The sequence below is a fragment of the Panthera tigris genome, chromosome C2 (genome assembly GCF_018350195.1).
Source record: "Panthera tigris isolate Pti1 chromosome C2, P.tigris_Pti1_mat1.1, whole genome shotgun sequence".
Taxonomy (NCBI): domain Eukaryota; kingdom Metazoa; phylum Chordata; class Mammalia; order Carnivora; family Felidae; genus Panthera; species Panthera tigris.
The window spans coordinates 95075131-95147219 of NC_056668.1; the positions used below are offsets into that span (position 1 = coordinate 95075131).

The following is a 72089-nucleotide window of genomic DNA, read 5'->3' on the forward strand; positions in this document are numbered from 1 at the left end:
CACTCAACCGACTGAGCCACTCAGGCACCCCAAGAAAAAAATTTGTTATTTCGAAACAAGAGGGGAGTTGTGGGTAGAACATACAAATCTGAGAATAGTTACAAACATTCAGAGAAAACGATGGTCACTCCAATAACCACATCGTTCTCTTTCCCTCTGGACATGCCCCTCATCAGTCCATTTCCAGTGGTCAGGGTCATCCACCATGCAAATTGGATGGTGGCACCTCCCTGCTTTGAGTCAATTCCCTCTAAACGGATGTCAGTGTCTCTGTTCGTCCTTACCGTCCTATGTAAGTCAGTCACCTTTCAATTCCAAGTGACAGAAACCTCATTCAAAGTAGCTTAAGCAAAAATGAGGAATTTCTTTGTTCATGTAACCAAAGAGTCTGAGGTTGGCTTTAGGCAGCGCTAGACTAGGAGCTCAAAGATGGCATTCATGCTTTATCTTTCCTAGTCCTGGTTTTCTCATGTTAGTTTTGTTTCTAGACAGGTTCTGTCCATGTGGAGGCAATATGCCATCGGTAACTCCAGGCCCCCATGGTCCTTCAAACTCGGATCCTGAGGAAGGGAGAGGATTGCGGTTGGCTTGGGTTGGGTCATGTGCTCTTTCTTAGGGCAACTCCAGAAGAGAATGAGGAGTACAACAGAGGGAAATGGGTGTTTCCCAAAGGAAAGGATTCTAGGCAAACCATGACACCTTTATCTCTTCCCTCTCCAGACTCATCTGTCTCTCCCTCTCTCCTCTCTCTTGGTTCTTCAAGGACCTTTACTGATGGTTCCTTCCAGAGGAAGGACATACACATACCCACGTGGCTGTGGTCAGGCATTGCTCCCAGCTCTTCTACCTCAGTGGAATGAACTCCAGGCACAACCCTGACTGCCCGTGGTCAGCAGGCGGCGGGAGGCTCTAGCACGGTTACTTCTCCACGGATGCAGAATTGAGCAGCTTCTCCATCAGTTCAGCGTGAGACAGTAGCGTGCAGCACTCAGGCCCAGTGAGTCCAGGGCGCCCCCTCAGTGTCCGAGACCCGCAGCAACCCCAGCTAGGCCTCCTACTTGTTGCCCGCCATCTTGCCACAAGTGACGTAGCACATAGGTATAATCATGGCGGCAGCACGGCAGCAGACTGGTCCCACGGACTGCCTGACCAACAGTCACCACACTACGATTCTCTAGACTCATCTCTATTCTAGCTGCACCCGAAGTATTTTTGGTTCCAGGAATATGCCAGACATACTTCCTTGTCTTTTATTTTATGCGTCTCATTGCATTGGCTGCAAATAGCCTTCCTCAATTTTTTACCTACTGCCAACTCATCCTTCAAGCTTTTCCTGATCTTCACTATCTGGGCTGGGTACTCTACTATGTGATCCCATAAGCATGTAATTGATACTCTTGACGTCACACTACAGTCTGCTGCAAGTTCTTGTTTGCATAAATACTGTCCTTCCCTCACTAAACTAGCTCCTTGTGTTCAGTGATTGCTTAATGAATGGTCCACAAGTGTTTATTGAATGATTGAAAGATAACCTCAGTATGGATAAGATCATACCCTGCTTCCTCCATTTATAAAGTTCTTACAAAAAATCTTGAACTTTTGTTTAGGAGTTAAGGTATAATCTATTATTTTTTTTTTGGAAGATTTTTTTAAAGTAATCTCTACACCCATTGTGGAGGTCGAACCCACAGCCCAAGAGCAAGAGTTGTTTACTACCCCGGACTTCAAGCTGTATTACAAAGCTGTAATTATCAAGACAGTATGGTACTGGCATAAGAACAGACACACAGATCAATGGAACAGAACAGAGAACCCAGAGATGGACCCACAAACGTATGGCCAGCTAATCTTTGACAAAGCAGGAAAGAATATCCAGTGGAATAAAGACAGACTCTTCAGCAAGTGGTGCTGGGAAAACTGGACAACGACATGCAGAAGAATGAACCTGATCACTTTCTTACACCATACACAAAAATAAACTCAAAATGGATGAAAGACCTAAATGTAAGACAGGAAGCCCTCAAAATCCTTGAGGAGAAAGCAGGCAACAACCTCTTTGATCTTGGTTGCAGCAGCTTCTTACTCAACACGTCTCCAGGGGTAAGGGAAACAAAAGCAAAAATGAACTACTGGGACCTCATCAAAATAAAAAGTTTCTGCACAGCAAAGGAAACAATCAGCAAAACTAAAAGGCAACTGACAGAATGGGAGAAGGTATTTGCAAACAAAATATCAGATTAGTATCCAAAATCTATAAAGAATTTAGGGTTAGGGTTAGGATTAGGGTTAGTATCCAAAATCTATAAAGAACTTATCAAACCCAATACCCAAAAAAACAAATAATCCAGTGAAGAAATGGGCAAAAGACAATAACAGACATTTCTCCAAAGAAGACATCCAGATGGCCAACCAACACATGAAAAAATGCTCTACATCACTCATCATCAGGGAAATACAAATCAAAACCACACTGAAATAACACCTCACACCTGTCAGAATGGCTAGCATTAACAACTCAGGCAATAACAGATGTTGGTGAGGATGCGGAGAAAAAGGATCTCTTTTGCATTGTTGGTGGGAATGCAAACTGGTGCAGCCACTCTAGAAAACAGTATGGAAGTTCCTCAAAAAATTAAAAACAGAACTATCCTATGACCCAGCAATTGTAGTACTAGGTATTTATCCAAGGGATACAGGTATGCTGTTTCGAAGGGACACAGGCACCCCAGTGTTTATAGCAGCACTATCAACCATAGCTGAAGTATGGAAAGAGCCCAAATGTCCATCGATGGATGAATGGAAAAAGAAGATGTGGTGTATATATATATATATATACAATGGAGTATTACTAGGCAATCAAAAAGAATGAAATCTTGCCATTCGCAACTATGTGAATGGAACTAGAGGGTATTATGCTAAGCGAAATTAGAGAAAGACAAATATCATATGACTTCACTCAGACGAGGACTTTAAGATACAAAACAGATGAACATAGGGAAGGGAAGCAAAAATAATAAAAAACAGGGAGGGGGACAAAAACATAAGAGACTCTTAAATATGGAGAAGAAACAGGGTTACTGGAGGGGTTGTGGGAGGGGGGATGAGCTAAATGGGTAAGGGGCATAAAGGAATCTACTCCTGAAATCATTGCTGCACTATGTGCTAACTAACTTGGATGTAAATTAGAAAAATAAGTTAAATAAAAAATTTAAAAAAAAGACAACAGAAAGAAAAAAAAGAGTTGTACACTACCAGCTGAGCCTGCCAGATGCCCCAAGATATAATGTATTATAAATAAAACCTCACACAACACATGTAATTTGCTATATATGTGTTAATGAAGTAGACATGTGAATAATATGAAAATAAAATATCAAATCATGCTAAATTAAGTATCATTGGCCTTTGAATACCATGTTATAGTCCTATTTGAAATATTGCCACCAATATCTGGTTAGCTAGGTCAGGGTTTCTTAACCCAGAGTCTGCAGACCTCTAAGAGATTTGAGGGTAGAATTCAGATGATACGTGAACTTGGATGCGAATAAAAATTATTTCCTCTAAACTTTAAGCGGAATTTAGTATTTCTTTTTATTATAAATGCAACAATCCAGAGCTGTATCAGGCAGTAGCTGTGAGTTTGTCAACAATAGAAATCAGGTATTTTCATACCACAACTGTTGTAGAGATATCATACTGTTTATGCTACTTTGATATCACAGCAGTTGTTAAACTTCCTGCTAGATGTGGTTATTAAATGAACACATAAATTACTGTATTATACATTTACATTATTTTGATAACTTGTACTTCAATATAATTTTTTTACTTAAAAAAATTATTTTTAATTTTTTTTTTTTTTTTTTTTTTTTTTTTTTAGAGAGAGTACATGTGAGCAGGGGAAAGGGTAGAGAGAGGGAGAATCCCAAGCAAGCTCCATGCTCAGCTTGGAGCCTGACAACACGACTCTGGGATCATGACCCAAGCTGAAATCAAGAGTCAGAAGCTCAACCAACTGAGCCACCCAGGTGTGCCTAATTGGTTTTCTTTGTAATCCCATGCATTTCATTTTCTGCACTTAAAAACATTATTCTGAAAAAGAATCCATGGCACAAAAACGTTGAATTGATGGTGGCATTCATTTGAAATGCGACCAAAGTGTGGTGATCTAATTCCAGAGAAACTTAGCCCTCCTGCCTTTTGCACCACCAGGGAAAGGATAGAGATTATAGGCCTTTTGGACAATCCTAAAAACTATAAATCTAAGAAAGGATGTCCTTTCTCAGCCTGAAAATTTATTTGAATGGAAAAGCCATGTGAGTTATTTAAGTTTCAGAGGATCTCTGGGGTAGGTTGGAAAAGTGGAGTAAATGCATTTGGATCTACTCATAAACTCCCAGCTAAACGCTGCAGACTTTGGCTTAAGACTTGTCCAAGAAGACAAATTCATTTCTTTGTGTAGTATCTGCATAGATATCTACTAGAATAGGATTTTAGTTACTAAAACTGTTAGGACATGTTCTGCAAGGTTGTGAGATCCTTTCTAATAACTGGCGACAAGGACCTCTCAGAGGTAGTAAACTCATTGGAATATTTGTCCTCTAGGAATTTCTCTTTGGTTGATTTGTCTTGGTTCCAAGGACGGGAAGCAGATGGTCCTTAAATTAAGATACTTTGAGGAGATACTGCACAAAGGTTTGGGAGCAGGGAACCACAACAGGAAGCACAGTAACTTGAGCAACTCCGGATTAGTGGCAGCAGAGCTGATATTACCTCTTGGGCAGAAGGAAAAGCACAGGGAGTGGCAAATCCAAGGAAATTAGTGAAGGGAAGCTTGGAAAAGATGGTGACAGAGCCAAAAGAATAGGTATTCTGACCATCAGTCTATCTCTGACCAGGGCACTCCTCAGCCAAACCCACCCAGAGGCCAGGAGGCAAAGGAGCTCATTGCTGTGGTCCATTCATCAGCTTCATGGGGAAGAGGGTGGAGTAGAGATGGAGGGGATAGAGATATCCAGCACATAGGACAAATCCCTACCATAGCACATATCACAGTATTTGATGGTCTAAGGGGGGAGGGCTGTAATATTTAACTAATCTGTAATTTTTTTTTAAGTTTGAGACACACACAAAGAGAGGAGAGAGAGCGAGCGAGACAGAGCAAGCAGGGGTAGAGAGAGGGAGAATCCCAAACAGGCTCCATGCTGAAAGCACAGAGCCTGAATTGGGGCTTGATCTCATGAACTGTGAGACCATCGAAATCAAGAGTTGGATGCTTAACCACTGAGCCAGCCAGGTGCCCCTATTTTTGTAATTTTTAATTCATGGCTGTGCCTAATAAAATTCTGGCACACAGTAAGTACTCAATGTTACTGAATGATTAAACAGAGAATTGCCATGCCACTGAAACAGAGTAAAAGCAAACTATCGACTACCAATAATTAGGAACTAAGTATTTACTTTCAGACAGTGGACATTTAAAATGTTATGGAGGGGTGCCTGGCTGACTCAGTCAGTAGAGCAGAGTTGATCTCAGGGTTGTGAGTTGGAGCCCCATGCTGGGTGTAGAGATTACTTAAAAATATTTTCTAAAATGTTATGGAAATATGGGAGCATGATGATCTATTCTGTAGCTCAGGCAAATGGATGTCATAGCTTTATAACATAGTAAGTACAATTGAGCATCCTCATTCATGGATTCCGTGTTTGCCTACTCTTTAAAACTTCCCTGGTGCTCTCGTGGTCACCCCTAGAGTGAAAATTTTGACTTGCTCAATGCATATGTTCCTACTTGGGGTTGAGCAAGGTGTTTCACCTCCCATACTGTAGATGAATATCCTTTGCTCCAGTTAGTGCCATTTTTTTTGCATTTTTGTGCTTTCATTGGTGATTTCCCTGTTTAAAATGCCCCCCAGATGTAGTGCTGAAGTGCTAATTTTTCCTAATAGGTGCAAGAAGGCTGTGATATGCCTCATGCAGAAAATAACATGTTAGGTGAGCTTCGGTGAAGCATGAAGTTACAGGGCTGTTGACCATGACTTCAATGTTAGTAAATCAACAAAACACAGACACCTGAAACAAGCTTCTGTATTGACTAGTTGATAAAAATGTGACCAGAGGCTTGCAGAACAATAGGCCTGTATTTTCCCTAGGAGCAATGGTTCAGTATTCTGTATTAGTCCTGTATTAGTGGTGACTATAGAATCTAACTGCCATGAAGAACAACAATCAACTGTACTTGCAGTTTTCCAGTTCCTAATAAAGATTCAAAAAAGAAAATTCAAGTTACAAAAGACATTTTTCTATAGTTGGCAGCTAATTGGTACTTATAATGTAAAGCCAAAGAGGGGAGAAACATTAAAACCCATCACCACCGCATAATTTCGATGTGATACATTAAAATTTATTAGTTTCCGAATAGTATTTGACTAATTCCAAATTATTTCAATTAGAGTTGTCTAGGCCATATAGTCGGAAAATTGAAGAAATTAGTGGGAGGAAAAGGGGAAAACAATCTAATACATTGACTTGAAGAATTACATATGCTTTATTCTTATTATCTGGACTCAGCTGGTTAATTCAGTCCTTAGGCCAATTTATACCTACTCCACAATAAATCATACATTATCCAAAAGCTTCATGCTTCTACTTACAGTAGCATAGCAAACTTGGAAGTTCCTTGTAAAAAAGAAATCACCATTCCATTGACTAATGTAGACAATTCCTCCATGCTCTGGCATAAGAATATTTAATGTTAGCCAACAAGACAGCCAGTGATGCTTTTGAGGCATAGAATAGTGGCAGCCTTTTGATTTTTAGTTGCTTTAGGTATACAACCTCGAATAGTAGGAGACACTGACCTGAAATTTCTAACCCACTTTCTATCGTTAAGGATGTTATTTCCCCCAGGGACCACCAGGTATTTATAAAAATTTGTACTAACATTCTGTAAGAATCCACAAACATCAAGAAGAAGCTGACTTTCTTGTCATGCTCCAAATGTCTTTAAGACTAGACATACTACATATAATATAAAGAGCTTTAGGATAAATATTGAGTGCCTGGGTCTTAACACAGTAGTAAAAGTTAGGTCATTTTTTATTTCTGAAAAACACTTTTGGTACCATTATCATACCCCAAAATAGGGATTAGTGTTACTGGTGATTAAGAAGCTCGAAGCTGTAATTATGCATATCCTTCCTGTGAAAATAAGCAGTAGCGCATTCTGAAAATGTGAGGGGAAAACACCCAGGCACTTAAATCAATGAACATTTGCCGGGAGGAAACTTATTAAAATGACTGTAGCCTTGACAGAGTTGCATTAACATCAACAGCTGTATTTCTGTCCACTTACAAGGAATACTATAAAGAAGCAGTCAAGCCATGTTTAATAAAATGTGTCAGTACGCAGAAAATGCCTTTTTTCACAATTAGAAAAATTTAACCTCTTTAGTCAAACACTAGATGGGAAACAGCCTAAAGAAAAAAAACCTACCACAACACCTATTTGAACTACAAAGCAAAATGCTCTGTGACTGAAGGAAAATAATTTAATATTCATCATCATTTTAGAAGTGTCTAAATCCAAGGAATGATATTATGCTCATAGGTAAACACCAGATTTTTCTGGAAGATTTGTAACTAAGGTAATGCAAGGCATAAAATCAAACTGCAAAACTAGTTCAAAGCACTTAAGAGTCCAATGGTTCTCTTATGTTTTCTTTTATGTTCTTTATTTTAAATGGATTATTTTAGAACAGTAAATTATCTTTCATAGAGGTGCATCCTGGTCTGGTAATACAGTACCTCCTTTCTGAATGTATCGATTTAAGATAAATCAAAACGAACATTAAGGCATACAAACAGCTACTTTAAGTCTGCTCTTATTTATTAAGGATCTTTTTAACTCATATTCAAATACATGGAATGTTGGCACAAAACTGAAGCTGCTGTAGAAAGAGCACAGATGTTCTGTGGGTTATTGAAACTTCCATTTCTCTAAAAACATACCCTTACATGGTCTTAATTTTACAAATTTAAGTGTTGAGAAAAATGTCTAAATAATAAGTAACAATTAAAATAAAATGTTTATTTGTAAATTATGTACAGAATACATTTTACTTTACGACAAGGAAATGGGAAGAGCCATCACCTTCCAACCAGTGCTGTTTGCTTCCTCTGTTGGAGATGACTATCTTTCTCTGAGTCAGATGTACAAATCAGTTTGGATTTCCTAAGTTGGAAAAGGAGAATTTGTAGCTAAACTAAAAGTGTTACTGCACCATTACTAGTTGGCTTGTTTCCACAAAATGCTTTTGAACCCTGCTAACTCAGAATCCCAGAAATTCCCTGGTATACTTTTATAATCAACCAAAGCTTAACTATCAAGAACAAGGAGTTTAAGCATTTCATTTTAAAGAAACTGTGAAATGGCTACATAACTACGCATAATCTGAAATGTTGGTGTTTCTCTTTTATCCCTTTTGGTTATTTTGATTAATCTAACAGTAAAAAGCCATACAACTATCAAAAATGCCATTAATCTAAATATCATTGTGGAAAATGCATCTTTGATAACTATCAAAACAAGTAAGACCTACTTATTGTAAAATTATCAAACAGATACAACTTATAAATGGCTTTAGACTGTACCAATAATAGTATTCTATGAAATGAAGGACTGAATATAATTGCTTGGATGTCAAATACATTTCAGCAAATGGATTTAAAGAATGCTACAAATGTCATGTGTACATTAGGACGATCAGCCAACATAGAAAATCCAACCTCTTGCACTTTAGTCCCAAATTAGTCAGATTATGATTTTTCATGGGAAGATTTAGTTGTTTCTCCATCATTGTCTTCTTCTTCCTCTTCTTCACAATCCCCATCTGTTTGCTGCTCCAGTTCCTCTTTTGTGATCATTTCAAAATCATTCCCATTTCCACTACTGTGCTGGGATCGGTCATCTTCCCTCCTGTCACTGTCTGTGTCCGAATGCCGTTCTCCACCCGAGCCTTCTGTTCCAGGATTCCCTGGTCCTACTTTTCCCTCTTCATCTTCCTTTTTCTCACTGTCTGACTTTTCCTCACTGTCGGACTTCTGCTGCTTTTTGGCTTCAGATTTCTCATCTTTCTTTAAGTCTGCTTTTGGTCCTTTATATTCATGTGTGTACAGAGGCCTGAAGGAGTCAATGAAGCCCACGTCAGCAGTCAGATTTGGCAAGAACCAAAAGTGGTGCCTTCCTCCAGTTATGAGCCAGATGATGAGAAACAGAATGCAACGAGCTATAGGAGAAAAATGGCTCTAATTGAATAATTCAAGCATTGACTCAGATAGCAAGGAATATTAATAAAACACTGAAGAAACATTCAGAGTTTATTATTTGCACATTACATGTACCTTATATACAAACAATGAAATCCTAACTAATTTAGCAGCAACCACAGTATTCCAGGCACAGAACATTCTGCTCCGATGCTGAGGGCACACCTGACTACATCGTATATCAATAAGCACAGCCATCAGTTAGATCTTTCAGTATGCATGAGACTTTGATGTAAGAAAAAGGGAACAGAGTAGTAAGGGATGAAGGATATCTTAAGAAGCCTTTAAAAGGGAAAAAGCAAGGCTGCACCCTGACTTTCCTAGTAGGCGCTTTTGCCTTTGTGAGGCAATTACTCTGTAGAAAAATATTAAAAATTATACTCTTCCTGACCATAGTAGTATACATATAAAATAATCCTGCATAGGTTGTTATATACATGTGCATATATTACTACTGCTGATTTTAAAAGAAACAAAAATACATTTCCAAAGGGCCCTAAATATATCATGGATCCAAGACATGTGCATACTCTGCCTAAATGGTGAGTCTTCTAAGTAAAATTACACACTTCTGAATAAAAGAACATTTTTCTAGCTACAATTTTGTTAATTAACTATGTCACTTCTGCTTATTTAAGGATGATTCCTCTCCTAATATTAGGAAACAAAGCAAAGATTGCTTAAACAAATGGCACTTGAGGTTACTCTCAAAACTCAAACTCAAAACTGTGGTTAGATAATGGAAGAATTTGAGAATTTTAAAGTTTAGGGCAATAAGTTATCACAAACACAAACCCTAGTATTTCATATAGTTTTCTCTTCATCTACCAGTTATACAGAGCTATGTGATTTTCCTGTTTTGTTTTGTTACATATCAGGTCTGCAAAAAGCTCAGCCATTTGTGCCTCCTCCATTATTCTGCGTTGAGTAAATAAAAGGAAATAGTTATAGCTGCCTTGACTTTTATGAAGCAGTAATTTCTATTTTCACAAAGAACATAAATATTCTGAAAGACTGTACACATTAATGTCTTTTGTGGTACAAACAGAAATGGCAAATATGTTTGCAATTATGATTTATTAATAAATTCCACTGATAAAAAGAAATGTCTTTTAAGGAGGCTGCACATTTTTTCTCCAAATAAAATTATGATACTATTATAGACTTTGTAGGGCTGTAAGACCAGTGGTCCATAATATGAAATTTTGGCTCAAATCCAATGAAAAGCAATATGGAAATGGCACAAATGAAACTTAAATTCTCCACATATATAAACTGGGCATAGCAGAATCCTAACAGGTTTTACAGTTCTTCCTCTATGGGGCATTAGATTACCGGGGGCAAAAGTGAAAGAATCATGGGAAAACCATTGTGATATGTACTGTCACACCATCCTTATACTAAACAGGACCCATTTAGAAAACCGCCAAAGGTCTTATACATATTCAGAGTAGCACCAAATAGAATTTTGACTAATATATAATACTTCATAGGATAATATAAAATAAATATCCAGTTTATAACTCAGCTACAGATCAAAACTATTTGAAAGTATATTTGGAACTCTAGTGCCTAAGAGAAGTAACAAAATGTTGGGTTTGTTTTCTGCTTTAATTTACAAGATTATTTAATCTATAATGCATACTTAAATCCATAGGATATTTAAAATGAAAGATGATAGAAAACACTACTGAAAAAATGATATTTTAAAGAGCAAAAAGAAAGAGCTTTTAAATTTTCAGGGATTTTAGAGCCAGAAAGTACTAATTTAAGTTTATAGCTTCTCATTCTTTTTTTTTCTAATTTTTTAAAAACATTTATTTATTATTGAGAGACAGAGCGTAAGCGGGGGCGGGGCGGCGGGGGGGGGGGGAGGGGGGTACGACACAGAATCTGAAGCAGGCTCCAGGCTCTGAGCTGTTAGCAAAGAGCCTGACGCAGGGCCTGAACCCACAAACCGCAAAGTCATGACCTGAGCTGAAGTCTGACGCTTAACCAACTGAGCCACCCAAGTGCCCTAATATAGCTTCTCATTCTTGATGCAGGTAGTATACTACCACTAGTTAGCTGCTTCACAATCTTAGATATAATTTCTTGGCCCACAAATGCACTGTTACATGCAGAACCATCAGGGTATTTTCTGAAGGTGACTAAGCTAGAAGAGGGAAAATATGAAAGGCGGGTGAAGAAAGCTTCACACAGTCAGAGATCACAGAGAAAAAAGAGAAACCCATAAACATGATAAACTGAATGAAAATACTACATAAGCTACAGGGTGCAGTTAGTGGCACTAACTCAGGACACCCTGATGTCCAGGGTGAAGGGTCACGCAGAGGCAAATTGCTAGGACTATAGGAGTAATGCTTTATTTTATTTTTTTTAACGTTTATTTATTTTTGAGACAGAGAGAGACAGAGCATGAACGGGGGAGGGGCAGAGAGAGAGGGAGACCCCTCTCAGACCGTGAGATCGTGACCCGGGCTGAAGTCGGACGCTTAACCAACTGAGCCACCCAGGCGCCCCAGGAGTAATGCTTTATAACACAGCAATCTATTATGTATCACAGAATCTCAGAATAACATTTGCTCAGTTCAGATAATCTTGGTCAAAGTATGTCCTCTAACAACAGATATTAGGTCAATAATGTGATTTTTTAAATTTTGTATAGGAAGTACTCTCTTATGCCTTGGTGGAAAGGTGGATTTGTCAGTTAGGGAAAATAATCAGAACTTAGTACCATACACCAATATAAAATCTAGGTGGATCAAGGAATAATATACTGTATGTAAGTTTAAATATCAATACACAGCTTTAGATAAGCTGAGAAAAACTTCCACTTCTTTCTCAAAGTAAAAAAGTTAAATTAAATCTGCCTACCCTTTATGGAAATATCTTCAAAGACTAGGATTTTAAGTAAAATAATGGTTTTTTTTCCATGGTAAGTAATATACTCATTGTAAAAAATACAGACAAGTATAAAGAACAACATTAAAATTATTCACAACTACTACCACTCTTCATATTTAAGGGCATTTCCTTTCAGTCAGATCTTCCCTGGCACTGAGTGATTCCATTTCTTTTCTTTTTTTTTTAAGTTTATCTATTTATTTTCAGAGAGGAGAGGAAGAATCCCAAGCAGGATCCGTGCTGTCAGTATGGAGCCTGACACAGGGCTTGATCTCCAGAACCGTGAGATCATGACCTGAGCCAAAATCAAGAGTTGGACACTTAACTGACCCATCCAGGAGCCCTGAGTATCTCCATTCCAAACAAACAAACAAACAAAACAAACAAACAAACAAAACTTCCTAATTAAACAGGCAAAAAACTATTCCGTTATCTTAATTTTACTGTTTGACTACTAGTGATAAGAATTTTTCAGCTATTTGTTAATCGTTTGTTTTTAATTTCCTCATTTGAAGTAGATTATTTTTATATTGTTTTGTCTTTAGCTATAAAGACCCCATTCATCCAGGCGTGTAAAAAAAACATTACTTATGTCTCCTTGTTTGATTTTTAAAAACCATTTATAACACGTTAATGCATCTAGAATTTATTTTGGTACACGGGTGCAAAATTTTTCCCCAAAATGGCATTTACTGAATTGAATATATATTTATTAAGCTTATACAATTTAAGTATTTAATACAAGTTTCATTTGCCTTAAGTCAAAATACAAAAATGTCTTACTAAAAGGATTATGTCTCATAAATCATCAACCATCGTAAAAATATTAGTCTCTGTGATAGCTAAACTTTAAGCCATATCTACATGCAGATGAAGACACATTAAATACTTTCTTCACAACAGACCAAATCTAATCAGGTACATATTCTACCTCAAGCTTGAGTCAGTTTTGGGATATGACCCAAAAAGTAGGTCCATATACTCCTTGATTTGCCTACATTAGTGTTGCAATTAAGCTTTACTTGAAGCTCCAGATTATAGCCCAAATTGCTTGGTATGTTCCTTACTGAGGTCAAATTTACTAATACTACTTACCAACAGCAAGAAGAAGAATGCTGGCTACAAAGCAGCCTGCCCCCACACTGAGGTAATAAACACCTACTCTCATTTCTGCTGGCCAAAGCGGGAAGAGGGTGGCTGCTATCACTGCAATTACTAGAACAAGAAATGACAAAGTTACATAGAGAACTTTTAGATTAAAACTTAAATGGCTTGGTTGCAATAACAGTCATCATATTCCTAGGGGGAAAAACTGAAATATAAACATATTAAGACATATAAAATTGCCATTTTTATAGATAGAAAATGGTAAATTTTATCAGCTATTTCATATAGCTCAACCTAACATTTTAACTATTACTCTTGGAGGCTAGGATTTTTCTAGTATAAATTACATATAGTTAGAAAAAAAGTGTTGTTTAAAAATGTGACATTGTCAGCTCCTTAAATGATCGACTGCTGCTGCTTTCAAGCAATGTCTTATTGTCTGAATGTATCTGTCTACTAACTAGAGGAGCTGAAAGAAACCACCTCCGAACAACACTAAACCAAAAAATGATTCCACTCTGAAGATTCTGAGTCTGGGGTGAAGCTCTGGCACCTACAGACTGAAAAGCTCAGCAGGTATTCTGATGGTTTTTCGGTAGTTAGGGAAACTGGATACAAGCATCTCCAGTTTTTTTTCTAAGTACAATGGGACCATATGGAATAATCAGAAGAAATCAGAAGTCTGGTTCTAGGTCTTTAGAAAGCAAGAAAGATCAGGATTCAAATTCTACCTCTATCATTTATAAGCTAAGTAATTCTAGGCAAGTTTTTTAACCCCTTCAAGGTTAAGTTACCTTATTGCTGATTATTGATCACTGTATTTCTTTACCTGTGGACCACCTTTACCATTTTTCTACCAGGTTGTTAATCTCATCTTTGCTTTAATGTCTTGTAAATATTTTTCTCAGCTTGTCATTAATCTTCTAACCTTATTTCAAGTACACCTCTTTTAAAATAACTATTTTATGTTAAATATTTTTCTCTATGGCTTTTGCATTTTTATTTTCCTTTCTAAATTTTAGAGATTGTACTTACCAAGAATTAATCCCATGACAAATGTTTTAAAGTGAACCGGGTCATATATCCACACAAATACCTAGAAGAATCAAGAAACCCCAGTGCTTAAGGTTACATTAGAAAGTTAAGCTTAATTCTGTATCGTCTATAACAGTCACTTCCAACTTCTTCACATATAAGAACTAAGTTTCTAAGAAAACAAATTCCAAAGACCCTTCTTTCAGGAATAGTGTTTCTTTGGGTATTTATTCAGTTAGAAAAAAAATTTTTTTAAACTATAAATTCCTTAAGGCACTTAAGTAAATTTCCATGTACTTGCATGCATTTAACAATTTGTTCATGTGTGCAAACCATTGCTTATTTTCACCCAAAGAGCAGCAACTGTGTAACTTTATGTTCCTAATGTAATGGTGCACACTGGTATAAGGAGAAGCAGTCTGGGCTAAGAGCACAGTTAAGATAGATTCAGCCAGGCCCTATTACAGATCCAGCAGCAATCAACTCTACCTTATTCCCTCTCACTGATGAAACACAAAGAATCATTAATGAAGATCCATGCTTAGTGAACATAAAGATTCCATGACTAACTGCAATAATTTCATTGCCTCCTCCCTTGTGGAGAGTCTGTAGCCCATAAGCTGAATCAGGAAACTCTTCCATTTCCTGATTCTATTTTGACCAGAACTCTATTGTCTTTGATTTCATTCTATTTCTAACACTGGGGGTTCCATTTCTCTTTTTTAAAAAAATTATTATTATTTTTTTTAATTTTAGAGAGAGAGAGAGAGCATACACGTGAGCAGGGGAGAGGGGCAGAGGAAGAAAGAGAATCACAAGCAGGCTCCACATAAAGCGAGGAGCTCGTTCTCATGACTGCAAGATCACATGACCCAAGCCACACAGAATCTGAAGCAGGCTCCAGGCTCTGAGCTGTCAGCACAGAGCCCAAGGTAGGGCTTGAACTTATGAACCACTAGATCATGACCTGAGCCAAAGTCGAATGCTTAGTCAACTGAGCCATCCAGGCGCCCACGATTCTTCTTTTTTAACTGCACATTTCCCCTAGAAATCAGACCCATAGACATCACACCTGCCAGTAAGCGTTCTAAAAATCCAGTTTTTAAAGACACTTCCCACTTTTAAAATTTGAAAGCATGTTGCCTTCTATAGAACAAAATATAGTATTTTCAGGAATGCAAGCACTCCTGCTTTTGCTCAGGCTGTGTCCTTCACCTAATAGATCTGTACACTCCTTCAGTGTACCTGGTAATCTGCCAATCATCCTTCAAAACTTAGTTCAAGTGTTCAAGGTCTCCAGACCCTCCTTATCCTGTCTTAAATTTACTATTCTTAACTGATGTTCTCTTATCCTAACAGTCACCAACCTATGATACAGTAATATGTTTAAAAGCTTGTATCTTTGCTAGACTACAAGCACTTCCAAGAAGAGAATTTATCTTATTTATCATGCTTTTCCAAGCACCTATAATGTCCTTGCATATAGCTAATGTTTGATGTTTAACTGAAGGTGTTTGAACTTTCACATTAGGGGAGAACTGTGGTCTTCTCTTCTAGCAGTTCTTAACCAAGGGTTCACATCAGAATTGTCCTGGGACACGTCAGACAAATTACACACATGTGCCACCCTTATATTCCATACTACAGATTCTCATGCAAGTATGTCTAGGATGAGCCAAGAGCACATATTTTCTGAAAAGCTTTCCCAGAATTTCAAACTCATAGCTCTAGGAACCACTACTTTATATATACTACTTTTGTATTAGATACAACAAAAACAAATATGCCTTGAAATTCACAAGAATTCAATGGCCAGTATATAACTAATGTTTTTGTATTGGTTAAATGATTAAGTTAAGTAGTCTTCATGGAAGGCTACCATCACACAAATCTTCCATTACAAAAGAAATAAATACAATTTCCTTGAATAAAGCATTAAGTAACATTGAAAATCTTAGGCCTCTAAAGTAGTGTATAGTCAGTGTATAGTCTGAATATAAAAGACAGAAAACTATTGGTGCCCTCCATTAACATTCTACTCTTTTTTCTTTGATAGTAAGGAAATCCTGCATTTTAGCTAGGCAAATGACCACCAGTACAAAAAGCACATTTCTAACACTACTGCAGGTAGGCATGACCATGTGACCAGGTTCTGGCCATGGCAATCCAGGCAGAAATGCAACTGCTAGCCTCCTCGAAGATGTCCTTAAAGAGGAGGCATGTTCCTCATTCTCCTTTCTTCCTTTGGATGCAGATATAAGGCTAGCTGTCATTTTGGACCATAAGGTAACCTTTACTAATTGCCCCACACAGCTGCACCATAGAGCTGCCACAGCTGTACTACTAAATTTCAGATTTAACTGATGAGAAACAAGCATCTATTCTGTTTTCAACCACTGTTATTTCAGGTTTCCTATTACTCACAGACAGCTGAACCTAATTCTGGCTAATATTCTATACATTTTTTGTAACTCTAATTCAGAGAAATTATTGTTTTTTTTAAAAAGTAGTGCCTATGTGGTTAGATTTACCAAAATTACTTCTTTTCTTAGTAAAGTCATCACAGATAACTCTAAAAAATCCTATGGAAAACTGGATTTCTATTTATAAGGTAGATATGCTCACCTCATTTCCATCCAGAAAAACTTGATCATCATGTGGCTCAAGTTTGAATTTTTTCTTAGTTTCCTTCTTTTTAGGAGTTCCTGGAGTTTCTTCCTATTAAAACACAAGTTAAGCAGAATGAAAAAAAAAAACACAAAAAGGAAAAACAATAAGACATTCATTCATAGTCAAAAAAAGTTTCACTATTTGAGACAGAAATAAAAATTCTCAACCATGGTATTCGTAAGAACCCTAATATATTTATCTTAAGTGGTTGCTGCACAGCATTTCAAAAATGCTCATATGCCAGTGATCATGTGCAAATAATAATTTTTTATTTTTACTTAAAGTCAGCTAAAATCACCTTTTTGGATTCTTCCTTTTCACCATCTTTTTTTTTTTCTTTTTCCTTTTTTGTCTTTTCATCCTTTAGATTTTCTTTCCTGCTCTTTTTATCTTCTTCTTTTCCACTTTCGGCTTTTCCTTTCTCTTTTTCTTTTTTTATGTCTTTATCATACTTCATTTTCATTACTTTTAGTGCCCGGTGAAAAAACTGCTTCTTTAAAAGCCTATGGGAAAAATGGCATGATATTACACTCCTTATCAATTATATAGATATAGACTGAAAAGAAAAAACACTAACCCCTCTGCCCCCCCCCCCCCCAAATGAGCAAATATACACCGGCAACTCATGAAAGAAATTACAACTAGTAAATCCATGGAAAAATAGTCAACCCACCTCTAATCAAAACATGTACTGCCAATTTTATTACATAAGTTTTTCATCTAATTTTTATTTTTCAACCATATAATTTAGATATAACAGATTACAAGTTTGGAATTATCCTTATGAAACTTTTCTCTGAATTAAGAGTAAATCAAGATGCTTCTTTATTTAATGTTAAATTTCAAATTCAAGAGCAGATAGAAGGGGAAAATAAATAAAACAGTTTAAGAAATGTTAGCAGATTAAAAATGTGCCCATGATTTGAATGATCTAAATTGTGTTTTCAGCAGTCTTCCTTGATGTTATTTTTTTCTGTCATGATTCAGCCTGCCACTATTATGAAATATCTTCAATTAAGTAATGAATAACTAAATATGCTAAGGTGATATTCCTGGACTCTGAAAACCACCACAGCAGTAACAAACTGAAAATTGTACAATATACTGGCAAAACACCAAGTATTCCTTGTTTCACTAATTTCTCTCAGTGCATTGTTCTTTATTCAGTAATTATTTTTTTTAAACATTCCTACCCGAGGGCTTTTGCTCTGTATGCCCTTCTTTGCCTGGAATGCTCTTCCCTCAAACAAGAATGTCCTTTTGGTTCACTCCCTCACTTCCTTCAAATGTTACCTTCTCAACTAGCCCTATCCTGTTTAAAATTATAAACCCATCCCCCATCCTCTCCCCTGTTTCCTGTTATCCTAGCCATTGCATTCATCTTCTAACTTAATATATAATTTGTCTGTTTGCTCCCTTTACTAGCATAAACTACTTAAGATATCTTTGCTTTATTCATTTCTTCATCTGATAAGCTTAGAAGACCCTAAATTAAGTCAATCTAAGTGGTAGTTCTTTTCTAGCCTCACAATCCTACTCAAGAAACTGAGTTGCCCTTACTTTTGTTACCTAAAAGCCATCCTTTCAAATCTTATGTTCCAGTTTCAGAGTTCCTGATTTGCTTCTTCGTTGCTTCCTTGATAATGTACAACTACCAAACACAACATACAAACTAAGTCTCAAATCCACCATCTGTGCCTGTTGACTGCCCACCTTTCTACCTCCACTACCTCCACTAATGCCTGCTCCAGCACATCATACCACTTCTTAACTAAGTGCTTTCTTCCTGTCCAGTGACCACTTATTTCTGGTCATTATGTTGTGCCCTCTGAGGCCTCTGTTTTGAACTGCCTGGCTGGGCTTTATTCTGCTGCCCAACTGGGGTCCACTCCATGAACATTTCCACAAAACTAATTTCTAGGTCTTCTCATTTGGCCTTCTACTTGTTCACATCTACACAGCATAAAACTCTGCAACTGTCTGAAATGTCCCACAGACTGTACCATTAGTATCTGCCACCCATGTGCAGTTGATCCTTGAACAACACAGGTTTGAACTACGCAGGTCCATTTATACACGGATTATTTTTTAATAAATACAGTATGCCCTATAAGTGTATTTTCTCTTCCCTATGATTTCCTTAATAACATTTTCTTTTCTTTAGTTTACTTTATAATACAGCATATAACACATATACCACATACATGTTAATCAACTGTTTATGTTCGCGGTAAGACTACCAGTCAACGAAAGCTGTTAGTAGTTAAGTTTGGAGGGGAGTTAAAAACATGAATTTTTGACTGTGTGGGGTTGACACCCCTTAACCCTCAGGTTGTTCAAGGGTCAAATGCAGACTATTAAACAATAAAACTGGTGTCGAACAAGTCATATTCAGGTACATGAGCTCAAATACCACCTCTACCACTTAACTATGTGGGTTTGGGTACATTATTTAATTTTAGTAAAATTTCTATCTCACAATCACACGTAGATTGTTATTAGCATGGTGCCTGGAATATACGTACTCAAAGTAAGCAAACTTTGCTATAGCAAAACCTTGAATTTCATTTAATAGTTACAGAATATACATACACATACTTTGGTTTCACATTATTACATTATAGCATCAATCTATTCACTAGTAAGTAAAATTATTGACATATTCCTTGACAGGTCTTTAGAGAATGCCTACTTCAACTCACTCTATGACTGGAAAAGTGAGATGACATTTACTATTGTAACAAAACCAGTGCCTTCATTTATTTAACATATCATATAGTACAAATCACTCACACAAAGCTCTCTTACATTTCCACAGAACTACTTCCTTCTTCCAGTATGTTCTGCTCCCTTTGCCAGGATTGACTGTCCTTTCTCCCATTGTTTGCTGGGTAATCACCTATTTATGTTTCAAATTTTGATTAAACCTTTTCTCTGTGAAGCCATTCTTGACGTTTTCTCATCCCTGTCCTCCTTACAGAACACAATGCATTGTAATTAGTCATGAGTCTTCTCTAAAAGGCTAGAATATGTACTTTGGAGGTGGGGACCAAGTCACAGTCATCTTTGTATTCTTGGGGCCTGGAATACAACAGATATTTTATAACTGCTGAATACACAAATGGATTGTTAAAAGCAGCTTATGCAAAGTCATTAAATTGTATTTTTTCCTCACCTCTTACTTTTTTTTCAGGTTTAACAAACATTTATTGAAGCCAGACATGTTTAAGACTTTCACCCATGTAGCAATAGTAACGTTTTATTAAATACCCACGCTGTGCTAATTGCTATGGAGTTACACTAAAGCAGAAAATAGTCCTATAACTGCCTTCAGATATGGCTGGCAGGAAATTTTAAAAACTGATTCATATCCAACAATTCTCAAATAGCTAAGGGGTATAGTGTATGAACTAACTTTATAAATGCTATAGAACCTTAGATACAAAGACTAATGTGGGCTGGAGGACCTGTGGAATAGCACATGGCAGAGAGAGAACTGGAGGGATATTTAAATTGAGAGGCAGGCAGGATTGACAAAAAACCATTTGGGGAAAATGGCAGGTTATGATCAATGAAAGACCAGAAAAGAATGAGTGTGGTATATGAATGAGAGTGAGAAAGACATTACTGGAGTAGTGGGTTGGAGATGCGAAGTCACATGTAGAATTAGATTCATACTCAAAGCAGGCCATTACGAGGCACAGAGCACATTAGAAAAGGTTGCTCTTTGTATCATTCTACATCTTCCTGTTTTGTTTTTCTTCAGACTCCCTCAAGTCTACTGATCAACTTCATAAAATGAGACTAGACAAATATCTCTGTGGTTTTATTTGTAGTCAGGATGGAACCCACGAGGGCTGGCCATGGCTTATCAGAAGTGGCTCTGAAACATTTAGGTAGTTATGCTTCTCTATTTCCATGTAGAAAGGACACAAACAACCTGGCATGAATGGGAATAACATCTACAACGAAAAGTGAGTATATCTCTAGGTCTTTAAGGCTCTTCATGTAACAAGGGATCAAGGCTCCTAAAAGGACAAGAGATGTGGATTAGTACTTGCTGCTCTCTCTGGGCTCACAGATTTAATATTCAAATAGTATTGACAGATGAATCCTTCATCTTAATTTGCTTCATTAAATGCATCATCATTTTGTTGGAGGAGGTAGTATATCATGGTGGCTAGGAGCATGGACTATGGAGCTAGAGTGTTGGATTTAGAATTCTGGCTCTACTACTTTTGAGTACATTACCTAGCTTCTCTGTTTTTTCATGTATAGTATCTTAATTTTCACACCATATGTAAAACAAAAATCTATTTTTGAGGCAGGCAGAGAAATTTGCACTTTGGAACTCTACAGAAATGGCTGTAAAGAAAAATACCAGGTACATCACTGTTAGCTCATTCCTGCCCCAACAGTGAAATTTTCATTGTTTTTGAAAGGTCCAACAGTGACTCTACTTTTTGGCAACTAAGAATTTTAAGAAATATTTGATAGTTCTTTAACATCACAGTTTTATTTTTTGTTATTTCGTTTTGTTTGAGAGAGAGAGAGAGAGAGAGTGAGCTGGGGAAAGGAGCAGAGGTAGAGAGGTTGATACTCAGTGTGGAGCCCAATGTGGGGCTCAATCCCATGACCCTGGGATCATGACCTGAGCTGAAATCAAGAATTGGATACTCAACTGAATGAGCCATGCAGGCACCCCTAACTTCAGTTTTAAAACCAGGTTGGGAAACAGTGGTTTTTAGAGGGGTGTCATGTGACTGATACTTTAAATGCCATTAACCAACATATTAGCAAATACTATGTGTATCTCCCTACCAAACATAAAATAATCTAAAATGTAAGATTCCTACCAATTATAAACTTCAGTGATAAAGACAAAATTTGGTTTATTTATTTTTTTAATTTTTTTTTTTTTTAACATTTATTTTTGAGACAGAGAGAGACAAAGCATGAACGGGGGAGGGTCAGAAGAGGGAGACACAGAATCTGAAACAGGCTCCAGGCTCTGAGCTGTCAGCACAGAGCCCGACGTGGGGCTCGAACTCACGGACCGCGAGATCATAACCTGAGCCGAAGTCGGCCGCTTAACCGACTGAGCCACCCAGGCGCCCCAAAATTTGGTTTATTAACATCTTAATAAATATGCCTAATTATTTTAGTAAGTAAGCCAAGAGAAAAAACTGAAAGAAAAATCAATATATTTATTTTCAGAGGAAAGTGGTTTTTGTATACCACTCACCATCAGAAGTTTTTCCCAAAGGAGAAGTACCTATTATGAAAAACATGGATATGTTACTGAACTATCTATGCTTCACCATGGAATCAAGAAAAGGCAGATGCTGTGGTTGCCTTGATTTTACAAGGAATACATTAGCAATCACCAACAAAATAAGGAAGGGTACCTGACTGACTAATGCCATACAGGCACAAAAACAAACAACCCAGATATAACAGGTCTATTAGGAATCCCTGTCAAAGTTTTGGGAAAGACTCCCTAGCCATTTGCGTAGAAAAGAAAGACTTTTTTTGGTTACTTTTAACACTGGTATAGGATTTGTATTGCTGACCTTTCAGCTCGGTCAGCCTGGCAAATGTATACAAATTAAAATTATGAAAATATCATAGTCTAATACCAAATAAATGCATTTCCAAAGGTACTGAAAAAAATCCAGGTTGCATGAAAAAGCTCTGTTTGAGCTATGTTCTAGTATCACTACATTTAATGATAAAAATGGGGAAGGAGCTTTAGGACTATGGCAAGTATTTTGAAATCACTACTTATGTTATCCATCACTAAGAAATAAATACTACCTGTTGCAGTAGTCAACCACAGACTCCCTTGTTGTAAATAAAGCTTCCTCTCCTTTCTTGGCCTTTGCCCACTTTGAATCCAAAAGGCAATCCACTGCTTTTGAAGCTAAAGAAAAAATTTATCATTTTAAATTATGTATACATGGGAATTTATGTCTAAGTAATAATTTATAAGATATTCTGGCATCAGAAAATAAAACCAAATTCAAAGGAAATTAATTCGGACATGATCATGATAGATAAACAATTCCTCAAAACTTAAATTTGTGAAACACAGCAATAAGGGTCTTTTTAAAGTAATGTTGGGAAATAACTGACATTCAAAAATATGAACTAAGACCAGATATATTATGTGGAAATGTTCTAGACAAAAACATTTAAAATCAATATAAGTATCATTCTTATCACATAATCACAATTAAATGTAGAATAAACTAACCAAAAATCTTCCCGACAGTAATAGAAATTCTGTTATCAAGTTTACCATGACCCACTGAGAAATAAGCTCTGTGAACAATCTACTGCTATCACAAGAAGAAACTAAATATAGTAGGTCTGATGAGACTAGCGTTTATTTTACTTTCATATTATTTTTTTTTCAACCACTATTTATAAGCTACAGGGCCATATTATAGATGACATTAGCTTATAATGAGGTCCTTTGGATTATGTGAAGAACCAAAGCTCCTACATTGGTTCCATCAAACTTGTTTCCCATTGAATTCTATTCCAGAGTTTTACAAAAAGATTATCTTCAAGTACTTTTACTATCTGAACAAAATGTAGTATTATCACTGAAAATAAATCCCATTAAAAAAAATTGCAACTAGTGTTATTACAAAGCACTTTCTTTTGTCTTTTTACTATTGACATTTGTAATCAAAAAAGGCAAGAACAGGATAATCAACTGCCATATGTCCATCACCCAGCTGCATCTCTGTACAATACTTGGAAAGCACTTTTAAAATGTCTACATATCTCAAATTTAGGTATCTTCATAAAATATGTACACTAATAGAATTTTACTGATATAATCCTACCAATAAAATAATCAACTCGGTGCCCCATCATATTGGTGGACTTTGTTGGACAGTTGAATCGAAGATACTTGGCTACAGCCTTCTCTTCTTTAGATGGTTCACCAACTTCCTGCAAAATAAGAATATTTAGTGTAATCACTTACTTCACAAATTCATGTGTTGAATTTACATATGTGTTCTACAAATCTTTTAAAGTGGAGTATAAGCCTTTCTTTCAAGTCTTCTCTGGAGGAGACCTGATAATATACACAAAAGACAGAATAGAGATTTAAAAAATTACATGTTTTTCAAATACTTGTTGATAGGGCCAAAACCTGCCTCTTCACCTCAGCTAAGGCATTTCTGTTGAGTTGTTTTTCCAGTATGGTAACTACTTTGTACTAGCTCACCTCACTCTTGCCCGGTCTTTTTTTATAAGCCACAAAGCAGTAATTTAAAAGATTAAGAGGTTGCCAGTAGTGAGTGCCCAAATGTCAAAGTAAGTAGAAACAGGTGCCATAAGTAAATGTTAAATTTAACAAAGCTATGTACCCTGAACAATGGACAACAAACTACAGGAGGAATTCCCAAATTAACCAGAGAGATCTGTCCCAGTGTGGGAGCCATAAGAATACTATTTCAGATACTAAAGAGGTGTATTCTCTTCCCTTTCAATTACTCCTGTGTACGTCTTCTCCCCACCTATATACTGAAGAAAATGAAGGCAATCTACATTTGTATACATCTGATACACTTTTAGAAGTTGTTGTAGTGCTATAAGCTACAAAAACAAAAGTACTGTCTTTAATTACATATGTAAGCATGATACAGAGAGCACTCAAGCAATATTCTCAGCAATGTATAATCTAAACGTGAGTAATTTCGGGAAGGTCTGTTTCTTAAATGAAGTGTCAAATATTCGTAAAGAACTATCTGCCAAGAATCTAGATGCTGAAAACAATTAATGCTAAAGACAGTTATGTTTTAGATAAGACATTCTAATAACACAAAATAGAAAAAATAATCCAAGTTATCAGTCTTTATGTCAGTTTTCCCACAAATTTCAGTTAAGTCTGAATTCAGTTATGTTTGATGAAAATGAGGAACAATGAACAAACCAAAGTACCAGCTTCAATTTTATCCTGAAAAGGGAGTAACTTGTTGGATGAAGTGAAAGCCTGTACTTTGGTTGTTAAATCACCTGGCAGCTACTTCTCATATTTCTTACTCTGCATTTTCCAAATCCTCTTCTCCCAGTTGCCCAATTAACAGTGTATGATTCTTATACTTTACTAGTACCCCATCTGTGGGTTATGTGTGGCAATAAAAATTAAAAGTTCAAACTATTCAATCCAAATGAAGACTATAGTAAAAACCAAATATTTGCGTGAATAAAAAACCTTTAGTTTTATATAGAAAAATATGTATCATACAAAAGTAGAATCTTGAAAACATTGCATTTCAAAATTAACACTATTAACAAAAATTAATTCACAAAAGTTAACACTCCCAGTTCACTAAAACCACAAGGTTCATAATGATTTGAACCACAAAGTATACTTTCTGACACACTAAAAGGTGAAAAAATCTACATTTCAATTTTTGTGTGTGTGTGTTTAATATTTATTTTGAGATCGTGCACAAGCAGGGAAAGGTCAGAGAGAGAGGGAGAGAGATAATTCCAAGCAGGTTTGGTGCTATCAATGCAAAGCCCTACACTGGGCTCCATCTCATGAACTGTGAGATCATGACTTGAGCTAAAATCAAGAGTTGGACGCTTAACCAACTAAGCCACCCAGGCCCCCCTATATTTCAATTTTTGAAATCACACTAACATATATTAACATGTTAGTATCATATGTTAAATGATAGTATTAAATTCTGGTTGAATAATACAACGCATTTCTAAGAGGCTCATCTATTAGTAAATAATATCCTATATATTTGTGTATTCCAAAAAGTAATATTACAAATAGTTGAAAATAATGAGCTACTACTAATTGGCTCATGGAAACCAATTCTATTTTATTATCACACCCACCTATGCTCAATTTTTTTCTCATTTGATACATCTGTTGTCAATGTAAAGTTTTTTGTAATCAACTGATAAGTTATTACTGTATATGTTTGATTAAAAATAACCATGGGAAATAAGTCTAGATAAACATAAATTGTTCAAATACATACTTACTGAGTGTATACCTAGAATACCTGTAGGTGCTTCAGTTAATACCAAAATTTGTAGAGCATGATACCTATCTTTTGTTATAATTATACAAAATAGCAATTGTTATTTTCCAAAATCATATCATACATATTTCTCAAGCACATCAACTTTAGGTGTGACAAGTCTATACTCATACTAGCACCCAATCAAACCATTTACTAAACACAGGTATAAATGTACTCATCTACTGATTGTTGACAGAGGCATCACATGTAAAATCTGATATGAGGATACACAAGAAATGGAAAAGTCTATTTATTCTATTATTATATGATACAGTAGGGAATCTGATACTACACGAATCCATAACACTTTTAAACCTCACTTTAACAACTAACTTCAAAGTTCACCACTCTTCTAACAACATCAAGACAGACTCAAGTAATCTACTTTTATTCCTTTTCCCTCCTTGGTAAATTAAAGATACTACTAAGCAACAATGAACAGAAGAGACCCAGAAAATATGGACTTGGATAATCTTTCCCAAGTAGATACAGTTACTTATCCAGTTACTTTTTTATTAAAAAGTATCAATAACTTCCCTTGAAGTAATTCCCTAGAAATGTAGTGAATTCTATCAAGATATTGGTGTAACACAACTGATAACCTTCCTTGCTCCTTCTTCAAATCTTAATAGGTTTCCAATTTGTTTTGTGAAATATTATGAAATGTTCATTATACCACATATAAGTTATCATACTGTAGAATGCCTTTAAGAGAAAAGTATAGAATTTGTTCCATCTGCTGGGGCTTTGAAGCCAGATAGAAAGATTCTGGCTTTGAAGCCAGAAAGAAGACTACCAAGAGAACATGACCATGGGAAGCTGGTTAGGGAGATCCTGCCGATCCTGCCATGGAGTCTCCACTCTCACTGCTGCCCTGCTAAAGCCTAAAGAGTATAAAACAGTCTTACTCTCTTCCTGTTTACGCATTAGACTATAATACTTCCCCTCTTTGTTCTCTTTTGATGTGAACAAATCTTCAGAATATTTTCATAACTTTTCTAGAAACCTTCTAACAAAAAGGTGAAGGCCTTTTGGGAATAGCATCAACCACTAATAAAGAGAAGCCAGGGGTGCCTGGGTGGCTCAGTCAGTTAAGTGTCCGATTCTTGGTTTCGGCTCAGGTCATGATCTCACGGTTTGTGGGATTGAGCTCCCCACTGACAGCATGGAGCCTGCTTGGGAGTCTCTCTCTCTCCCTCTCTCTCTCAAAATAAATAAAAAAACATTTAAAAAGTCTTAAGAGAGAGAGAGAGAGAGAGAGAGAGAGAGAGAGAGAGAGAAAAGCCAGCTCATCAACCCTTAAATGAAGAGAACTTTATAGCTCAATGAATGAGCTCAAATGTCTTAGAAAGCAAAGAGCCAATAAGGTTTTTGAGGCTAGACTGCCATCTTTGCACCCAAATACCAAGATGCTGGCTGCTGCAACTCACAACCCAAAATTATATAAGTTGGTTAGAACACTCTTTTTAAATTACTTAAATGCTATTTTTACTTTAGAATAGATCAACATGCAAATACTGTAATGAAATAGGGGTTATCATTTTTAGCTGTATTTTATTTTAGCCAGTAGTTACAAGAATTTTTTTTGAGAAAAAAACATTAGATCAAGAGTCAGTAAGCCAGTCTTTGGGGTGCCTGGGTAGCTCAGTCAGTTAAGCATCTAACTCTTGGTTTCAGCTCAGGTCATGATCTCATAGTTTTGTGGGTTTGAGCCCTGTGTTGGGCTCTGCACTAACAGCGTGCAGCCTACTTAGGATTCTCTCTCTCCCGCCCCCTCTCTCTTTGCCCCTCCCCTGCTCGTGCTGTCCCTCTCTCAAAAATAAATAAACTTAAAAAACAAAAAAAAAGCCAGTCTTCTATCTTACAGAATTTTTTTTTAATTGCTACATTCAGTAGAAATAAGTTTGGTTGATCTGTGAAGTGAAGTAAGGAAAAAAGAAAAAGGTTAGTTAACAAATTATAAATTCGTATCTTCATGCAAGCAGTGTAAAATATTTGTGAAATGCAAATAGATTAACAGAGTAAAACCTGAAAGCTGGAGGAGGACTTAGGTAAATTATTTGCTTAAAGTCACACAGCATGTTACTAATAAAGCTTCACAAGAGTCTCTGTATCTTGACTATGACAGTGCCCTTCTGTGTTTGACTCCTATTGCAAGCCCTCCAGTAAGCCTCTGGGTGAGTTTTCAGACTTAAGACTGGCTTCATGGGTTCTGTCTTATTTTCTTCAGAAGGTCTCAGAGAGTCAGATTATATAGTCACAAACTTTCTCTTTCCTTCCCTTTTCTGAAATTAAGCATACAGGCCCATGACATGTCAGGGTTTTACTGCTAGGAAGACAGATGGGTACAATAAAATTAACTGAGATGCAGATTACCAAAGTTCTAAGAATTAGTAAGCCATTTAAATGTCCCCAAACTCAACCGAATACACATAAACAGAATACTAAATGGGAGGTTTCTCTCTTTAGCAGGGACAAGTCATGTTAAATCTTTATGTTATATTATTTAATATAAGGACTTCAGGGTTAAAGTATTTCGGAAATTTTTTTTTTAACCACTGGGGAGGTATAAAGAACACTCAACTGGGAACTAGAAGACTTGGTCTAAATCTGGCTTTACTACCTTGATGACTGACTCTGGGTCAAGTCACATAACCTCACTGAACCTTAGTTTATCCATAAAATGATGGTGATATATTAGATCAGTAAGTTTTATACTAGTAATACTTTTAGATGTAGGTCCCAAAAATAGTTTAAGGACGATGAGTATGGGATAATGGTAGGGGGTACCAGGTTATAGGGCTTTACCATCTTGCTTTTCCCATAAGAATGGCATTTGTGCAAAAGGATTCCAAACAAATTCTACTATCTGAAAATCCTTCTCAACTCTAAACTTTCATGATACCAGGATTCCAAACCAGTAAGCACTTTGCTAACCAATATGCACATACTGTATATTTTTTAAAACTTGCATAATTCATTTCTTAAATCTTAAAATTATTTATTTTCAAATGGTTCATTAATTTGGATTGAGATCACTCTCATTTGAGAATCTCAATCATTAAAATCTCTTAACATTAATAAACATGTAGCTCACTTCCAGTTTTCAGTGATCAGTAAAGTGAATCCAAGAAGAAAGTGTGACAAAACAGTCCCCTTCTTTCCAACTTTGATGGGATATCAGAATCTGAAATTATGTAACACTAGAAAAAGCAAATGAATTAGCTACTTTTCGAAACTCTGATATTATACCAATCATTTCTTCCAATATAAAATTACAAGTCAAGGTCACTTGAATTTATTAAACATAAGAATCTTTTCTAAATATGAAACATCAAGTAACAAACAGGAAACTCAGTTGATATTACAGACTTTTTTGCCCAAAAGTCTTATAAAAGAATCTTTTCTGTAACTTAAACTCTGAACTTTGACATTACACTTGATCTTTTTGTCCAAAGTGAGGCCAATATTACAGTTTCTGATTTGGGGGGTAGGGGGGGACCCAAGGACATTGTAAGATATTGTACACTTGTATTAGTTTGTTAACACTGCACAGCAGTACTCCAAATAGCACTCCCAAGATCTCTACAACATTCTAGTACAGCTATGTGTAAACCTCCAGGATGGGAATAATAAACGTTAGTATGTTTTTATTTAGGAATATGCCAAACTGATGTTTAACAATCGGATCCTCACATATATAACCCCCAAATTCACAGCAGTGGATAAATAGCTATATTTACGGAATTCACAAGGTGATGGTTTATTCACTGAATGGATAGCTGTTAATCTTTCTTCAGTACGTCGGAGTGCTTCACAGAAACCAAAACAGCCAACCCAAACCTTTCATCCTTTTGGAGAAGGGGAAAGGAAGGAGTTACAGGCCAAACACTCCTAATAACGTCTATAATCTTTAATAACAAGTCACTGACTCACCTATTTTTGCAACAACCCTACAACCTCTCCTTTTTTTGAGGTACATATCCTTTCTTACAATTTGTAAGTCGAGGTGAAAAGTTAAGTAACTTGCCCAAAGTTACACAACCAGTAACCGGTGAAACGAGGGTGCAAACAGAACACTGTGGCTCAAGCTTTAGGTCCCTGACACAACCACCACTACACAGCTTCTCCATCTACCTTACTCTTTAAGACAGGATCGAGACGGGAAAAAAAAAGCCGCTGTTCAAAAGTGAGTAAGGTTCACCTTCACAACGTTAAAGCTGAAAGCGGGCAAATACTGCGTGCTAAAGGGCATAAAATGCACTCTGTGTGTGAGTTTACGTACGTGAGTACGCATGTGACTGGCAACTTCAATACAAACTCTAACGCAAGGGTGATAACACCAAATCCTGCCACTGGGAATAGGGTCATTAGAAACTTCTTCCATAATCCCCTTAAACCAGGCTTTGATGACCTGTTGGAACCTGGGGGAACTTGTCTCTTTCTGATTCTCTTCTGCGCTCTGCTCGGAAGACTTTCTTACCTCTGCCCAATCCCACAATTCCAAATTTACTGACCGCTGGCATCTCCCCCCCCCCCCCCCCCCCCAGCGCTTCCTAGTCTTCAGGAGAATTTTAACGTGCATGGCTCAGATCACCTCTGGTGTAGTCCAATTAAGTCATAATTCTTTTTTTAATGGAGGAATCAAACATTACACAGAAAAAAAGTCATTCTAGGCAATGAAATACCAAGAAACAGAAAGTCAACGATGAGTGTCACAATTTGTGATTGGCATCATAACAACTCACAACATTTTATCCATTTGTGATGCCGTCGGAAGGTTTCTAGGCAGATAAGCTCAAGAGGCAACGACTAACAGAAATCGTCCTGAGTCTAAGACGTTCCATGTGTTTAATCCTCTTGGCAAAAAGCTAGAACAACAGGGGGAAAACGGCAGGGAAGATGGGCACAGATGACAGGCATGTGGAAGGAGGGAGGCATGTTATGTAGGTTATGGGGCCGGCACGCTGGCATGTGAGAGGTTTCCGGGCGCGACCAGGTCGTCGCAGTACCAACGACGCTGTGTTTATTTACACCGTGTCGCCTGGAAGAAAGCCGGAAAGCTTCAACTGGCCTGTTCCTAACACTGAGAAAGGAGGACATACGCAACCGAACATCTGGATTGCCAGACCGTCGCCCGGGCCCCCGGGGCAGCTGACCAAACCTAGGTTACTCCCTCACCTACGTTCCTCCCATTCGCGCACAAAGAACCGAATGCTTTAGGTCAGCCCTCCGCCTCCTCCTACCCTAATTACCATGGCCTTAATTTCGGGATAACTAAGGCGAGAGGATGAGGCAGAAAAAAAGGAGGGGAGGAGCCCGGGGAGGTCGGTGTCTGAGCTCGCGAGGAGGCCTGGGCCGGAGCAGTCACAGGAATCCTAGGCTGGCGGACGCGCCTCCGCCGCCGATTCCGAGCGCGGCGCCTCTTACCTTCCGCCGCTGCCCCACCACCTCCGCCTCGGTCTTTGCCGTCGCCAACACCGCCCCCCCTCAGGCCCCTCACAACGACGCAGCCCGCGCCCGGAGGCCTCGCGGAGGAACCCCCACCCCGTCTTGCCCTCGGTTTCGCTCGCCTTTCCGGGGGCTTCCCTCGCTTCTTCTACTCCCGAGCGCCCTGAAGCCCCCCTACCCCGGGGCTCGCCTTTACTACCTGGATCCGCTTCTTGTGTCGCCTGCGTTCCGCCATGTTGGCCGCTCCGCCCGGTTCCCTCTGACGTGGAGCGAGGAGGGGCGGAGGGGAGGGGGGGGGGGTTGGAAACCTCGCGAGAGCGGGCCGTGGGCCCGTTATGTAATGTGGCTGCTGGCGGCTAGCGTCCGGCGCCGGGCGCCCTGGGAGGGAGAGGGCCCGGGAGAGGCTGGGACCCGGGCCGGCCGGGCTTTGTTGACGCCTTCTCGCCCCTCCTCACTCGCTCCTTTTGTTGCGGGAGCTGGAAATCGCTGGGACGAGAAGGAAATGGAGAAGTGGTTCAGAGAACGGAAGGGCTGGTAAGAGTCCTTGGTTCTCAATCCTGACTGAGCATCTGAATCACCTGGGAACTACTAAAATACAGATTCCCGGGCCCCACCCCACTCAGGGTCAGTACGTTTGGGGTGGAGTCTTTCACAGAGAGATAGTATCACTAAGATCCACGGAATTCAGACGTCTCTGTGGCTATTCCTGTGTTTTCAACGAGTCCTGACCCACCCACTCCCCATGTGTAAATTCTTCTAACCCCATTTAAAAGATGGGAAAACAAAGAACTGCGGGGCAGAGATATGAACTGATTTATCTGCGTCTCCACAGTTGGTAGATCGCAGAATTGAGACCTAACCTAATTTTCTTTTACCACATGAAGTGCGAGGTAGTACCGCTCACCTAAAACAAAGTTTGGATCCTCCACTCCATTTTCTACGTTGCTTCTCAAAACTGACGTTTAGAATCCAAGAGTTGGAACCTAGGGAAGTACAAGCAGCTAGTAAGATAAATGGGAGAGAGAACCTAAGAAGTTGGGAGTGAATTACTCTTAAAACTATTATTATTCTAGGGATTCTTAGTCATGCTTACAATTTCAAGATATACTGTCTCCTGGATTTCTTCACTGAATGTCCCAATTAAAAATCCCCACTTCATGTGGCACGTGGCTGGCCCAGTCGAGCACGGGACTCTTGATCTTGGGGTTGTGAGTTCAAGCCCCACCTTGGGTGTGGAGTTTACTGAAGGAAAATAAGTAAATGTTAAAAATAAAAATAAAAAGCACCACTCTCCCCACAAAACCTGCCCCCTTTGCTGTATTTTAAAATTCTGATAACTTCATCACTGGTCACTCAGTTACTCATATTAGAAACTTTGGAGGCATCCCAACCATGCTTCTCTGTCCATCAGTCACCACTCCAATTGATTCTACAACTGAAATGTTTGGAATTCTTCCCTTCCTCACCATTCCTACCGCCATTGCTTTTGATCAGGTCTTTAGCATTACCTACCTGAACTATTATTGCAAGAGCCTCCTAATCATTCTCCCCAACTCTACCTTCTCTACGCCCCAGGCCATCTTCCACTCCCCAACCCCATGGCTCCCCAATTGTGTACAGCATTGGTGATGGCTAATGTTCACACAAGCCAAATGTCAGATGTCTTTTATTTAATATTTATATAAAAACAGCTCAAACGTTCTTTCCAGCATTCTATTTATATATTTGATGGTTGATGGAGGTAGCAGGGAGTTTATCCTAGCCACTTCTTGCTCCGATTTCCCTTTGAATTTAAAGTCTCACTCTTGTCATTGGACTGTTCTTTCTTTCCCCAATGGGAAGCATTGCCCCTCCTGCTGTCTTTTGCCCAAGCAAAACTTTGCTTTGCCCCTGAGCTCTGTTACTTCTTCTCCCTAGGGCTCTTTCTGAAAGAGAAATGGAGGTCTTCACTCTGTACTGGATTCCTTTGGGCTTATAGACTCATTACCATGTTTTACTAAACAAAGGGTTCTCCACTGTGGATTGCCTCTCTGGAGGACTGTTAAATAGGTGGGGATTTGAAAAATTCAATTTCTTGGGTTCTACCATCCAGTGGTTGGAAGGAAATAGTATATAGAAATATATTCCAGGGGCTCTGGGTGACTCAGGCCGTTAAGCTACTGACTCTTGATTTCAGTTCAGGTTGTGATCTTGCCATTCTCAAGATCGAGCCTCCGAGTCAGGCTCTGCTTGGGGTTCTCTCTTTCCCTTTCTTTTTGCCCCTCCCCTGCTCTGGGTCTCTCTTTCTCACTCAAATAAACTTAAAAAAAAAAAAAAGAAATATATTTACATTGATCAGACTTAAGTAAACTAGAAACTGGTACATTCATATTTTGTTTTAAATAACACTGTCTTTGGGTCCATTGTATATGTTAAACATATATATGTGTGACTAAATCAAAAAGAAAGAAATTATAGGGAAGTATAGCAAATGAAAGCCAGGCCTTTTTTGGACATGGTTTTTATAAGAGCATTTAAAAATACGTAGCTAGGGTGCCCGGTTGGCTCAGTCAGTTGAGCGTCTGACTCTTGATTTCTGCTCAGGACATTATCTCACAGTTGTAAGATCAAGCCCCAAGTCTGGCTCTGCACTGAGCATGGAGCCTGCTTGGGATTCCCTATCTGTCCCTCCCTCCCTCCCTCTCTCTCAAAATAAATAAACTTTAAAAAATAAAAATAAAAAATAAAAAAACCGTAGTTAATGACTTAAAGTTGTTATCACAAAGAAAAATAAATTTAATATAAATATATTTAATATAAAATAAAAGCCCCATTTTATTTGAAAGTTGATTAATATTTTAAAATTAGCTGATTCTTTAGACTTCTAGTATAAATAAGAAATGGCATGAACAAGATATTGAGTATGTATCATTGGAAAACAAGCATTTTTTGTTTTGAAAAAGTACTATATATTTAACATGATAATATTTTTAAAAATATTTTTATGATTAATATTAAAAAATCACTTTGTCTTTTTAACTGAAATAGTAATTATTTTGTCTTATCAAACACAAATCTTAGCAGTATCATTCTCATTCAGATACCAGGATACTCTCATTCAGACACTGGATTTCCTTATTTTCACTTTATCAGTCAGAGTTCAGTGCATAAAAGAGAAACTAATCTAGGTGTTTTAATAAGAAAGGACTTCCACGGCCCCTGTGTGGCTCAGTTGGTTAAGCGTCCAACTCTTGATCTTGGCTTAGGGCATGATCTCATGGTTTGTGGGATGGAGCTCCGTGTCAGGTTCTGCACTAATAGTCCAGAGCCTGCTTGAAATTCTCTTTCTACCCCTCTCCCACTCACACTGTCTCAAAATAAATAAACATTTAAAAAATAAAGAAGAAAGGAACTTAATTAGGGGAATTTGATGTTTCCCAAATCCTTGAAAGGCTTGGGACTGTCTGAATGACTGCTAGAACCCTGCAGCATAGATCAGTTAGGGAGATCTCTATCTTTGGGGGGGGGGGGGGTCAGGAATCCACTATTAGAAATACTGAGTCCAAGAAATTACTAGGATAACTGTTCTGTTAGGAAGCCAGCATCAGAGGTTGTTGCCAGCACTGCTACAACTGCCTCTTAATTCCCACAATCAAGACTGGACACTGCAGTGAAGCTATAGAAAGACCCTGTAACTCCATGACCTTGCCTGCTAGCAGAGAAAAGGCCAGCAGCAGCAGGAAGAGGGTGTCATTACTTGTGTCCTGATATCCTGCCACTGCCTCGAATTAGAACCAGAACTCTAATTGTAAGGTAATCGGGAGATGAAGATTTTAGCTTTTCATCTTCTGCTGGGTGCTAGCTGACCATATCCAACAACTGTCTTCTTCCTTAGAATCACCTAGCTCATGCCTACCTTTCCTCCTTCATCTTTGACACTGTGGGACATCTTTGACACAAAGTCCATCTTTGACACAGGGTTGTCGAGCACAATGGCCAAGAAAGAATTCTTGAGATGTCTTCTGGAGCAACTTAGTAAGGTTATTTAAGCAGCACGAGGACAGGACCCTTGGGCAGAAAGAGCTGTACTTTTGCTGTATGAAGCTGGTGGTTATAGGCTTAGTGCTCAAGGTAGAGGGGATGTATAGGGAGTATTAGATCATGTTTCCTTTGAATTTCTATCCATAAATTTCTACTCATAAATCTACTTTAGTAAGATTTCTGTGGTCCTTATCATTCAGCTCAATATTAACTATTGGCAAGATATACAGGCAGTCATGAGACCCTTTCAGAATGTAGCAACCAATGCGTGTTTGATCCTTATCGAAACTATGTAGGCTATTAGGTCAGCCTTCTAGGCTAAAGGCAAACATTCTTCTGTTTCTATACCTCATCCATACCACAGTTCTCCTCCTATTCCCTCATCCCTCCACGTGCACTTTCACACTTACATGTCTACTATTTTTTCCCCTTTCCACTTGCCATATCCTTCAAGGGTCAGGTAACAGGTCACCTCCACAGCAAAACCTGCCCTGAATTTTCTCTTCAGCAGACTCGGTTGTTTCTTTCTCTGCCTCTTATAACATTTTATGCACTCACTGTTAGTATATAAGTTCACATTATAATTTGTTGTGTCCTTTCTACCAGACCGTGAACCATTCAGAGTCAATGTCTAGTCCAGTGCCTACTTCATGTAATGTCTAAATAGGGTGTCTGTCTGATCGGATAAGGGACCCAAATGTAGAGCGACCATTGAGTGGAAGCCAGTGGCATGGGTAGTGGAAGAATTCACCTGACGCAGAACAAAGAAGATAGAAGATTACTGAATACACCACAAGGGAGCAGTGGAAAGGGCAGCAGAGAGGCTGTCTGCAACAAGGCAATGGGTGGGGGCTGTTTCTAAAGGGGGAAGAGGAGGAAGTATGACAACATATGGAATTCTCCCTTTTTTGGTAACTGTGCCTGACTGTAAGCCGCCTATTGACCAGTTAGGGCCTATGGGTATTTTGAGGTGGAGCACCTGATTGGCCTGTCTGTATTCAGCCAGGTGGTCACCTGTGGCCCTTTCTACATTCCATTGCTCAAGCCTGTTTGCCTACAAGCAGCCTCTACATTCCCCACCCCCCCACCCCCGACAGATCGACAATGACAAATCTTTGGCATTTGGGCAGAAGTCTCATCTTCAGTAGCTTCTTCCTACTGAATGAGGAGCCTATAGACGACATGATCTAAACTTGTTGCTTCATCAGGGGTTCTGTGAAGTTATGGAGGGGACCCTCTGATGGTATGGGCTGGACTCCCTGTTGAACCATCATTCATATATGGAATTGTTGGATTCTAGAAGAGACAAATTTAACAAAGAGATTAAAGATAGGGGGACCAATAATTAAGAGCATGACTATTGAGGACAGGGGTCTTAAGAAGGGAAGGAGTCAGGATAGCCATGAACAGGTTCCTTTTCAGGAAAACCATCCTTGTGTTGCATCCCAGAAGAAGGAAGCTAAAAGAAGGTTACAATGAGAAAGACAAAGCTTAGCCCCAAAAGGGGTTGTGATTGTATTGTAAAAGCAGAACAGCAAGGGGAAACAGTTCCAGGTAAGTTATGATTTCTGACTGAGTAAATCTGGAAGGGTCATCCTGAAGGGAAAGGTTGAGAATGAAGTCTTGGAATTGGGAAGGAGAAATCATGAATTTCAGAAGGAAAGAATTGAGAAAGTTTTTCTAAGATAATGTCATAGAATGATTAAATGCAAGAGAGTGGGGATCGGCAAGGGGCCGGATTCATGGGTGTCTAGGTCTCCGGGTGTGTATCATCTGAGTCTTGTTTGAGTAACAGGCATAGATCTCCAATTGGCTCACAACTGTACTTGGCAGAGGGCTCCACATCTGGGGCTGGAATGCTCTTGATTCTGGAAAGATGAATCCACAGGGAGAAGCCATGAAGTTTTACCACTGTTGGGAGTGGTCAAGAGAACATGATAGGGCCTGATCCAGTCAGGTTTGAGTGGCTTTTTGTCCTGTGAAAGAGTCTTAAGGTATACCCAATCCCTGGATGTAAGTTTTGGATGTATGTTACCTAAGAAAGAGGGGTCAGGTTTTGGACTGCACTGGTTTGGTGGTCAGTTTGTCCTAGGGATATAACATATGGTGTAATTAGAATAACAAAAATTAAAAGAAGCCCAACTAAGACAGCTGACAAATCTTCCTCTAGTCCAGGAGTTTAACCAATCATTAAAGTAAAAAGAGGGATCATTTAAAGCACCAATTTGAGTATTCATGTTGGTTAGAAACCCAGAAATATTTTCGTGGTAATCTGGACTATATACAGAACCCTCTGTTTTAATGAAGCTTAGGTTCCTCTTTGAGCTGCAGTCAGGATATCAAGGGCCATTCAGTTTTGGAGGGCTATCTTTTGGATTTGTGAGTGACAGCCTATTGAGCTTAGTTAAAGGTGGCGGCTGTATGCTTGGCTAAAGCCTCTACTTGCATTTTTATATCACTAGAGGCAGTTCCTGGGACAAATATGCCTAACGGATAAAACCATCAAGAAGCCCTCTTTGTTTGATGTCTAGCCTTAACAATATCCTAATTACGAGGAATCACTGACAAGTGGGAAAAGACTTGTCTGGGGATATGGGTATCCCCAAGTGCATCATCCAATCCAATCTTAAGGAAAGTGGGGCCATTTGTTGTTTCCTTGAGTCCATAGTTAATCCCACGGAGTGGGGAATGCTCTGGATTTTAAGGAACTATTTTGTCATCCCAGACACAGAATTGGTCAAGGTGATAGTTGAGTTATACAGTTGACAGGGAATCCACTCCATTTTCCAGATGTTCAAATAATCATATGTCCATGGGATCCTCTTATTATCCCCATAGAATAACAAGCATGAAGACTGTCTAGACATAAGCTATGGTGGTGATTTCTCTGAGGTTTACCTCAAGTTGTCTAGCTTAGGCAGACAATAAACATTTCAGGACAATCAGAACTAGAATTTAATATTTGCAAAGGTGTGTTACTGAAAACCAATTTTTCTTTAAAATCCCCCTTATTTACAGAGATAGCCAAATCAAGACTTATTTGTTTGAAAAATAAGTCCAATTTTAACAAACTTGGCCAATTTTTTTCATACTCAGCAAGAATAGTGATTGATCATACAGATTTCTAAAATCTGTTTTGCTGGAACTTTTCATAAGGAATCCAGATTGAACTTTCAGTAGCCTCTCTAGGCTACAAGCCCACCCAAATACTTGTCAGACATGCCTGCAATACCTGTCGATTTGGGTGAAGTTCTCTTCTTGAGGTTTCCAAATATCCTGAGATCCCTGCACCTGCCAGGAAGTGACATTCTTTACTCACCTGGTAAGGCTGCTGGGAACTCTGTAAGCAAAGTATCAGGCCAACATTTCCAAGGGGCTTTATGGCTCCATGTTTCATAAAGTCAACCTTAGTTCCTTAAAGCTGTTTGGTCATATCAGAGTCTATGAATGTCACTCTCAAATATGACATTCCAGTCAAAGCCTTGGTAAAATAACCACTGTTTCCAATGGTACCCTGTTGCAAGGAGAAGAGATTCTTATTGAACTTCTGCAAATAACTATGATTGTCAAGGAAGAGAGAATACTCAGAGTTTCTGAATTCAGAGGTTTCAGGTCGAGGGAAAAGTTAAATGCTTCAATTGGTTCACAAATGAATACTTTATCACATTTCTGTAAGTCACAGATATCCTAAGAGAAAGTTTCCTTATCTGGAAGAGCAAACATTAGAGAGCCAGCAATGTTTTAAATAAGAGTCACAAAAACTGTAATTCTTATTCAGTTTGAACGCAGCTTTAGTTTTACTTTCCAAAATTCTTACTCATTTTAATGCTTTAATAATCAGAATATTGAGTGATGACCTTATACCAGAACATAACATGCCAAATAAACAAGTCTAATTAGTCAAAGAGACTTTGTTTACAATTTAAATCTCAGGGAAGTTTGTTAAAAAAAATCTCAGAAAGTTTAAAGCACCAGATTAAGTAGGATTACAGCTAATCAAAGACCTGATAAAGACAAAACATAGAAACTGGTTTTTCCGGGCAGATTAAAAAAGACAAAAAACAAAAAAACAAAACTTTGTTTACATTTGCTTATCAAGAACAGACCAACAATCCAAAAACACTTTTATTAACAGAGAGAAAGCAGCATTTCAACCTTATACCAGTGTACTTTTAAAATCCATTCATTTCTCAAAGCACCTGCACGGCTCATTCAGTTAAGCAGCTGACTTCGGCTCAGGTCATGATCTCACGGTTCTTGTGTTCAAGCCCCACATCGAGCTCTGTGCTGACAGCTCAGAGCCTGGAGCCTGCTTTGGATTCTGTGTCCCCCTCTCTCTCTGCCCTCGCCCCTCTTGCACTCTGTCTCCCTCTCTCAAAAATTAATAAACAGTAATAAATAAATAGAATCCATTCTTTTCCATCTTAGTCTATCCTGACCATGCATAAAATTCCTTTCCAAAGACTTCCCTTCATAAACCTTCTACAGTTTTCCTTTACATTCAGATTTGTGTCACACACCATTTCTCTGCAAACAATCAGTCTCATTTTAGGACAAAATTACTTTCTTTTACCGTCAACAAAAATGTGTTCCCGTCCCTTATATCTTTCTTACACGTCTCCTACTTTCCTACATACAGAGTTATTTCCCTTATTTCCATGAGTCTAATTATTTAGCAGAATTTTAACTCTTAGAAATCTTAGTCTCCAGTGAAAACTAGTAACCAATTGTGAACTATTATATCAGAATTCTGTGGGTGGCAAATTTATGAATCAATTAAACACAAAGCATGTTTCCCAACAGACTCAAATATCCTTGTTTTTTTTGCAATAAGATGTCAAAGGCAGATAAACCTTATGTTTAATAATCAATGCTTCAGCATTTCATCCTCTTTGGAAAAGACCTAGATATCCAATGAATTCATCCAATTTATCATTCAAGCAAATTTTAAAGTTTCAGGTTACCAAACACTTTGAAATCTGTCTTAACAATTACTGACGAAAACTTTGAGACATCTTTTGCTAACAAATTGCAACAGAGATCATGAGCTTATTTAACCTTCAGCAAACTTTGGTAGAATAAAAGTTTCAATTAGCTTAAATAGCGAATTATGTTTTAAAAGTCAATCAATTTGTTCCCCATTGCCAATTTTTACCTAGGGCACCTATGAAGAAATCTGAAGTGGGTGGTGTAAGTCCAAGGGGGTGCTTTTTGCTTGTAGACAGCAAGGGGAGGAAAGGAGTCAATGGTGCTGGAGGCACCAAAGGTGGTGTAGGAGCCAGATTTGCAGGCCACACCCAAGGTGGTGCAGAAACAGGAGGAGGGGTGGGGAGAGGCAGAGGTGAGGTGCTGCCTGAGGGCTGAGAAAAAGGACTCCCAGTTCTAAAGCATGTAAGCTTGGACAGAAGAGCAGAAGCCATGTTTTTTGTTTGTTTGTTTTTTCTCATCCACAAGTGGAAATGGGTAGTCCATACTGGGCCAGAGAAGATAGAGAACCTCCCCAAAACAAAAGTGGCAGCTGCTTGGGAATATTCCTTAAAGTCCCCTTCCTGAGGTAGACTAACCACAGTTCACTCCACATATCATAGCCATTAACATGGGAAATGAATGAGGGGGAAGCTGCCAGATATAGCCAAGAGTAACCTAGGTCTATTAGGAGGAGGAACAGTGAAAGAGTCAGTGGCCAATATGTCAGGAGGTGTTTTGTTAGCAGCCAAACACATTCTGCAAGAGGCTCCTAGGTCGAGGTCCTGATTCAGGGCCATGAAACCAAGCAAGACACATTTGAGACTTGTGACCATTTGGAGGAGTTCTAGCAAAGGAGGTCAAGCTGGAAAATAGTATCTAAGAAAGAGTTCATGGGAGGGTCATACCTCTTGACCTGGGAGTTTGTAGTGAGGCCTGGAAACATCCTTAGGCCTTGGGGTCAAGTTTGATCTAGCTTTTCTTTTCTTTTTTTTTTTTTTAACTTTATTAATTTTTAAAATTTACATCCAAGTTAGTTAGCATATAGTGTAACAATGATTTCAGGAGTAGGCTCCTTAATGTCCCTTAGCCATTTAGCCCATCCGCCTTCCCACAACCCCTCCAGCAACCCTCTGTTTGTTCTCCATATTTAAGAGTCTCTTATGTTTTGTCCCCCTCCCTGCTTTTATATTCTTTTTGCTTCCCTTCGCTTATGTTCATCTGTTTTGTATCCTAAAGTCCTCCTATGAGTGAAGTCATATGATATTTGTCTTTCTCTGACTAATTTCACTTAGCATAATACCCTCTAGTTCCATCTATGTAGTTGCGAATGGCAAGATTTCATTCTTTTTGATTGACGAGTAACACTCCATTGTACATATATACCACAAGTTTGATCTAGCTTTTAAGAACATAACCCAAAGGTGAATGGAAAGGAAGAGAGGGGGTTTGTCCCATAGTGGGAAAGACCGGCTGCCGATTTCCAAAGGGGCATCCCTCCAAAGGGAACGGAGCTCTGACTCGTGGTCATGATTTCAGCCAGGGTGTCCTGCTGACCTGAAAAAGGACCAGACCTAATACAAAGTGACCGACTCTTCTGGTGGTGTCCCACCACAGGGAGGAGTTGCGGCTAATATGGGACGACTGGCTCTTTTTGTGGTGGCTGCACATACAAGGTGACTGACGCCTTTGGGGCATCCCACCAAGCTGGGTGGTCCCACCAAGAAAAGGGTCCCTGCAAATTGCCTGGCACCTCTTGTTGGGGTGTCCCCTAGCAACAGGGAGAGCCGACCACTGGTTAGGCCAGACCGTCAGGCAAAGGAGTAGGACACCACCACTCAGACGGGTAGGAACACGTTCGTCTGGAGATCAAGATGGCAGCTGGCTCCACAGGAACAAAGGGAAAGGCTGCTAAGAGTTAGCCAGCGTCAGGAAAGGGCCCAACCAAGTCTGCAAGCTCTGTGGATTCACCCTGGGCGGGCTGCCAGTCGTGCGGGACTTTGGGAGCAGACCTCAGGGGTCAGAGTGAGAAAGCAGAGGAAAAGGGCCCTTGGCCCTCTCAGGCGCAGAGGGTCCAACCTGCTCGCCCTCAGACCTTTAGACCCCACCCAGGAGCCGCCCCGGCTGGAGGACTTAAAAGTTGTCTGGGAAGTACTAGGGAGGGCCAAAAAGAGAAAAGAGAGGGAGGGAAGGATCCCTGCAAAGGGCAAAAGGGGAAGTCCCTCACCCTTTTAGGCAAGGGTGGTCAGGCTGGTTCCCCTTTGGGGATTTGGATCCTCACCGAGGAAGTAACCTTGGCAGGAAGTCTCAGTTCCCCAAGGAGAGAAAGTCCGGAGAAATTCCTGGAGAGTCTGGGGAGAGTCCCAGACTGGCAAAGGCTCTTTCCTTGTCCTTGGGCAGTGTTCCCCCAAATCTGGGGGGAGGGGGGCGGGGGGGGTGCTGGGGCAGCATAAAGTCGTTAAGCCTCAGACCTTGATTTCAGCTCTAGTCCTGACCTCAGGGTTCATGAGATGTAGCTGCACAGCGAGCTACACCGAGGGATTCTCTCTCCTGTCTCTGACCCCGACTCCTCCCGTCAACTTTTGCGCCTGCGCACTCGCACTGTCTCAAGATAAATAAACATTAAAAAAAAAAGTACTAAATTCCTTTCCTAAACTATACTTTGTAAAGAAACGGATTTACGGGGGGGGTGGGGGGGGGTGGGGGTGGAGAACTTTCCTCTTCCATCCACCTTCTACCCAGGAATTGCTGATCCGAAGGTCAGTGTAGTTAGTACTCTTATTATCATAATAAAACAATGGCCAGCAGAGATCTATTCATATTGTTACAAGGACAGACCTGAATTACCTAAGAATTTTCACATACAATTGCCATTCTGACATTCAAGTTTTGGTAAGAAAATAAATGCTGAAAGCTTAAAGTGTGCTTTTAAGAAATGCCTGAATAATTCTACACATGACTAATCAAAGGAGAAATTTGCTTGTCTAGTCTTAAATTCCAGACTGAAGTTACTTCTTTCAATTAACATGTATGCTTTTATTATGTCCACAAACCAATAGTGTAATAAATGAATTTTGTTCAGTCATGGTTTTTAAAATTTATTTTTAACTTTTTTTCAACTATCCATCTTGAAAAACTTTCAGAGTTACGAAAAAGTTGCAAAAAAGAATGTGAAGAATTATCATCTACTCTTTATCCACCTTACAGATGTTAGCGTTTTATATAACCACAGTACCATTTTCAAAGCAGGAAACTAATTTGACAGAACACTACCTAGTAATCTATAGTCCTTATTCAAATTTTGTCATGTCCTACTAATGTTTTTTGTTTTTCCTGCTCAGGATCCAATCCTGCATTGCATTTAGCTTTCACGATTCATTAGTCTTTAATCTTTAAAAAAAAAAAATCCTCAATTTTTCTTTGTCTTTCATGACTTTGACTCTTTGGAGGGCACTGGCCAGTTAGAATGTTGCTCAATTTGGGTTTGTCTGATATTTCCTCTTGATTACGTTCAGATGACACATTTTGGGCAAGAGTATCACAGAAGTGACATTGTGCCTCTCAATGCATCCTATCGGCAGGAACATGTTTGATGTGTCCCATCACTGGTGATGCTAATTTTGATCACTTAAGGCAGCACCTGGCAGATTTCATTGCTGGAAAGTTACTGTCTTCCTTTTGAAATTAATAAGCATCTAATGAGGTGACAGTCTGAAACTATGTAAACATTTTGCTTTTCATGATACTTTTGCCCACTCATTTTAGGGTCCATTAACCCTAAAATAATTATTACAATTGTGTTTGCCAAATGGTAATTTTCTGTTTCCATCATTCCTTCTACACTTATTAGTTGGGATACTACTGTAGGGAACAGTTTATTTATTTATTTATTTAGTCCTCAGTTTGGCTCGACTCTCTGGAAACCATCACTTAGGAAAGGCTTGGGAATGGGAGACAACACAGTGATCTTTGGGTACTATGCTCTCTGTTCCACCCCACAAGAACTCCCTTTTGTGCTATTTGTGCAGTTGTATTGTTGGGGGAGAGGGTCTGGAAAAGAGCTCATGTGGTTTTGCGGAAGGACCTAGGGAACATCTCTCATTGTGAATCTGTTTGTATCCACTTCTCTATATCCGGGCTGAACATCTTTGCGAGAAAAAGACTTTGAGCTCTGTGATGGCATATCCAACATGTGTGATGGACTGGCAGGGTGCTCACCGGAGGAGTGATGTGGGGCATGAGAGTAATAGGAGTACCTTATAAGAGAAGAAAGAGCCTGGTGGGGAAGTCAGACCCAGAAACAGAGCTCCAGAGGGGGTAGAGACTGTACTACTTACCTAAGCACAGACCTCTGTCAAGGTGTGACCCTTGGCAATGGTTGTTTAGTGTATTAATTAAAATAACTGTGAAACTAAATGCACTAATGCTTTGGATTCAAGCAACCTTGCCGTGGGACCCTGTACTGCGTCTCCTGAGCATCACCCAGAGGGAGCAATCTCCTCCTCACCTTCTAAGATCAACATTTGGACCTCTAACCTCAAGGACAACATTTCACTTCCAACTCCACCAGAGCAGCTGCAGGACTCTAGCTCAGTGACCCTAGATGTAGTTCCAGGCATTATTGAATTTCGAATCCACCAGGATGCAAGGCACAGCTCTGGGCACAGGAGCAGTTTAGTTCTGTGTGTCACTTCTATGGAACCATCAGCCCCTGAAGTTGGAAACCTAGCCGAACTTGCCAGAATGGCAAATAATCGGCATTACCGATTCATGTCGGTAATTACTGACTCATGGACACATGTAAGATCCTGAGGATTCTAGCAAATTTCCAGAAATAAGGACGCTGTTAGAGATTGGGCCTCTTACAGATAGTTGAGCAAGTGGGACTGAGGTAGTATTAAGATTTAGATACTAATATCAGTAGGGTTTCGTTTGTACCTGTTGTCTTAAGGTAATGAGACAACAGGATCTAGAGTTGAAACAATAATTTTCCCTAGCCTACTTAGTCTTCAGAACACACACATTAGCTATTTCCAACCCATGAAACAAGCAGATCATCATGAAACATCCTCCTGTTGCAAATGAATAATACTAATTGTGTCATCCTTATTTAGTTCTTTTTCTTCTATGTGACTTTAATTGTGCTAATCCAGGATTCAGGTGATGAGCTTTAAAAAATTTATAAGAAGTAACCCAGAGGCAATTATGGCTACTATGCAGCTGAGTGCCCACCCACCAGCAAAATCTAACATGGGGTAATGCATGGACAGTCCTGACTGAAAACTTTTGTCTTTCAGTAAGCTTGGAAAATTGAAGAGACAAAGTAAAGAATCCAAGGAACAAGTTACAAAGGTACGTGTGATTTTCCATTTTGTGAGCACATTTGGTGTCTTCTCTTGCTTTTCTAGATCCCCTTTCTACCCTTTAGTGGATTGCTTTGTGATCAGGAGGCCAATCAGTGGTCTCCCTCCCCCTCAGCCTTCTGCTTACATTCAGCCAATGGAGAGTGCTGGCAGGAGATTGGAGGGTGGGAAGAGAGGGTCAGGTTGCTTAGTCTGCTGGTTCACTTCCCTGCTGGGAGGCAGTGGTCTGTTTGTGCCCTTGGCTGAAGATCACAGCTCTTGCTAGGTGAGCCTCTCCATTCAGATCTCTCAGTTGGGGTTCTGGAAACAGTTTCCTTCCCTTGGCCCTTGAGGTTTAGGCTTAAGATAGGCTCCAGATGCTACCAGATTGAGAAGACACAGGCAAAGAACTCTGGAAAAAAGAGCCTCAGGAGTGAGGGAATGCTGGATGCCGGTGGGTGGGCGGGCTTGATAATGGAAACATGGGGGGTGGGGGTGGGGGTCGTGGGGGGGTTGTGTCAGTCTCTCCTTTTGTCTTCAGATGATAGAGTATGAACAGGTAACTCCAACAGGCATTTTTGCTACTTCCTACAGGATGAGCCTTACTAATTAAAATTATACTGATATTTTTCACCTGTAACACTAGCAAAGATCAAAAGTTTTGATGAAACTGATGGCAAGAGTGTGGGGCAGGCAGTAGGCACTCACCCCATTGCTGGCAACAGTGTAATATTTTGTCACATGAAAAAAAAAGCACCAAGCATAGTATGTTAATGCTTTCATAAAAAGGGGGGGTGGGGGGGAGCGGGTAAAAGAATATATGTACATTTTTTCTTGTTATGGTAGAGTGATTAATAGCTGGAAGACAGGATTGGAGCCGAGGTATAACACTGTATCCCTTCTTGAGCCATGTGACCATAGGCAGTATTTCTTTTTAACTTTAAAATCCAAAGTTTAGAAACAAAAGAAGTAAGAGCAGCGCCACAGCAGCAGCAGCGACTCTAGCTGAACACAGAGGACTGCTTTCCTAGCTGCAGTGGAAACAGCCCTGGCTCCACAGGAACAGTAGAGTCCAGATGTTAAGCCCACATCCCATTTGGCGGCCACAGCAGCGATAGCTGGATGGGCAAAGCCTGGCCTAGACCCCAGGAATCAAAGACAACACTTCCGACCAGGCCTGGCACTGTGGTGGGACGAGCGGAGGGGCAAACTGTCCCAAGTTAGAGGAAATGAGTAAGAATTGGGTACATTTCTGTCATGTTGGGAACAGACAAATCTGTTCTGACTGATCATTTGGAAAAAGCAGACACTGGAGGTGGTGAGTTCCAAAGCCCTGGTGCACGTGAGTGGACGGACTTGCAGGGGCAGGGCTTGCCCAGCATGGTCCTTCGCAGTCCCCCACTACACTTCACCTGCCCTCCACTTAGGCAGGTGAAGAGGCGCGGGCATGAAGGAGACCAATTACCAATCACTTCCCTGTCTCAACCTGTTTTGATATTAGGCTTTCTTTGATTCAGTTGTTAGGTTCCTTTACCAAGCAGAATCATCACTCACAGATGGGTGAAGAGCGGTTCTCTGCTTGTGTCCTTCAGAGTAGGGAGGATTGGGGAGGCAGGTATTTTATGACACAACAAAGTGTAAAGCCATGAAACAAGAGAGGGAGCCTCAGACAAAATTGCAACATTCATCTGAGAATCTGACTAAAAATGAATAAAATCCACACATGGATGTTTTTATTATTCTGTTTTTCTTTGCTGGTTTTCATGCTTTCAGTTTTCCCAACTTAGCCATGAAAATGCTTTCTTTGTTTTGTTTTGAGTAAACTCTACCCCCAACATGGGACTTCCACTCGCAACCCCAAGATCAAGAATTATATGCTACTGAGGCGTCTGGGTGGTTCAGTCAGTTAAGCATCTGACTTCAGCTCAGGTCATGATTTCATGGTTTGTGAGTTTGAGCCCCGTGTGGGGCTCTGTGCTGACAGCTCAGAGCCTGGAGTCTCCTTTGGATTCTGTGTTTCCCACTCTCTCTGCTCCTCCCTACTTGTGCTTTGTCTCTCTCTCAAAAATAATAAACAAACAAACAAACAAAAGAATTATATGCTACTGGCTGAACCAGCCAGGCACCCCAGCCATGGGAAGTGTCTACAGGCTGATTTCCTACAGATTTTCAGTTTTTAGAAAATAAGCAAACAAAACCAGATTTTGTCAACCAGATTTTGTCATACTGGTACCTCAAAGGCCAGTTCCTGGCTCCTTTCTTCACTAAAAAATAAAAAAAATTTACACATATATGTGTGTGTATTTTTGGGTAGAATATGATAAATCATATGATTTATCATATCATATGATCAGAGCATATGATATGATAAATCATAAGATTTTAACTGCTAGGGATGCTATAGGTTGATGCCTTCATTTCACAGACTAAAAGGTGGAGGCTTAAAGAAGTAAAATGAGAAATACAATATTGTGTGAGAAAGAAATATTGTATGAGAAATACAATAACCTAGTTGGAATTCAAACTTAGATCTTCTAACTCCAAATTAAGGGCTTCTTCACTTGTGAAGTGCTCCTTTTAAGGAGGGGTTTTCTGAGGAAGTTAGTAAATACTGTGGTTTCTTGATGGTTTCAGATAAATGCCAATACCTAGTATTCCTTTGGGGGCACATGGGAACAGACGTGGTGCAACAGTTGTTATATTATTTCTAGCAGCATAAGGCAAAAAAAAAAGTGGGGGGGAGCCGGTTTGGATGTTCAATTATTCATCCTTTTACTGAATACCTACTCAGGCAGGACTGTGCTAGGTTCTGTGAGACATGAATGATGAATAAAATTAATGATGTATAGATAACTCAAAAGAATATTCACAATAAGATCCCAGAGAGAGAGGGAGAGGAGTGACCAAACTTTGAATATACACCAAAATTCAACCAAGAAGTGGGGGAATGAAAGGATATTCCCTCCCACCTCTTTTTGGGGGTGGGAAGGGGGTGTTAATTTTAAATTTCTGTATTCTGCATAACAAACGTGCATTACTTACGGAATGAGAAAAAGAAGTTATTTTCAATTTAAAAAATTGACTAAGAGGGACACCTGGGTGGTTCAGTCGGTTAAGCGGCTGACTTCAGCTCAGGTCATGATCTCACACTCTGTGAGTTCGAGCCCCGCATCGGGCTCTGTGCTGACAGTTCAGAGCCTGGAGCCTGCTTCAGATTCTGTGTCTCCCTCTCTCTCTGCCCCTCCCCTGCTCATGCTCTGTCTTTCTCTGTCTGTCAAAAATAAAACATTAAAATAAATAAAATTAAAAAAAAAATGACTGAGATATGCTGTGTGAGTTCTTCAGAGAGCCAACTGAGCTGTGCTCTGGTGTTCTTGAGCCCCAGGCTGAAGTGTCCTTAGTGGTCTCGAGTCTCCAGCAAAGCTGTGGCTTCCAGGAAGCCCTGGCTGGAGGAGAGCATGAACAGGGAGGGCATCGTTTCTATATTTGCCCGGCCCTGTCTTACTCCATCTGCCACCTCTTGGACATCAAGTGCCTTGCACTAATTCTCATGGTCACATTACTTGCTATACCTGTCCATGCTAAAGAAGGGCCAAACGCTGTCATTGGCATAGCATGGACCAACAGGGGCACACTCATTGATTACCCACAGAAAAGATAAATGAGTCAAAAACATTTTAAAAATCTTTTTCTAACTTAGAAAGTGTAAATGATGATTTTTCAAATTTTTAAAAAAATTTTTTGTGAGGTCAGCTGTGTTAAATCTCAAGTAAGTATCTCAGCTTAATGAGGGCAACTCTGTCCATTGCATAGGGGAAAACAAAGTTCTTGAAACAATGGGAAACTTGTAAGCATACTTTGTTATCTTGTTCTTGAACTTTAACATTATAGTATTATTAGAAACATTGTGTGCACAGTGAGAGTTTTGTCATTTCAAAAAATGAAACTTGGTGTATGTTTTGCTGTCCTTGGTTAAAATCATTTACTGGTAGTGCTCCTGGCCTTCCTCAGTCTCTCCATTATCCAAATTCAGCAGGAGGAGCTAACATTTGGGAAGCATTTGGGAACAGAGAGGTATAGCAATTGTGTCACAGAGCATCTGAATTGACATACCATCTCAAAACAAGATAATTGAAACAAGCTACTATTTTTAAATAGTTTTAAATAGTTTCATGTTCATGAAAAGTGTTAGAGTCTTCACAAGAATTCTTGCATTGTATTGTTATTCTTAATCCTAAATTTCTAGTCTATTTTATTAAGTTTATTTATTTTGAGAGAGAGCATGGGCTAGGGGCAGAGAGAGAGAGAGAGAGAGAGACCCAAGTAGGCTCTGCACTGTTGGCATGGAGCCCGACTTGGGGCTCTATCTCACAAACCGTGAGATCGTGACCTTAGTCAAAATCAAGAGTTGGACACTTAACTGACTGAGCCACCCAGGTGCCCCTCTTTATCCTAAATTTTAAAACAATGCCTTGATTTATGAATTACATATTTCAAAGGTGGTAATCATAAGCAGTAACCCAATCAGACCATTCATTCTGGAAAATTCTCCATAAAGGAAGGAGTGCTTAGGATCTGTTTTGTGGATGTCATTTGCTGAATGTGCTTGTGAGTATAAGCAAAGGCTGGTGAATAATTACTTTTTATGCCTCTGGCATGGAAGCAGCCATTAGGCCAAAAGTAAAGAGTTTTTTCCATATGCTCCCAGGACTAAAAAGACAACAGCTTTTTATAGTTTTGTCCTTTGGGGTGGCTGATATCTCTCTTAGTTAAACCTGTACAATCAGATATTGGCTGATTCATTCTGAATCCTGTGCTATGAATCTTTATGTGTTTGCTCACTTAGATGAGTGGTTTTAGTGGCAAACCATTGGTATTAATATAAAACAATAAGGACCAATTTAAAGGATTTGAAACCTGTTGGATTACCATAGTAGTTCCAATCCCATGAAACAACGAACCATCTGGTCATCATCTAATTCATAAAAAAACCAAAACAACAAAACCTCACATGGACAAAATTACTTTTGGATATTTTGAATGAAGTTATTTCTATTTATTCAGTGTCTGGGGACCTAAACGTGTATCTGAAAAGAAAATGTTGCTATAGTAGAAATCTGTAACTAGAGTCTTAAAAATATCAGGGGAACTGTTTTCAACTATTATTTACCAAATGTTCTACTGCTTTTTGTAAGCACTTGTAATTTCCATCATGTAGGCGAAGGAAAACTACAGCAAATTATCAAGGCAAAGCACAGCAATGAATTTGACAGAACTCCAGCAAATATTGTGTTTTCTTCATAGAACTGATTGTATTAATCATGAGATGTCAAAACACAGGTTGACAGGTAAGCCTATTATCTGCCTGGACCATACAGACAGCACTGAAATTTCTGGTTTCTGCAGGACATTTTGCAGTGTTCGGAGAGCAGTTGAATGACATTTCTAGTTTGTGATTCAAGGCAGCTGGTGGCACAGCCTATCTTAGAAAAGAAACAGGCTTCCGATGTACAACAGACACAGAAACTTTGCCTTATGGATTCTGCACCATGTGTCCAGTTAAGTTCATCAAAGAGCTCTACAACAGTATGGAATAAAGACTTAGAAGTGCTTAATGCAGAATTTGAGGACCCAGATAAGTAGAGAGAAGAAGCAGAATAGATTGCGGACACCAAAGGAAGACTATTTCAGTGCTATGTGATAAATATAGCTCCTAGATTCTGTATCTTAGTGTGTGTGTGAAGAGGCCTGTCCCCTAGGAGAAAGAGGAGATTCGATTCTGTCTCTCTGGAGTCATTTCCCCAGGACCTTGGGGCTATGAGTGGGAGACTGCTTGAGGTGACCACTGTAGGAGAATTGAACAATTTGGAAGAAAGAATGGATATCCTCCTGTTATAGGAAGTGCTCAGGAAGTGAGGTAGGCTGAATTTAGAATGGATGGGGTGGTGGTCTAAGGAATTTAGAGCCAAGAAGCAGAACAAAGGATGCTATTACCCTGGTCCCTAGGACTGGGAGGGTCATCCCTCCAGGGTGGGACGGGTGAGACTTCTGAGGATTGAAAAATTCTCACAGTGGGCAGAACTCTTGGGGGTGAGTTTACTTATCTGGGAAAGGCAGAGCCCAAACTCAGAGCCCTAATTTAGGAGACCCTGAAGTGATTTCAGTAGGAGGAAGTGGCTGGAAAAGGGGAGGGGACTTAAGCAGACGATGGATGACCGTCTGCCAGGTGCTGTCCTGCCAGTGTCCTGGCATCTTCCTTGGCAGTGTGACTAGACAGAGTGCAATCCATCACAGTCTGTGATGTCCCTTCTTCTCCACCCAGAATACAGTAAAACATTTTCTCTTTCTATGAGCCAAGGTTCTGGTCAGGAATGGACTGTATGTGTGAGTCAGTGTTGTTTTTCCCTTTGGTGTTTGGAATTAGCTTAAAAGATGGGTGCCTTGTATGGTGGGAAACATAACTACCCTAACTCTGTTCTGCCATGGGTGGTGAGTTGCTGGACAGTAGACTCGGGTTGTATCTTCTCCCTTGATTCTTCCCCTTATTGTTCTTCTTCTGATTTCACAGCTCTCGCTCTCTCTCTGGTAGAGCTTTTGGTCAGGCTACAGATGTGCTTTGGGACATTTGCTCTGATGAGAGGTTTCCTCGGTAGTTTTTACTTTAAACAGAATACATTATACATTTTCCTATGCTTGAAGGCCTCTCCCCCTTGACACAAATGCTTGGGCCCCTCGTAGCCCACATCCTCCAGTGCCACACATCAGTGGCACAGGCTGGGTTTTGACAGTGATCTTCAGGTACCCAGTGAAGAACCATCTTTGCAAGAATGGTGGGATGGCAGGACCCATGATGAGTATGAAGACTGATGTCTCCAGTGCAGGAGCATCACAGTAATCCCCAAAAGGGAAATATACTCTTTAGTTTTGTGCTTCCCACGGCATGCTCTTAGGAGGGGTATGGTTAGGAAGATGTATAATTAAGAAGCAGGGTTTCTAAGTTTTTATAACAGCTGGTTTATCATCTGGATAAACTCTGTAACTCTCTGATCCTTTTTAATGTGAAATTTGCTCTTTTCTATATAGGAATGCAACTGCGGAAGTAAAAAGTGCAGAAACCTGGCTACTCCCTGCCACGCACCCCATCCCCCAAAGACACAGAAGGGGAGCTGAAATTGCTGAATATTTTTTTAGGCATCAAAGAGCTGAAAAATGTTGAGAGGGGACTGACAGCAAATGGGCTGATGAATGTATTATGGACTGAATGTTTGTGTCCCCTCGCCAAATTCGTATGTTGAAATCCTAACCCCCATTGTGATGGTATTAGGAGGAGGGCCCTTTGGGAAGTGATTAGGTCATGAAGATGGTGCCCTCGTGAATGGGATTAGTGTCCTTCTAAGAAGAGACACAAGAGTTTGCTGTCTCTGGTTTCCACCACGTGAACACACAATGACAGGCCGATAGGCTTCACCCTGGAAGAAGGCTGTCACTAGAAGCCGACCATGCTGGCACCTGGGTTTTGGACTTCTAGCCTCGGACCTGTGAGAAATAAATTTCTTTTGTTTATAAGCCACTCAGTCTGTGTCATTTTATTATAGTGGCCCAAACCGACTAAGACAAGAGGTGATAAAAAAATTTTTATAGCAACAAGGTGTTTGAAACTCTTGCTTTTATGTTTTATTTGATGAGAAGGACTTCTTAGCAGGATGAAAGGAAGTAGGCATTGAATTCAATGTAATAATCAGTCAATAAACTTTATGTCACTCTAGCCAGCAAAATAAAATTACCTAGTAGGGAATGCGCCAAAGGGGTAGTGGTGAAATATACTAGAAATGCATTTTGTTTTTTAAATGTGCACAGCCTAAAAGCATTCCGATTTTTTCAAAATGACACCCAATCATGTTAGGCAAACTATTACATTTCTGGGGAGATTACTTCTCATGGCTGCACAATGACATCTTGTGACTATTAGCAGATATATCAAAGACCTCAGACCTTGTACTTTTGGCTTCTGTGAAGAGACATTCATTTTCCCCAGGACAGGATGGACAAGTACAATAAATTGCCTACAACTCTCTATAAAACAGATCTTTCATATAGCTGTAATAAAATTACAATATAAATATTTACCATCATGAGTAACTGCATTTGCTTGAAGTTATTATCTTAGTATTAATTGATAGAATAAAAAATTCCACAGATTTTATTTATTTTTTATTTTTATTAAAATTTTTAAACACTTTATTTATTTTTGAGAGACAGACAATGAGAGGGAGACTCAGAATCTGAAGCAGGCTCAAGGCTCCAAGCTGTCAGCACAGAGCCCGATGCAGGGCTTAAGTCCACAAACTATGAGATTATGACCTGGGCCAAAGTCAGCGCTCAACCAACTAAGCCACCCAGGTGCCCCATAAATATTCCACAGATTTTAAATAGCAAATATGCATTTTTAAATATACTATCAGAAAATATTAGAACACACACATAATGTATATGATAACTCTTAATAAGATTAAAAAAACTTTTGTTATGGAAAATTTCCAAACATATATAAAAGAAGAATGAACAGCATAGTGAGCCTCATGTACTCATAACCCAGCTTCAATAAGTATCAACTCATGGTCAAAGTTGTTTCACCTATACTCCCACTGACTTACTAATACCCTCTCTTCTCAATGGATTTTTTGAAGCAAATCCATGGCATGATATTGTTGGAAGAGACACTCTTTTCTGGGTCTCCTTTGTTCCTACAGGTCTTTCTGGGTGGGCCAAGATTGCAAGATCCTGACTGTTCTTTCATCAGGGCCAATTTTCAGGGTTAATTATGTACTGGTAACCTTAAGAAATGACATAACATCTCTTCCCCACTCCCCTCCAACATTCCATCCCCAGCCCAGTCAAAGAGCAGGCTTGCTTACTGCTTGCTATAAAATTAGTGGGTTTCCCAAGCTCAGTGCTCTTCAGCTGTGATGCAAGACACTGCATGTACAGGCAATCTCTAGGCCCATCTTTATTACCCCTGCGGCACTTGAGAGCAAGGAAAACCAACACAAATATGCTAATGTTTGGGCTTCTTGTTGTGTCATGAGTAATAAAGTCCCTTGTCTCTGACTCAAGAGTCTTGAGTGTTCTGCCAGACTCCATTTAATTTAAAAAATGTGTGATTTAAATCATTTTTAAGTGTACAATTAAGTGGCATTAATTACACTCACAATGTTGTGCAACCATCATAACTACCTGTGTCCAGAATGTTTACATCTATGTGATTTGAATCTTTAGTATCTTTTAATCTATTGATTTTCCTTTTTCTTCTCTTTGTTTTTCTTTGCAATTTGTTTGTTGAAGAAAATCAGGTCATTTCTACTATATAGTTACTAAAACAGTTTCTACCATGCAGTTTCCCACAGTTTGGATTTTGTTATGGACTTCCATAAGGAGGCATGTATTGTCTGGTTGTTTCTCTATTTGTAAGGGTACCAGTCATTCATGATCATCAGCTAGATCTTTATTTTTTAGGGGTGCAAAATGATGATATGCAAATTCTATTTTTGCTTTTTAAGAGCTGTAATAAATACTTCCATTATAGAAACAGTTGCATAGCGCTCCATTGTGTGGGTGTTTATTCAGTCTGTCTACACAGAATATTTCGTAAGTTGAAGATCCTAATTAGCCAACACAGTTTCATTGTGATTGGTTTTCAAACATAGGAGAGACTTCTTTTTGTTGCTGTCCTTTTCTCTATTCTCACAAAGGGTACAGAGTATGCTCAAGACTAAAGTAGTATTGGGGCGCCTGGGTGGCGCAGTCGGTTAAGCGTCCGACTTCAGCCAGGTCACGATCTCGCGGTCCGTGAGTTCGAGCCCCGCGTCGGGCTCTGGGCTGATGGCTCGGAGCCTGGAGCCTGTTTCCGATTCTGTGTCTCCCTCTCTCTCTGCCCCTCCCCCATTCATGCTCTGTCTGTCTCTCTCTGTCCCAAAAATAAATTAAAAAAAAAACGTTGAAAAAAAAAATTAAAAAAAAAAAAAAAGAAGACTAAAGTAGTATTTGCAGAAAAGGTAAACACTATTTCTATATGATAATGTGGGTGAAATGTTCATTCCCCAATACCATTTCTGTCTCTAAAGCGGGTCTGTTGTTAAAAAGTACCCCGGAGTTATTCATCTGGAAAGAAACTAACCTTAGCTCCAGCCTCCTTCCCTGCCACCTCCCCTTCCACCGGAAGAGTGCAGGGAGCTGAGGACCCTCCTTCACCTACATCCTCTGCTTTTTTATGCATGGATCTAAGATTAAGCACAGTGCTTTTTTTGGTGATAGTATATGCCAGGAAGTCATGTCAGAACACTTTCCTTAGTGAGACTTTGAGACACATGTGTTCAAGTGAATCAGTTACCAACTCGATTGACTCATTTAGCAGGGATAAGAAATTTAAAACTGTCATATGGATTGAACCACACGATCCTTTTCCCACTAAAAATATTAATTAAACTTTCCTTTTTATCCCCCACCATAACATCTGTTAACTCACATTTGGTATCTTGTGAAACTTCTCTATGCTGAGAATTCTAACAGTTGAAAGGGCATGTGACAAAACTTCGTAAAATTTTGAAATTTTCCCGGATTATTTCTCTTTTTCTCCTTCTCTCCCTCCTCAGTGTCTCTCTGTCTCTCTTTCTCTCTCCATAGAAAGTAAATTAGCAAATCCACAAGGATATTTGAAAGTACAATATAATTTTATGTTGGCAAAAACCCCTTGCTGTTTTCAGATTAAAAGTGAAAGAGAGCAAAGCTTGATGATGTTAGCCTGGCTTGTAGGGAAATAACTTCAAAAACCCACCTTTAAACCAAAAAGTGAATGTGGGTACCAGCCTATACATGTTGTACAATGCACTTTATTTTTTTGTTTTAGTTATCTATTGCTGTGAAATAAATTACTCCAAAACTTTGTGGCTGAAAACAACACATTTATTATTTTGCAGTTTCTGCGGGTCAGGAATCCAGGAGCGACTCAGTGGAGACCTCTGGTTCAGGCCCTCCATTAAGCTGTAGGCAGAAGCTGCATGTGTAATTATCTCAATGCTTCATTGAGGAGAAGCCACGTTCAAGTTCCTTAATGTGGCTTTTGACAAGCCTCAGAAGATTTGTTTCCACGTTCCATCACTCAGGCTCTCAGCAGGGCTGCCTGGACTCATAGAAGCTGGCTCCCTCAAGAGCAGGGATTCCAAAGAGAGAGAAAGAGCATCCCAGACAGAAGAACCAAAGATGTGACATCCATCATGATTTTCATATTATGTTCACTAGAAATGAGTCAGTAAGTCCATCCCACCTAAGAGGGGAGGGCGTTACACTAGGGCACAGGGACCGGGAAGCAGGGATCATTGGGGGCTATCTTCGGGGCTGCCTGCTACAGTTTCTTCATTTTAAATGTAAATTTTAAAAATAGAAAATGCATTCTCATCGTTGGACATTTAAAATGTACAGGAGGGTATGTGCTAAGTTTCCCTCATGCCCCTGTTGCCAGTCCCTTCCTTGAGCAAACTCCTAGCCGTTTCTTGTGTATCTTTTCAGAGGCTTTCTGTTAAGTGTAAAGTTGAGAGGGACTCCACGGGGACAAGCAGAAAGTCACCTTCATCTTCTCCCCTCCCTCCAGCCAATTCAAACCTGCTTTGCAGAGATAACTCTATCCCCACCCTTGTGGGAAATCTGAGGTGGGTACTGTTACTTTTCATCTCTGTCTCAGATAATTAGGAGTTATTTTGAGTCATGACAATTTCATGTCAGAAAGAAAATGCTGAATAACAGTCTCTCTGAACTGAAAGGTTAAACCTTCTGTTCTTCCCTGGCTTGGTCCTTCTTCAGCCTGGAAGCCTGAAGTGAGAAAAAGTGGAGGCCTTGTGGTCAGCTTCTCTTTCTCATTTTTGTACTTTGCCACTTTTTCTTCTACATCTTTCAACTCTACGGGATTGCCTTGGTCTCTTTCTGGGTTGGGGGATGGGAAATGAGTGAAGGGAGATAAGGAACTCTTTTTTTTTTTTTTTCAGTATTGGTTCTTTTGGCTTCTTAGGAGATTTCCTCATGGAATCATCCAACTGTAGCTTTTTTGGTGTTTGCAAATGCTCTCCTTCATTCAGCATTTGATTCCAAGGATACACCTGCAGCCACTTTGGGCTGAAGTCACATTAGAAAGGCTCTAGGGCAAGGCCTCCTTAAGGGCTCCAGGAGGGCTGGCTTTCTCTTCTTCCCAGCTTCCATCTCATCTTGGGAAACCCTCACACACCCTTCAGAATGTCCTGGACTCTTTGGAAAACTGATTAAGACTGTTCTTGCTCCTTGAGGGTTTTAATTTCTCATGCTATCTTGTTTGCTTCATTTAGGAATTGTTATATCCTGGGAACAAGGGACATCCAATGTATCACCCCAGGAATTAAAATCCAAAAGAGGGGATGTATCTGCTGGTTGATCAAATGGTTGTTTTGTATGGGTAGGAAGTAAAAGACTTTTCTTATACAACATATTTTCCACTTGCTGAGATACCTTTGGAGACAAAATGATTATAACAATTAAGTCTATAGATTCTTTCAATAACCCAGCATCCTCTGCTTAGGCACAGATGGCAGGAAGGATAGGTAATTTCAGGCATGGGGCATCTAGATAGTTGTGAGGGACACCGTTCTAGGATGTGGGGGCTTTTTCTTTCTCTCAGAAACATCCAGCGTTTATTACTGTAAAACTGGATATCACCGTGGTAGTAACTTTGTAATTCCTGGCTCTGGGTCTGCTATGGTTCATCTGTGACACAGTCATTTCACTCTGAGTTTACTCCACCTCACCCTTTCCTAAGGGTCCCTCAACAGATCCCACAGACACCCCACTCCACCTTTACCAATGCCCAACTGGCACTTCTCTAAGCTGAGGCTCTAAGCTGAGATTCAGCACACAGGTGGCTTCAAGTTGCCTTAGTGTTGAGACATAAACATTGCCGCTTTGGGCCTCGGTGCCCCAGCATTAACCGCTGGGCTCTTACACAAACCTCACCCTCCATGGGACCCAGGGGATTTCTACGTCGTTCACATTGTCATAGCTCAAACCCAGCTTCTTCCACTCTAATAATACTGGGTTCTCAGATTCCAGTAATGTCCTGTATGCCTTGTATGCCCTGTTCAGGTCCACCTTTTAAGTTTCTGGTCATCCGGGTGGGTTTTCTTCTTCTCAGCAGGGCTTACTATAATGGAATTTTGCCCCTGCTTCCCATTTTGGAAATTGAGATCTTCCCCCACAGCTTCTGGGCTGTGCAGGCAGATGGAGCCTGGACTTTAGAGCTCACTTGGGCTCCATAGAGTTACTTATACACATTAGGTGTGAGCACAGGAAATGACTACAGCCTTGTGAAAATGATTTGGGGCTAACAGTGATGGCAAGTGAGGACAAGATGAAGACTGACTTGGAGAATGTAACACTGTATGCCAACTATATTCAAAAAGAAAAAAGAAAGGCTTAGAGCTGGCCACGTTGTTAAGGCAGAAAAAAATAAGTGCCAGAGTGATAAATTAAAGCCAAAGTAAATCAGATTTGAGAAAAAAAAAAAAAAACATGCAGTGTCATTAGAATGCCAAGAGGGATAGTATCCTCACTAAAGAAAAATAAATTGTTGGGGCGCCTGGGTGGCTCAGTCAGTTAAGCATCCGACTTCGGCTCAGGTCATGATCTCACGGTCCGTGAGTTTGAGTCCTGTGTTGGGCTCTGTGCTGACAGCTTGGAGCCTGGAACCTGCATCAGGTTCTCTGTCTCCCTCTCTGTCTGCCCCTCCTCTGCTCGTGCTCTCTCTCTGTCTCTCAAAAATAAATAAACAAAAAAAAAATTAAAAGAAAAAAATAAATTATTTAAAAGTGAATACCATATTGTACCAATGTTAATTTCTTAGTTTTGACAAATGTGCCACATTATGTAAAATGTTAGCCTTAAGAAAAGCTGGGTGAACTCTATTATCTTTGCAACTTTTCTATACCTAAAATCATTCCAAAATAAGAAGTTGAAAAAAAAAAAAAAAAAGAATACCAATGGAAACATTAAGGTATTTACACTAGAAATAAAGAACTTCTTTACCCTAAACTTTTTTGGCAGATGAAAATGGTTTTCGAAGGACATTTTGAAGTCTCATTGTTCTTTGCGTAAATATGTATTGTAAAGTGGTTCAGTTCTGTATAAATTCTGGGAAGAATCAGTTGATGATTCTTGGTTTCACTTTTAGGAAACTCACTCTTTCAACAAATAACTTTTGACCTATCATGAGTCTTGTATACTCTAAAGATACATTAGTCAACAAAACAGATAAAGATCTATGCTCTCATGGAGCTTACATTCTAGTGGGTTTGGCGGGGGGGGGGGGGGAATCAACAATAAACATGAATATAATAAATGCATTGCATTGTATGATTGAAGATGATAGGTGCTGTTGGGGAAGAAAAGAAGAGAAGAAAAGGAACAGCAGTAGTGTGCACAGATGCTGAGCTGGGTACAATTGTAAATAGGGTGATCAGAGCAAGCTTCATTAAGAAGATATAGCAGAGCAAAGATGAAGGAGGTAAGAGAACAAAGCATGAGGATATCAGGGGAAGAGCATCCCAGGCAGAGGGAACAGCCCTTTGGGGGAGCTTGCCGACAAGTTTAAGCAGCATCCAGAGGCCAGTGGTCAAAAGCAGTAACTGGGGGGTGTGGAGCAGAGGGGAGGTAAGTAGAAGACGAGGTCAGGAAGGTAAGGATAATGGTGGGTGGAGAGGAGCACAAATGATATAAACTTTGGGCAGTTACTCTGGAGGAAATGGGGAGCTATTGCAGACTTTTGAGCCAAAGGGTGACATGGTCTGTCCTATGTATTAGAAGGATCATCCTGAACTGTTTTGTGCATAGGCTCTGGGAGGGCAAAGGCGGAGCAGGGCAAACAGAAGGCTAAAGCAGTAATCTAATGAGAGATACTGGTGCTTTAGTCCTGAAGGAAGCAGTGGAGATGGTGAGAAGTCATGAACTGGAGTTGGCTCGGTCCAGTCTCAAGAGCCAATCATTACATTTTCTGGAAGTTTGCAAAGCAGTTGCTAAATGTGGCATTGTTAAAAATTAAATTATTTAAATTTACAATTAAATACATTATATTGAAAACTCGAGTCATCAATACTCAAAACTGATCACTCCTTAATTGTTTTTACCTAACGATTTTACTATTAATTATTATTATTCTGCTCCTGAGGTCAGTTATGTGTATCCATATGGTGAACATGCTCTAAAATGGGGCACTGCTGCGCCTCTCTCCCCGATTCTGAATTCGGGGACATGACATTAGGAGTTTGTCAGCCATCGTAGGCGTATTTACATTACAGAAATTAACAGATGCTACAAGTCAGCGTTCATTTTGTTTTTTAAAGGGAACTAGTTGTTAAACATTCACCAGCACACCACTGCTTTGTGCCTTCCCAACCATAGCTAGGAATGAGTACCACTACCCCACCCAAAGCTTTCAGGTTTCCCCATTTCTGTCAGGTCCCCACCCATAGAGGGGCAAAGCTTAATAAAGAGGTTAAGTGGGTATTGTGCATATTACAACAGGAGAAAAGTAACATATTTCTCTTAAGCCTCATACCATTAATACATATTTGGTTATGAGAACTCACCATACCTGAGACTGAATCTTGAGCGCCGGCCCTAGCTTTAATCCCAGAGTGCTGCGAAGATGCTCCTCAGTGAGTAATGGCAAGGTTTCTCCATCAATTGCATGATCTTTAAATACCTTTATCAAAAACAAAAGGTGTTAACTTTGCATGTCTTTAGAAAAAATTCCTGTGTGGGGCAGCTGGGTGGTTCAGTCAGCGGAGCATCCGACTCTTGATTTCAGTTCAGGTCATGATCTCACAGTGGTGGGATGGAGCCCCCTGTCAGGCTCCATGCTGAGCGTGGAACCTGCTTAAGGTTCTCTCTCTACCTTTGCTCCTCTCCCCACCCCCCTTTTGTCTCTCTTAAATAAAATAAGTAAATAAATAAAAATAAACATTTTTTTTTTAAGTAATCTCTATACCCAATGTGGGGCTCAAACTCATGACTTTGAGATCAAGACTTGCATGCTCTCCCCACTGAGCCAGCTAGGTGCCCCCCCCCCCAATTCTTTCTTTCTTTCTTTCTTTCTTTCTTTCTTTCTTTCTTTCTTTCTTTCTTTCCTTATTTATTTATTTATTTAGAGAGACAGAGAGAAAATGCAAGAGGGGGAGGGACAGATAGATTGAATCCCAAGCACGATCTGCACTGATAGTGTGCAGCCCTTCTCGGAGCTCGAACTCACTATGTGAGGTCATGACCTGAGCCAAGATCAAGAGTCAGTCACTTGGGGCGCTGGGGTGGCTCAGTCGGTTAAGCATCCGACTCTTGATTTCAGCTCAGGTCGTGATCTCATGGCTCGTGGGTTTGAGCCGCTCATCTGGCTCTGTGCTGATAGTGCAGAGCCTGCTTGGAATTCTCTCTCTCTCTCTCTCTCTCTCTCTGCCCCTTCCCCACTTACACACACATTCTCTCTCTCTCTTAAATAAAAAGAGTCGGTCACTTAACCGACTGAGGCACCCCCCAAATTCTTGTTCATATATAGGTATTTTAGTTTTGAAGGAACCATTAAGACTGCTTGAGGATGACACAAAATGTCATAAAGTTTCTTATTTTCAGTTACTCTCTCTTCTGTGATCCAGTAGCATGTCTGTGCTCTTTAATGACTCTTGGAGTACATTGTAATTCTGTCTCTGGAACTCAGATCCAACCTGGAATAGTTATGACTTGAGGGCAGGCCCATGTCTTGTTTACCAGTGCCCCTATAATGCGGTGGCTGGGATATGGTAGATGTGCAATAAATGTTGCTGGGCAAACCAATGAATGGACAAATAGGCTGAGTAAAGTGTGGTGGGTGGAAACCATGGCAGACAAATTTTACCTCTCACGCTGACAGGTGCAGTGTATCCGTCCACTGCCCTGCATGCATGGCAAGGGGAGGAGAGGGAAATGCAGGCGAATGCTGTAGCGTTCGGCCTTTCCGGGGCCCTATCTGTTCTGCCTGTGTAGTGGATGCCACCGTGCCTTCTTTTCTTCTGGAAACTAGGAAGGCCACTGGTGGACAAAGATTCCAGGCAGATAAAGAGATGAATCAAAAATCTGGGCAGATTTGGTAGTGCTGTAATTTCATGATCTCCAGCTTCCATCTGCCCGGCAATCCTCTATTTACTGATAAGTTTCCTCTTTTTTCTATTTTCAAGCTCTCTTCACACTCTTCAAACTTAAGATCTTACAGAATCCTCCCTCATTTTCAGCAGATTATATAACTTCCTAATTAAAAGAAAAGGAAAGGAAAGGAAAGGAAAAGAGAGAAGGGAAGGGAAGGAAAGAAAAGGAAAGGAAAGAAACCAATAGACAAGAACTTCCTCTAATTCTGCCCAGCAACCTAAAAACTTGTATTTTCTCCCTTGGTCCTGATATGGTGGAAGAGTGTCTCTCAGTGTTTGAAGACAATCTCTTCATTGAAGACAATCTCCTCACCCCTCCCACCTCAGGCTTCACTCAGTAGATAACCCCCTCTCTCAGTGTTAGTCTCCCCTCTTGAGCTGGCTCCTTCCCATTGGCATTTACCCAAGTCTCCATCATTAAGCAAACAATAATAAGGCATCTACACAAAAGCTTCCTCACTCCGTCTCTAGATACGGCCCTATACCTCTCATCCCCTTCACAGGCCAGTTTCTCAAGAGTTTTGATCTTCCCTGCCTCAATGTTCTTACTGTCCAGTCATTCCTCAGTCTCAAGGACTCTGACTTCTACCCTCACTAAGCCACTAAACCTGCTTGTCTCTGGGTCCCCGGTGACTCTACTGTTACCAAGTGCATGGATGTTCCTGGTGTTCCTGGCTGTATTTGACATTGTTGACTACTTTTTCATTAAAAAAAAAAAAAAAAAAAAAAAAAAAAAAAAAGCTCTTTCCTGGCCTTTGCAAGGCGCTCCCTCCTGGGTACTCTCTGCCTTTCTTTCTCAGTCACTTGTGTGGCTATTATTTCTTTATCCATGTTTATGGGTTAGGGTTCCTTAGGCTTCTGCCTCAGGTGCTCTTTGGTCTTCCTGATTCATCTCAGTCTCTCTCTTGGCTTCAGTGAATATCTCTTTCTGCTGAAGGCTCCCTAATGTATACCTTAAACTCACAAGCTGAATCACGCCAGTTCTGCCTTTTCCATAGTGTTCTTGTCTACCCGCCCCACTGGTGCCACCCTGGATCTAGAGCTTCCCCACTAGTCTTGCTGCCCTCAACCTATTTTCATAAGAGCAACCTGAGTGACCTTTCTGAAATATAAAGCTAAGTATGCCACTCATGCTTAAAACCTCCACTGCCTCCAGGATAAAGCCACAGTCCCTCCCTGGGTCTCCACAGCTCTTTGTGACCCGACCCCCTCCCCTCATCCAGCCTCTTATCTTGCCATTGTCCCCTCTCTCACTGCCTTCTCTGCCACTGGAAGCTATCTCGAAATCCCAGCTGTGCTAAATTCTTTCTGGTTCCTGGTCTTCACTTGGAAATTTCTCCTTTGCCTCTCTTCCACCTCCCCTCCCCCCTCAGCTAGTAATCTCACTTACAGATGCCTCTCCCTTCAAGAAGCCACAAGGCCCTCCCGTGTGTGCCCACCATGCTCTGTACCTGCTCTCTCGTAGCATCTCCACGTTGATGTGGAACTCCTTACTAGTGTCCCTCTTCTGGACTTTAAGCTCAGTGGCAAGGGGAACCATATTTGTCTTGTGTCCACTATATTGGAGGGCATGCCTCAGGACTGACTGAAAAGTCAAGTCTTTTGGGGAAGCTTCTGTACTAGGAAATTCTTGTTCTAATAGATTTTAGTTATTTATAAACTGTGTTTGCTAAGTAATTATTTCGTTTCCTACTTTAATTAAGGAAATTATAGAATGCCTAACATGAACTAACTTATCTTAGGCCAAAGTGAAAAAGTTGACACTTTGGTTAGGCTTGTAGCCTTATCTTGGGGAAACGTATGATTTCTCTTAACGTTTTTTGAAGTATTAGGAATAAATTAAGGATTCCTTTTACCACCTTTGACAATACCTAGGGGCCCAGGTACCCTTGACTATAAACCATATGGCCCAATATCTTCAGCGTAAAGTAATTGTGGTGGAAAGAGATAGATTTGTAGTCTCATACACATTTTTCAAGCACTCACTCTCTTAGACACTGTGATGCTCAGTTTTACTCAGCTGCAAAATAGAGTTAATATCTTCTTCATGGAATTGGTATACATTAAATTTAAAAGATAATCTAAACGACGTGCCTGATACAGAGACTCGCATATAGTCCATGTTCAGCAAAAAGTAGGCATTATTATAATAATGAGACAACCAGTGTAGAAAAGGTTAAGTGAGTTGCCAAGAAGCTGAGCTTGCCAAGTAGAGAACTTAGAAAATAAAAGGTTTCTCATTCTGATCCAGGATTTTTGCTATGTAATCCTGCTGCCATTCAGAGAAAGGGGTACTGGTGAAAACAGTTAAATGTATTAATGGTGGGAAGGTTTGGCCCATTTCTCTTTCCTTTGTAGGGATTCCATTGAGGAATGAAGGGATGCATTTTCTTTTCTTTTCTTTTTTAATTTTCTTAATGTTTACTTATTTTTGAGAGAGAGAGAGAGACAGAGTGTGAGTGGGGGAGGGGCAGAGAAAGAGGAAGACACAGAATCTGAAGCAGGCTGTAGGCTCTGAGCTGTAAGCATAGAGCCTGATGCTGGGCTCGAACTCACGAACTGTGAGATCATGACCTGAGCTGAAATCAGATGCTCAACCAACTGAGCCACCCAGGTGCCCCAGGATACTTTTTCAAACAGAGACAGGTTGCCAGCTGGGACTGACTTGCATGAGGACCCAAGCCTCAGCCCTGACGGATGAACCTGGGCCTGAGGCAAAGTTGCAGAATATGCCAGTGTCACTCACATGTCCCTCCTACTTCCTTGTCAAGACAGCAGTTTAAGCCAGGAGCACCATATAAATGTACACATAATTTTAGTAATTTCAGTTCTTTTAGGGAGAGAATATTTTATCTGCTGAGTTCCTTGAATGAGACATTTACTTAGAACAAACAAGATGTGTCACAGGCTCTCCTGGATGTCCCTGAACAATTGAGCTACTAACCCTCTCTCTCTCTATTTAAAAGAATTCATTTGCATAGGAGCTTTGAGGTTTAGTTGTGGTTATTTTTTTCTGGCTTTCTTTTTATACCTACAGGAGGCAGTTGGTAGGAGGTTGCTGAGTGGCCACCTAAGGCAGAGATGAGAAAGAAGACAGCAGGGTGGGTGTGGGAGACATGGTGGGTGTGACCCTGACTAGTCCCAGGCTGTGACATACTAGACAAGGATTCCAAGGACAGCTGTGCCCGAGCTGTGCTGCTTCTGAGCTTGTTGCACTCAATTGCATCCAAGGGGACTCTCTCCATTTCTGTACAGAATACTGTCCCTAACACGGCAGGGGCATGCCTAGCAGGGCAGTGTTCTTCTTGCTGTTGATTTCACCATCAGTCACCAGCTGAGAGGGAATAGACTCATGAAGAAACAAGAGCAGAACTTGACCCTAACCACATTTGAGAAACACCTAGATATAACTGTTCCATTTCTTGGGGTGGGGAAAGGAGCGCTGACATCCTGTTGGTGAGAGATAATGAGTCAGCAAAGTGTGGGGTATTCGTGCTTATGTGACTTCTACGTACCCACAAGAAGACATTTGGGATGATAAAGTATGAAATGCATGTAGCATCATTTATTACAAGAGCGGGTCTCATAAGCGGCACTTCCATGCCTGTGGATCACTGGCTGATGAAGAATAATGAGGGGCCAAACAGATTTGGCCCACCCAGAAGCCAGCAATCACATGTTCATTGCTTATTGCTGATTTCAACTATTGCTTATTTCAGACTGTTATCAAAATTTGGTAACTTTGTTGTACTGGCAGTTGGTGCGGCACCTGATAAGTGGAATAGATAAATTTAAAAAGGGATTGCCCCATGGTCAATGACTAATAAGAAAATAATAAGGTTAGACTCATTGAATGGGAGAAAACAGGACAAAATTTTTTTACAAAGTATGCAAAAAGACAAAGTGGATAACTGAAAGAATACAACTTGCCTGATAAGGAACCTGTTATCTTGAGGAGACTCTGATAGCATGGTGAAATTAACGCTCATCAAGAACTTATAAGGTGCCAGGCCCTCTTTACTGCTTACCACAATCCTTTGAGGATAAATTATATAATTATCCCCATTTTACAGATGAAAAACAGCACTAAGAAGACAGGCGGCTTGTCCTAGGTCACATGTCCAGATAACAGAAAAGCCAGGATTTGAACTTGTACTTTCTAGTTTCATAAGCTATGCTCTTAACCACTACTCTATCTAATTTTCCATAAGTCCCATAAACAGAACAAAAAAAAAAAAAAAGAAAAAGTAGAAGAATTAATGGCATTAAATTGAAGAAAAAAAAATGATCATAAAACCAAGATCTGAAAAAAGTCATTTCTAAAATCAGTTAATTATGTTAAATTATAATGTCCTTTCCTTGCCTTTTTTTCCTTTAATATATAAACCAAAGATAATGACACCAGATTTAGTAAGCAAATTGCAGCTTAAAGTTGTGTTATTAAATCACTTGAAAAAATAAACTTTATATATGAAAATGTAGCATTGACATAAACTTCAAAAACCGGCCAACCCATTATTTTTGTCACCGGTTTTCCCATATGAGGAGAGCTAGTCTTCTTTCCAACTGTCCTAATGGTTCATTATGATTCAAAAAAATAGTATTTTATCTACCAGACTGAATTATACGTGTGTATTCCCTTTTGCATATTGCCCTGGCATAAATAGAGAATTTGAAAGTAGTTAATTTCTTATTTTTCAGATCTATAGGCTTGTTACTCTTTTTAGAATAAATAATATATTTCTATTACCTATTATGAGTAGCCTAAAACTTCTGGTACAGAAGTATGTGCCCCCCAATGTTTGCTATATGAAAGAATAGGGAAAGTACTCATCATTTCTCAATATTTTTGGATGTTTAGCCTCTGAATCTCCTAATTTTGGGTAAATTCCTATCTTCCAGGAATCTTGATGGAACAGAAACTAATGCCAGACATTGGCTTTCCCAGCCTCCCCTGCAGATGGGCTGTGGGGACATGACCCAAGCTTCAGCAATCAGAGGCTCCTGTCCCCCGTCAGTCGATGACATACAAGGGGTAGATTAGAAGCAAACTCAGAGAAGCAAACTTCTCTGAGAGAAAAATGCAAGTTTGGCAGAACCCATGTTGAAGGAAACATATTTCAAAATGTCTTATTTTTATGAAAGTACTTAAATGTTCAGTCACCTGAGCATAATCTGAACAACCTGGAAGGCCCCTAATGAAGTTGTGCACGTCATTCACGGTCCATTTCTGAATATCTTCATCCAAAGACAGATTTTCCCCAATTGTAACCAGTGGGTGCGCTCCTTTAAAAGTGGAAAGGAAATTATTTTGTGGTATACAATTTCCAGGAAAAGGGGAAACTAAGAGCACGGTTTTATGTATAGTTACATTAATTTCCTTATATTCTATTACCACAGAGGGTCCCTTTATATATATACCACAGAGGGTCCCTTCATATCTATGTGCAAGCTCCTTAAACAATACTGAGAGATATTTTCTGAAAAATTTAGCAATCTCCTTTCTTTCCTTCTTCTAAAGGATCTTTAATGACAGCATTATCGTAAATAAACAAAGACGTTCCATACTGCTTCATTTTCTCTCAAGTTCTAATAGACATGCCCTGTGGATTTCATTCTCCAGATGAACACTGTCATGTTCTATGATGTTCTATGAATTACCATGCTCTCTAGGTGACATGAGAATGTAGCCACATATTCATCGAAATGGCAAATTAACGCTTTGTAAGGGTAAGTCACCAACACAATTGGTTTGGTGACGAGATTACAACCACCTCCCCCAAATACCTGTGTTTTAAAATGTTTTTACCAAAAGAAGTTCTAGAAACTATTCAGTGTTTGTTTGGGAGGGTAGTATGTTAATGTTTTTAGGTAAAAAGTTATCGTAACAGGAATGGGCACTGAAAGTTAATGCTTTTGTTTAACTGTCTATTGTTTTCTTCACTTAAATACAGGGGAGATGGAATTCATACTTTTAAGGAAGAAGTCCCTCTATTTTGTATTGAAGAAGGTAATAGCAAATTAAATTAAAAATTTAATTTAAAATTCTGGTAGGTTTCCCCATCTTTCCTCATTCTTGCCTTCCTAGCTTTCCTAGCTTCCTAGCTGAAAATTCTCTATACAGCAATATATACAGCAATATATAAATAGAGACAAGTTTCACTAATATGGCTTATTGGAACAAACATAATAAAGGGACTTCAAGAAGACATAGTCCTGAATAGGATTAAGAAAAAGAAGAATAAAAGGAAACACGATGAGAATGGTACATTATGTAATAACTTAAGGACGTGGTGACCTGTGGCTCATTAGAATCTGCCATTGGCCCCTGACACCCACCTGGCAGAGACGGTCGAGGAATTGGGGGACAAACCCCATTCTTTTCACCACAGGCTGCAAAGCCTTGCTCTGAAGTCTTCTCCTTTGCACCATCCCAGGCCTTTGCTTCTAGGGGAGCACCATGAGCTCCCCAAGGTTTTTTATGGGTGGGCTCGAGCTCCCCACAGGTGTTGCCAAGAGCTGGCTTTTCATTGGTTTCCCTTGACTTCTGATTGTTGAGAGCTTCGGTTTCTGGTTCTTTTGCAAATTCATCCTCTTCATAGGGAATCACATGAGTCTGGCCTAAGATTTTTTCTTCTCCTTGACTTTTAGAGCTCTCAGTATCGCTGTCTAGAACTTTCTGATTCCCAGCACCTCTCCTGAGACGACGACATTTCTGACTCCAGCTTTCTAGAAAATGTGGACCAGCTGCCACTAGCGTGGGGGTTCCCTGAAGGTTTCTCAGGGTGCTTCTGTGAAAATGCAGGTCACTGGCAGGGAGCATGCTCCTGCCATGGTAGTTGGCTGGACCAGGAGGGATGCTGGAGCTATAGAGGAATGGTATCCCTGGTCCTGCTAGTCCCTTGGGATTCACTTTTTCTATTCTCCTTTGCTGGTAAAATGCATGCATTTCCATTTCCATCCTAAAAACAAAACAGTATATTTTATACACCCCAAGAAAACTGCTAGAAATATAATCTTAATGGTTCTCTGTGTTCCTTGAGATGGAACCTCTGCTTTTCCCAGGTCTTCCCACTACTTATCAGAAGTTTGTTGGGTGGAAACACGAATTCCCTTGAAAATCACCAGGAAGGAGAGTTTGGAATAAGACCTGAGGATGAAAGGTTTGGCCGAATCTCACAATGGAAGTCCAAGACCTGTCTTTAAAGCATTACCTCTAATAGATCTGGCAAATTTCGCAGGAATGGGAATAACATAGCACAGGGTAGTTTCTTGCCAGAAATTAATCCTCGAAGAAATCAAAGTTCTGGAAAGAGTTTTCTAAACCCCAAAGTATAATCTTAGTGGGACTCAAGGAAGTCAATGCAAGTCTCAACTGTTACAAATCAATGCAATTGGCAGGAGTTGTGGGGGAGGATTTGTTGGGGGTTTTGCTTAATTTATTTTGATTATTGGTTATCACCTGGACTCATTAGGGTTCAGTGATGGAAAACTGAGTCTGAGGCCTTCTTGTACCCCGGGGCCATGCCCTAGTCATTATTGCTGTCTTTTCTTTCTCCTAGTTGCTACAACTGAAGTCCACTTTTGGGGCCACTGACATGGGGCTGCCTGGGCTCTGCTTGTAGAGTCCGAAGTGGGGTTGGCAAGCTTAGCTCCTATATTTGGGCAGAACTGAAGTCTTTTAAAACAGAAGTGCAAATATGAATTTCAGGGGACTCACAACTAGGCATTTTAATTATGAGACATTATTAAACTCTTAAGATCTACAGACATAGATTCACTATGTAATTTCTAATCTTACTTTTATCTGTAACTAACTTAAATATATGTTTGTATATATTTCTTTCTGTAATATTCCTGAAGTGCTTTTTGTATGTAATCAGGTATCTGTCTATCTATCTATCTATCTAATATGTATATAATTAGAGTTTGTATATGTATACAACACAAAATACAAATATAATGAATGCATATAAAAAGTATCTCTATATCTATCTATTATCTATCTATCTATCTATCTATCTATCTATCCATCTAAAACCAATGAACAAGTGAATAGAAAATAAATAAAAACAACACCATTATGTTACCTGGCAGTATGCTGCCTTTGAATCATTTCATTCCTTCTTGCCATTGCCTTTATGGATTCAGGTGGTAAAATGCCCCAACCTTAAAAAAGAAAACCACCATCCCACCCCACAAACAAATTAACAATGTCCATTTAAAGATAATAAAAATAAAATACAATGATTTAAAAGAACATCCACCCACCAGTAGAGCACAGTGTTGGAAACAATATCAGATAATTGCTGTTCAGCATCTTAGAGTTACTTTGGTGATGGAATGATAAAACACTAGATAATTTTATTTTTCTTTAAGTGTGGGTCTCATGATTGGTGACATTTTCCTGCCATACTTGGAAAAAAAAAATGAAATGAACTGTGGATCTCTTTGTTTCTAGCTTTTGAAGCAAAAACTGATAATTTTTCTTTTCTTTTCTTTTGCTGCAAGAGAAATCAGTTGACCTTTAAAAAAAAAAAAGTAACTAAGTGCTTCTTGTGCACCAAAACACTTGGAAATAAATTCAATGATTTCATGGATAAGATATAAAGCTCTCTATGTGGACTTTTTGGTGTGTCTGAGGAAGATACTTTTTGCAAAATGCCTTCAATGAAGTTGGTAGAAATTACATTCTTTGTGTCAATCTTCTGAAGTGTCTTGAAATAACAGCAGCATTACGGAATTCAAGGCTCTATTCTTGCCTGCTAACTTTATGCTCTATTGATTTTTTTCTTTCTCTGTACTCCTAATGCACTTAGAGTCTATACCGATGCTTTTTAAACCATCTATGGTAAAGCAGTATTTTTTTTTTCTTTTAAAATTTCTGCCCCTCATGGGCCAAAACATTTTTAAAAATATAATAAAACAGCCTGGGTGGCTCAGTTGGTTGAGCGACC

General features: G+C 39.6%; 3 protein-coding genes across 3 annotated transcripts in view; all 3 read right to left on the reverse strand.

Annotated features, from left to right (window-relative positions):
* Nucleotides 1-463: 463 nt before the first annotated feature.
* On the reverse strand, nt 464-1384 carry LOC102957457 (RNA polymerase II, I and III subunit L). The gene is given in 3 exon segments (XM_042956809.1): nt 464-989; nt 992-1012; nt 1015-1384. Coding segments are annotated over 3 exon segments (186 nt in total). The 5' UTR covers nt 1109-1384; the 3' UTR covers nt 464-918.
* A 6483-nt stretch (nt 1385-7867) lies between these two features.
* Nucleotides 7868-31866, reverse strand: SEC62 (SEC62 homolog, preprotein translocation factor). Its single transcript, XM_042998933.1, has 8 exons — nt 31765-31866; nt 23904-24012; nt 22864-22969; nt 17345-17549; nt 17002-17094; nt 14377-14437; nt 13330-13449; nt 7868-9287 (listed from the first exon to the last, which is right to left on the reverse strand). Exons 1-8 carry the CDS (start codon nt 31798-31800, stop codon nt 8818-8820), a joined length of 1200 nt encoding a protein of 399 aa, XP_042854867.1. The 5' UTR covers nt 31801-31866; the 3' UTR covers nt 7868-8817.
* A 26386-nt stretch (nt 31867-58252) lies between these two features.
* The window catches only part of SAMD7 (sterile alpha motif domain containing 7), an 18501-nt gene continuing 4664 nt past the window's right edge, over nt 58253-72089 (reverse strand). Inside the window, exons 3-7 of the mRNA XM_007077068.3 lie at nt 71223-71301; nt 69472-70094; nt 68297-68418; nt 61554-61664; nt 58253-58420 (exon numbers count right to left, since the gene is read on the reverse strand). Of these exons, the coding sequence (XP_007077130.3) occupies nt 58253-58420; nt 61554-61664; nt 68297-68418; nt 69472-70094; nt 71223-71301 (1103 nt within the window). The remainder of the gene's footprint in view (nt 58421-61553; nt 61665-68296; nt 68419-69471; nt 70095-71222; nt 71302-72089) is intronic.

Excerpts from the sequence above, each read along its gene's own strand:
- SEC62 (XM_042998933.1), bottom strand. The coding sequence starts at position 31,800 with ATGGCGGAACGCAGGCGACACAAGAAGCGGATCCAG. Across the intron at positions 17,550-22,863 it reads GTGGTTGACTACTGCAACAG|GCTTTTAAAGAAGCAGTTTT; the intron begins GTAGTATTTATT and ends TTTTTCCCATAG. Across the intron at positions 17,095-17,344 it reads AAAAGGAAGAATCCAAAAAG|GAAGAAACTCCAGGAACTCC; the intron begins GTGATTTTAGCT and ends GTGTTTTAATAG.